The following is a 60,948-nucleotide window of genomic DNA, read 5'->3' on the forward strand; positions in this document are numbered from 1 at the left end:
TAACACAATGATTTCTTCAACCCAAAGAAATGTCTGTTTCACAGCTTAGCACTTATCTGAAAATAAAATTTAATGTGACATCTATAGATAGGATGGCTGATTTTTAGCTGATGGATGGAGACTGACTGTTCCTCTGGAAAACAGTGTATTAAGTAAGTTGCAGACTGAACAAGAGCTTTCAAAGACATGGTTCAAAGACATGAGTTTCAAAAAAAATCTGTCTGTGCAAATGGTTTAACTGTGATGGTGTATCAACATATTTTGAGTGTGGCTAAGGGAAGGTGGTGTTGACTCACCAGCATCTCCAGCATCTCCAGCTTCTGCTTCCTCATATTTCCCTGTGGACCAAATAAGTTAAGAATTACAAATTGGAGGTTGGAGAGATGGATATGTGCAAGACTCATGTTCAAATCCAGCACCCACATGGTGGTTGACATCCATCTGTAACATCAGTTCCTCAAATTGAATACCCTCTCATGGCTTTTGTGGCACTGCACAAATGTGGTACCAGACATACAATACAGGCACTTAAAATACTACATACATAAAGTAAAATTCCTATATCTAAAAAAAGGACAAGAACACACATTTATAATTTATAAAATCATGTAAGTAAAGTAAGTAGCAAAAAAAGGACCAATCAGATTTTCATAATATTTTATACGGATCATAAAAGTGATAGAATACAAAATATTTCAAAAAAAGTAACTAGTTTTGTGATCACAAATATGAACCTCAATTTACACATATATATCCTTATATACAGAAGCATCCCTAAAAGTTCTATCACAGAACAGCAGATAAAAACCTTTAGTGAAATGACTGGATACAAGATAAACTTAAAAAAAAAACAGAAGCCCTCCTATATAAAAATGATAAACATGCTAAGAAAGAAATCAAGGAAACAACACCCTTCAAAGTATCACAAATAATAAAACACTTGGTGTAACTCTAACCAAGCAAGTGAAAGACCTATATGACAAGAACTTCAAGTTTTTGAGGAAAGAAATTGGAGAAGATATCAGAAGATAGAAAGATCTCACATGCTCATGAATTGGTAAGATTAACATAGTAAAAAGGGCCATCCTACCAAAAGCTATCTGCAGAGTCAATGGAATCTCCATTAAAATTCCTACACAAGTCCTCACAGATCTCAAACAAACAATACTGAACTACATATGGAAAATCAGGAAAGCTAGAACAATAGTGTACATAAAAGAACTTCATAAGGTATCATCATGCCTGATTTCAAGCTCTACTACAAGAATATAGTAATAAAAACCACATGATGCTGACATAAAAACAGAAAGTTAAATCAGTGAAATCAAAGACTCATATGTAAATCCACACACCTACAGATACCTGATTTCTGACAAAGAAACCAAAATTATACAATGGAAAAAAGAAAGCATCTTCAACAAATTGTACTCATCTAAATGGACATCAGTATGTAGAAGATTGAAAATAAATCCATATTTATCACCCTGCACAAAAGTCAAGTTCAGGTAAGTCAAAGATCTGTTTTTTTAATTTAAGAAAATTTTTATTCATTTTACATACTAACCACAGATCGCCCTTTTATGTCTCCTCCTGTTCCCTCCAGGGATAGCCCCTCAAGCCACCCACATCCACTTCTCCAACAGCCTGGTACATTCAGTTGATTCAGGACCAAGGCCCTCCCGCACTGCATCAAGGCTGAGCAAGGCATCCCACCACAGGGAATGGGCTCCAGATAGCTAGCTCATGCCCCAGGGACAGTGGATCAAAGACCTTAACATAAACCAAGTTACACTGAACCTGATAGAAAAGAAAGTATGGAATAGCCTTGAACGCATTGGCACAGGAGATCACTTCCTTAATATAACACCAATAATGCAGACACCAAGATCTACAATTAATAAATAGAACTTCATGAAACAAATGCTTCTGTAAGACAAAGGACACTGTCAATAGAGCAAAACAGCAGCCTACAGAATGGAAAAAGATCTTCACCAATCCCACATATGACAGTGGGCTGATTTCCAAAATATAAAGAATTCAATTTACACATATATATGTAAAAATCCCCAGGGACCAAAGCATTTCATTTATTCATCATTTTCTGTATCTTAACTATTTTTATGAGGAAGCAGAAGCTGGAGATGCTGGAGATGCTGGTAAATCAACACCACCTTACCTTAGCCACACTCAAAATATGTTGATACACCATCACAGTTAAACCATTTGCACAGACAGATTCTTTTGAAACTCATGTCCTTGAAACATGTCTTTGAAAGCTCTTTTTTAGTTTGTGAATTACTTCATACATTGTTTTCCAGAGGAACAGTCAGTCTCCATCCATCAGCTAAAAATCAGCCATACTATATACAGATGTCACATTAAATGTCATTTTCAGATAAGTGCTAAGCTGTGAATCAGACATTTCCTTGGGATGTAGAAATCATTGATATCATTAGGTAAAGAAGAGACAAAAAAGCAACTATTCTAACCATTAATGTTGACTTCAGAAGAGTTGCAGTACAGAGAAGAAAATAATAAACAGATATCTACCTTTACAAGAATCCCACCTGTAAGCTGCAGCAATTTTAGAGATGATCACAGAGATGAAAAACAGCTCCTAAGTCTTTACTGAAGAAACACAGCTCTGACTTCTTCTCCATTTTAAGATCTTATCTTCCCTGAGACAGATCCAAGGAAATGCTTACCTCTCCAATAACTCAGTGGAGCTTTGTGCAGATGACTGAATGAACACAGATTACCAGTGCTCATAAAAGGACTGCTCATCTACACTCACAGCCCTCAGAGAATGCATTACTTTGTTATCTGTGATGCCAGTGACAGTGTATGCATGGAGAATTTGGGATACGTCCAATGACAGAAAAAAAACACTGGTCCTCAGGGGAAATCACAATTATTACCTTCTGCTTATTAATGATAATGTTTATGACTTTGTTGCATGCTAAGGAATAGCTGTCAGAAGTTAGAAAAAGTTTCCCATGTTTTTCCTTTGGGAGCATCTAAGTTTTCAATTTCTGTTGTCATCAGGTGTGGAGAGGTGCACTCCAGGGTAGATCAAGGGATTTGTTGAATGTATTTCCAAAGGGGTTCATTCTACAGTACTGTTTCACACTTGCAAAATCATGCTGGCATGAAATCCTTCAGGAAGACAATCAATACATCATCAGGAGTCTGGTATTTTCCCATCTGTGGCCCAACAAGTGTTGTGAAAGAGCCATGAACTTGAGGTAAGCCAGAACAGAGATGAGTCACACGGTGGCAGAAAGCCCCATTTAGGGAGTGGAGCTTGAAGAAAAAATAAAGAATAAAAACCATTGTGTCAATCATGCTTAGAGCAGAGAAAGAAAGAAGGATAATTCAGAGCAACATGGCTGTGCTCTGTAACAGCCTTGCTAGGGTGTGGGAATATGGGAAGGAAAAGTACAATATTTCATCAAAGTGAAATTTTTTACAAACCTCTTTTTTAGCATGACTTAAGATCAGCCCATCTTTCTAGAGGGGTTCCTTCCCTTTTGGTGCATAATACCTTGGCCAGGTTATTGGCCTATATACCATGACTGTTTAGTCTTCAATATAAGGCTATAGGTTTTATTGTCTTAGATAGAAGAAATTTCCAGGAAATCTGGGACACTACAAAAAGACCAGATATAAAAATAACAGGAGTAGAGGAAGGGGAAGAAACACAGGTCAAAGGCACAGAAAATATTTTCAATAGAATAATAGAAGAAAATGTCCCAAACCTAAAGAAGGACATGCATATCAAGGTACAGGGAGCACACAGAACACCAAATGGACTAGACCAAAAAAGGAAGTCCCCTTGGTACATGATCATCAAAACACTAAATGTCCAGAACAAAGAAAGCATTTTAAAAATTTCAAGGTAAAAAGATCAAGTTGGGGATTGGGTTTAAAAAAAAAGACCAAGTAATATATAAAGGCAGAAGTGTCAGAATTACCCCTTTCTTCTGAGTGGAGACTCTGAAAGCCAGAAGGGCCTGGACAAACATGCTAATATAATTGTGAATTTATATGATGACTGTCTGTCATTTTTTGTTTATTTTTTCTATCCTCAGTTCTTCCTGTATTCCCCTTGGGGTAGCTAGAGATGTGAGACTGTATGTATGCCATTATCACCAGAATTTTAGGTGATCTCTTTATTGGCACCACAGTAGAAAAAGGAAATTGGGATTTCATTCCTGGGTTTCTTAATTTCATTAATAATAGCCTTTTTTAGAAGTGATCAAATGGAAGCTGAAAGATTATTTTATTAGAGTTCAAAAGAAAAACATACCAGAACAGGCAATCTATAAATCTCAAAAGTTTCTCAAAGGAGGGCAATCGAAAAGAGTCATGACCTTGAGTTAAGCCAGCATGGAATTGCTCACACAGTGGCAGACAGCCGCATGGTGGGGTGTGGGGCTTTAGTGATAGGCTAAAGAATGCCAGGCAGTGGGGTAAACGTGTTTAGAGCAGAGAGAGAAAGAATAATTCAGAGCACCATGGTGTGCTCAGCAAGAGCCTTGCTACAGGGAGGGAATCTGGGGAGGAAAAGTAGAGTATTTCAGCACAGGGATAATTTCTCTGATGCTCTCTGTAGCATGCCATAAGGTGAGCCCACCTTCCAAGTGGTGGTCCTTCCTCTTTGGGGCATAATCTCCTGACAAGCTGATTGACCCATGTGACCTGAATGTTGAATCTCCAGTCAGGACAGACATTCCACTGCTTAGATACAATGAGTTTTCCTTTAATTAACTTCTATGTCACTCTAATATATTCCCACTGAAGAAGTAAACATGAAGTCATTTAGAAACATATCCTAGGTTAGAAATCCCAACCATTTTTGGCATCCATGACATCTGGAGAGGAGAGTGTTTCCAGGTAGCCCAAGGACATTCCTGTCTTCTGGCCAGGATATGAAGTGTTGATTTTTCTTTAGTGTTTTTCTACTGAAAATGGCATAACCAACATGTGCCCCCCCTCATCCTCATCTTTCCCTCTGGAGAGTATATTTCATGTTTCTACAAAGGTGTATGAGCCATAGTAGATATGTCACTGGGGGCAGAATATATCTGTCTTCTTAAAGCTGAACATTTGGTAAGAGAGTTGGGGAACTCCTCCAGATGGACATGTTGAATAAATTGCAGAAGGACATCAGTAGTTTCAATTTTGCCACAGGTGTCAGGAGGAAGGACGTCCTTGACTGGAGATGGAAAGAGATGTGAGGTGAGGTAAAGTCATGACCTTGACACATCCTAGGCAGGGAGGGAGGAGAAGTAAATACAGAAGATATTTTGAAGTGTTTTAGTCAAAGCCTTCAAATCTGGTGATGGGATCACTAGAGCATCCATCCATTCAGCTCTTAAATAGTTTTCATTTGACCCCTATGGCTGAGACTATTTAGCTAAGAGGTCCTATGAAATCTCAACATCTGAGAATTCCCCAGTCTCCTCATGATTCAAGAAAATTCATTGTATGTACATTTTGGTTTGAATAAGAATATCTGCCATAGGCTCATCTACTTGAAAACTTGGTCCACAGTTAGTGGAATTGTTAGGGAATGTATAGGTGGTCCCGACATGTTGGTGGAGGTGTGTCATTTGAGGTAGACTTTGTGGTTTCAAAAGATTTCTGCCATTCCAAGTGTGAATCACTTTGATATTTTGGTGTGGATGAAGATGTGAGTTCTCAGCTGCTCCTTTACTCTGCCATCACACACTCTAATCCTCTAAGGCCATGAGCCAAATTAACTGCACAGTTGGTGGAGAGCAAGTCAGAGAGATCCACTTGCCTCTGCTTCTTGAGTACTAGAACTGATTTAGGCTGAGACCACCACATCCAGCCCAATACATGTAGTTTTCAGCTCAGTAGGAACCAATGAAATAAAGATTCTATGAGATAAAATGCAAGCATCAATATGTTCTGGTCAAACTCTAAAGACTTCTAAAAAGCAGAAATCCTATTTTTGATGTTGGATCCAAAAGTGTTGGTCAAGTGTAGAGGGATGTGTGAATTCTATAAAAAAAAATCCCACAGTGACAAGAATTCCACCTGCCCAGCCATAGCAAGATGGAGAGTCTCCCGAGGGGTGAAGGCTTCCCACTGAACTTAGTCACTGCAGAAACACAGCTCTGAACCCGCTGTCAAGGAAAACCCCTGAGTCTATCTATTTTCCTGAGACAGAATTCAACAAAGTAATCATCTTTCAGATAATATCTACAGAGCTCTGTGCAGGAAGTTTTCAATACAGGTGAGTCCAAGTTGCCAGTGTTCATAAAAGGGTAGGTTTCTTGCCCTGATATCCCTCAGAAAGACCATTACAATGTCACCTTTTAGTGGCAGCATCTGCATGGTTAGAGTTTGGGTTGCCTCCAAGGAGGTACAAGTTTTATTCCCATAGCAATCACCACAAACAACTTCTGGTAGTTACTAAGGAACAGTTGGGCAGAAGTTAGAAAAGGTTTGCATGTTTGATTTTCGATAATCTATGTTTGGAAATGATGTTATATTAGTTATGGAAATGTGTGCTTGGGGTGGATCAAGGGATGTATTTATGGTATTACCTGTGGGGTGGTGTACTTTGAACAGTGTAAGTAAATTGGTGGCAACAACTCTGTGTTTGGTCCTAGATTTTGGCACCAAAATGTGAGTTTTGCACCTCTGGGGAAAGGTGTCCTGGCAACCTGGAGAGTCAGGCAACACCTTGTGCTGCTTAGCACAGCTCTTGATGGCTGAAGCTGCAAGGAGACAGTTCAGCCCTGGAGGGCCAGGTATCCAGGACATCTCAAGCTGCTCAGTACAACAACTCTGCCTTGAAGGTGCCCCAGTCACCTGGAGCTGTTTAATGCAGCTCTGATGGCTGGAACTGCAAAGAAGAAGCCCAACCCTGGAAGGGAAATTTTTCTGACTTCTCAGGAACGTCAGGCCTGAAACTGCTTCAGCTGGGAAGGGTATCCTGACTATTTGGGAAAGTCAAGGTATACCTGGTGTGATGGGGGATGGTCTCCCACGGGATATAGCAATCCTATTCCTCTCCTAGAGCTTTGCTCAAATCCCACTTCAGGGGGCTTTCTAGCAGAACTCTGCTTCTCTGGCCTAAGAAGTTGCTTCTTTTGCTTCACTCTGCAAAAGGGAAACCCCTGCAGAAATGTAGCAATCTCCTCTGGTTCCAAAGAAAAGTGTTGCTTTTCAGCTCTCTCTCTTGCTCTGTCCACTGAAGGAAGTCTCAGCAAAGATCTTCTGTTCAGCTCCTCCTTACTCTGCTCTTTCAACTCTCCCTTGTTTTGTCCACTGAGAGACTTCTCAGCAAGGATCTTCTCTATGCCAGTGAATGAAGATCTTCACACCCAAAACTCTTTTGAGAAAGAAATTTATTTGAGAAGGAGGAGTCCAGGAGAGTAGCTACCTCTACCAGGGTGGAGAGAACAGCCTTTTTTCTAACTGATCAGGCAGGGCAGTTTACACGGGACGTCTTGGGGTGGAGTCAACCAGGATTTGAGTTGGGGCCCAGGGTTCTACTGTCCTGCTCTGTGATTGGTTGGTTTCACAAGTCAGTTGGCCAGGGGCAGAGATGGCTCTGATCTGACTGAGCCAAACTGTGTTTCTTTCTGCCCTGATCTGAGCCATCTTTCCCTAGTTCTGGGCTCCAGGGTCAGGGTGGGGTTCTTTAGCCAGCCCCTTTTCCCTACACACAGTACTGTTTCAATCCTCCAAAACCATGCTGAAGACAAGTCCTTTCATAAGGACCATCATTGTGTGAGCTTGAGTCTATGCTATGCAGGTCCTACATTCTTCTACACATGGCCTGGGACTGTTTACTCTGTCACTATAGACCCATAAAAGCATGTGTTTCCTCCAGCAGATTCTGTGAGTTATTTCAGTGTTCACTTGTCTGTATGTGGAACTCAGGCTTGTTTTCTGAGATACTCATGTATCCTCTGACACTACAGAGGCCTAATATATTGCCACTGTACAGAGAATCTGCTGTATAAGTAAGTAATCCTGGGAAAACTGGCAAGGATATGCATTAGGCAATCATAACAAATATAGAGAACAGGGTATGGGTGTGTGTCTACAATTCTAGCATGTGAAAAGCAAGGGAAAGAGGAATCATATCCTAAGGCTCGCCTTTCCTTTATAATTTCAAATTCAATTCCAGTGATACTGGACATGGCTCCTGATCCCCTTGACCATATCCAGATTCTGGATATACCTCAGGACTGTCAACTGACTCAGTGTGAAGTCAGAGAACCATATTACATCACTCACCTTCACAGTTCTGCTGGGACCCTTGGGGGCACCAGCCAGGCACTGTGAGGTCACAGATCCATGACTCTCCACTTCACAACTGACCTCCCAGGTCTGAATAGAATCCATGGATCTCATACCTGAGGTCAGAAGCAGTACTAAAGGTTGATTCCAGCACTGTGCAATCTGCTGACACTTTTGTGAGTCTGGAGCTGTGCCCTTAGCAGCAATTCAGGGGTCACTTTAGATACCACATCCAGGAAGCAGTCTAAATCTGTGGGGGTTTTTCAAGCAGCTGAAAATAGATCTACCACATGACCCAGCTACATTATTCTTGGGCATAGGCCCAAAGGACTCTATTTCCTGTTAGAGAGACATAACACCCATGCTTATCCCCACTCTGTTCACAGTAACTAGAGAGTGGAACTGACAAGTGGATGATGGAAATGGGGTGCATTTACACAAAGGAATCATAGTCACTCAAAAAGACAAAATTAAACCATGAAACTTCCAGGGAAATGAAGGAAACTAGAGAATATTATGTAATCAAGGTTCAGGAAGATATATGGGGCTTGCTTGCTTTCATATGCATATCCTAGTTTCTAATTTTTATGTGAGTTTATTTTGTGGGGGGTGAGTACGCCTCACTGCCAGGAAACTAGAAAGGAGCCTAACCAAGGTGGAGAATGGGAGAGTAAAAGGATAATGGTGGGAAGGGTAATAAAAAGTGTGACAGTGTGATATTAAAGTGCAAAGGGGGAATCACTGGGAGGGGAAAGTGAAGCAGGGATGAAGGGCAGGGAGATGGGGAGATGCGGGGAGGGTCAACCAAGACTATCTGAAAATGCCATAAGGAAGTGGCTGCTTTGTACACTAACTTCAAAAGCCAAGAGTTGAACAAACTTGTCAGAATCACTATTCATCATGCAAACACAGTTTTCAGAATGAGAACCATCTAACTCCAACCAGAATGGCTCTTAGCAAAAGAATACAGAAGAGTACCACAGAGCACAGGCTGCTCTTGCAGTGGACCTGGGTTTGACGCCCAGTACCTATGTTAGGGAGCTGGCTCTGAAAGAACTGTCGCCCTCCTCTGGCCACAGTGGGCACTACACTCACATGTACACATAAAATATATTAGTAATAGTAGTCATTGGATCAGATGTATAGAATACACACAGGTGTATTAACAGATACATACTGATGGGGAAACAGGGTTTGTAAAGCAGTATATTGTAGGAGCAGGAGAATAGAAAATTCAGTGTAAAAGAGAGATACAGAAGTGACACAGTCCATGGGAGGCTGTTTGGTATCAAGTGGGAGGTGCTAGAAAATTGATAAGGGGATTTCTGAGAAGGCTCCGTGGGTTGAGGCACTTGCTGCGGATGATCTGAGTTCAATCCCTGGGACCCACATAGTGGACAGAGAGAACTTTCAGTAGTAAGTTACCTCTGATCTCCACACATGTGCCACGCTGAGTGTGCACATGGAGAGGCGGGGGAGGGGGGGAGGGAGGGAGGAGGGAGGAAGGGAGAGAGAGAGAGAGCAAATAAAATGTAATAAGAAAAGCTTAAACACTCTTTTTAAAAAAGATTTGTTTTCATTTCATGTGTTTGCATGCAGTGTCCTGAGAGTCCAGAAGAGGGCATCAGACACCCTGGGACTGGAGTTACACATGATTGTGAACCACTGTGAGGGTGCTGGAAATCAAACCTGGGTTCTGTGCAAGAGCAGCAAGTGCTTTTAACCACTGAGCCATCTCTCCAGCCCCAAAAGACAATTGAGAGAGAAGGAGGCTGGGCAATATGTTGATGTAATTGGTACTGGTAAGTCAATCAATGAGACCAAATCAACCCATCATACCATAAAGGTTCAAAATCTAAATATGAGACCAGGCAGTGGTAGCACATGCCTTTGATCCCAGCACTTGGGAGGCAGAGGCAGGCAGATCTCTGTCAGTTCAAGGCCAGCCTGGTCTACAGAGCAAGATCCAGGACAGGCACCAAAACTACACAGAGAACGACTATCTTGAAAAAAAAACTTATATATGAGTAACGTGTTAATTTGTGGAAGAAAATAGAGAAAAATAATTAAATTTCAAGGTTGGGAAGCTCATCATAAAGGATAAGATTAATTCAATATATTACATGAAGTTTCAAGACAACTCTACCATCTAGATAACATAGACAATACATAGAAAAACTCAATTCTTGGAGATTTGAGTCTCCACATAATTTTTATTTATATATATATATATTTCAATACACCACTCATGTATAGTCAGCCTCATATATGTCTTTATATGTTTATAAATGGTATATTATTATATTATATTCGAATAAAATTAATTTAAACATATTCAATTTAAATAGACCTAAATTTATTTAGTCTTTTACTGAATCTAATATTATGTATGTTTATTCATACATTATGTATATACCTTATGTACATTTATTTATATATTTATGTATATACTGATGTACAGTCAAGTTAAATCTTCATACTGAGGAGAAAGAAACACATGCTAACTCCCCCCATTATCATAACCACCATCATCCTTTCCATTCCTGTCATCTTTATCATCATCCTCTCCATCTCCATCCTCTTCATCAACACCATCATATTCATTAAAATATCCATTTCCCACAGGAGGAAGTTCAGCTATTGCAGGTAGCCACAGAGATCACCTCAAGGGAGGACCCAAGAAGTGAACCACCCTTTTCATCTCTTCAGAATAAACCAGCACCCATCAGACACTTTAAGTCATTACTAACTATTACAATTTCTTTCTCTGCAATTGTGTGGGTGTGTGTGTTTATGCCCTGTCACATATGTGGAAGTCAGAGGACAATGTGGGACTTGATTCTCTCTGTCCACCTTTATGACAGCTCTGGGGATTCAACTCAAGCTGTGAGGTTTGCACAGCAGATGCTCTACCCACTGAACCATCTCACCAGACCTTAAGAGAAAGGAAGAAAGAAAGAGAGAGAGAGAGAGAGAGAGAGAGAGAGAGAGAGAGAGAGAGAGAGAGAGAGAGAGAGAGAGAGAGGAAAGAAAGAAAGAAAAGAAAGAAAGAAAGAAAGAAAGAAAGAAAGAAAGAAAGAAAGAAAGAAAGAAAGAAAGAAAGAGGGAGGGAGGGAGGGAGGGAGGGAGGGAGGGAGGAAGAGGCTAGTGAGATGACTCAGTGGGTGAAGGCACTTGCCCCCAAGACAACAACCTGAGTTCAATCCCTGGGATCCACCAGGAAGGAGAAAACCGACTCCTCCAAGTGTCCTCTGACCTGCACATGTGCACTGTGTGTGGCATGTGCATGCCTCCCAATAAATGCAATACAATATGTTTAAAAAGGCATCAAGACACGGTTTTGTAATGTGTTATCTGTGACAGAGCTAAGGACCACTTAGACAGCCAAGGTCAGGGAGCAGCTCAGAGTTTCAAGGGAGGAGTAAGGAGTTTGATGGTGAAAGAGATCTTGGTGGGAAAGGGTTCAGGACTCTCCAAGCCCCATTTCCCTGGGTAAAATTGAGTCACACCTGACCAAACACAAGACCTTCTAACCCTAACAGGGTTCAGGTTTTCTGCAGAGCAGTCATTCTCAACCTGTGGGTCATGGCCCCTTTGAGAACCAAATGACCCCTCACAGAGACCTAAGATCTTGGAAAACCTAGATATTTACATTGTGATCCATAATAGTAGCAAAATTACAGTTATGAAGTAACCACGAAAATAATTTAATGCTGGGGTTCACCACAACATGAGGAACTGTATTAAAAGGCCTCAGCATTAGGAAGGTGAGAACCACTGCTGGAGGCATTGGAGGGAAATAGTTAAAATTTGTGCTGACCAGGCAGCAGTCTTCTGGACTCTAGCCTTCACTCTGACGCCTTCAAGTGCTTTGAAAACCTGGGGTAGTAATGTTACCGCTAACATAGACCAGTCTGGTAGTGCGGTACCTTCATGAGAAGGACTTGACTCACATCATCAGCTTCCATCTGATACTAGAGTTGCAAGAGGAATGTGGGGTGCTGGTAGACACCCAACCGTGACAGCTTCTGTGTTTTATAAATGTAACCAGTCATTCTAGAACCGTCATCCACTTGCTCACATACAATTCTAAGATCCTGCTGTGAAAATTCAGACCCACAAAGTGCTTTGCCTTGGAGAATCACCAAGTAAAGGAAGCCAGATATTCCGATTATATGCAGAATGGAGCCCGTGACTAGTCCCTCTCATCGGGAACAGACGGCTGTTCAGAGAAGTCCAAGGATTATACTAATGACACTGTGTGATAGTGTAATAATGATAATCATATTGCTAGCATCCTAAGAATTTCCAGCTGGCAGCCTGATGGTGATCATTTACACCTGGGGCCTAAGAGCACAGGCGAAACATTTTTACAAAGCCTGCAGCCAATGACAGAGCCATAGCAGCCAATGAAAGGGAGAGAGGCTACTGCCAATCAAAAGGCTAGCATGGCTTCTTATTCTTCGTTTTTCACAGTGGTCTTTGATAAGTACCAGCCCATAGGACCCTCTCCAGACGGGGTAAGGAACTCACTCCCTCTAGTGAAATGTCTTTACTCTCCTTCTGTTTTTTTCCACTCAATGCTTTCCTGATGGTCTACAGAACCATGAGTTTCCTTGACCCTCATTCAGTATTGACTCTGATCTCTCTCGTGGCTTATGTAAGTCCATTCAATCAATTGCACCATCATTGTGTTGTTTCTCAGTGGTTCTCTTGTTTCTCTAGAGGAATGGCCAGAAGTGGGGGCTCCAGATCTGATTGTTGTTACAAGGAGGAATTCTAATGAAAAGCATGTGGGTTTACAGAGATTAGATTGTGCACCCAACATTTCTCCCTTTAAACGTCCAGGTTTCCCTTGGGCTAGTGAAATAACTCAGCTAGTAAAGGTGCCTGCTACCGAGCCTGACCACCTGAGGTCTATCTCTGGGACCCGGCTGGTGGAAGGAGAGACGAGACTCCCACAAATTGTTCTCTGATCTTCACATACAGCGTATGGGTGTTCCCAACCCCCAAATAAAAATCTAATAGGCTGGGCATGGTGGCACACACCTTTAGTCTCAGTACTCAGGCAGAGGCAGGCAGATAGACCTCTCTGAGTTTGAAGCCAGCTTGGTCTACAACAGGAGTTCAAGCCAGCTAGGGCTACACAGTGAGATCTGCCTAAAAGTAAATGTAGAAAAATTAAACTCCTATGTTTTCCAACTCTAAACTGGGTGAAAGAACGAATCCTTCCAAAAGGAGTCAGTGCTCATTATATTTTTTAAACTAATTACAGCTGAGAATGTAACTTGGTTGGTGCTCACCTGGCAGGCATGAAGTCTGGGTTCCTTCCTCAGCATTGTATCAAACCGGCAATGGTGTGACCCCAGCACTTGGGAGGTGGATACTAGAAAGTCAGAAGCTTACAGCTATCCTCAGATCCACCATGGTGAGTCTGAGACCTGTCTGGGTTCTAGGAGACCATGTCTTAAAAATATTAATCAAAGGCATAGAGATTTGGAAGCTGTGGATATTGGAGAAATCAGGGTGAAAGGATGGACCACTGAAACTCAAAGTTCTGTTTCTCACACTCGGTGGCTGTGCCTGTTCTGATTGTGAGATGGATGGAACCTGGACAGAGAAATGAAAGCATGCGGTTACATAGGAAGAAATTGAATTAAGTATGAATTCTGTTGCTATGGTGATTTGGTTGGGTAGTTTGAGGTAAACGTTTGGTACCCAGAAGCTCTTGGAAATCCTAGCTTCATGTTAACTTGATAGGGAATTCATTTCATCATCAACCTTTCTCTCTGTTATCACAAGGATAGTGATAATAGGTGGAGTGAGCCAGGTGTGACCTCTATGAGACGTGAGGCAGGTGTTGACAGGAGCACTGAGGTCCACAGCATGAAATAACGAGCTAGAGCCTAAAGTCAGTGTGATGGGTCCTACAGTGTTGTGAGCATCTGTGAGAATCCTTTTGTGAGCCTAAAGTCAGCGTAATGGGTCCATACAGTGTTAAGAGCATCAGTGAGAACTCTTGAGTGACCCTAAAGTCAGCGTGGTGGGTCCTACAGTGTTGTGAGCATCTGTGAGAATCCTTTTGTGAGCCTAAAGTCATCATGATGGGTCCATACAGTTTCAAGAGCTTCCATGAGGATTCTAGGATGTACTGTGAGGGGTAAAGCTGATTAAGCAGTCAAGCATTTGAGACATCTGTGGGAGATCCTGAACCTTCATGAAAGATCTCAAGCCCAACAGGAAAAGACGATTGGAGAGAGACTGGGGCACGTGAGGTTTCTAAAACTTGTGGTGAAATGTACTGGCATGACACCCACTACTTTAACCATTGTTAGGAATGTGGAACCATTGTTCAAATTTCTTAACATACTTGCTTTGCTGGGTACCCATCACTACCATCCATCTCCAGAAACTGGTTACTGTTCTAGATAGAAACTATTTCCACTAAACAGCTTGCCTTTCTCCTTCTCTTCCTCCACTCCACAGACTCTACCTCCCAGACCTAAGAACTGGATCAAAGTACTTCAAATGAGTGGAATACGGTATCTTGGCAGTGGATGATTTTCATCGGCCATCCTCTTTATAGGTCCGTCCATGCTATAGAATATGCCAACATTTCCTTCCCTGTGGTGGCCAATAATACCCGTGTGTTGGGATAGACTATGCCTATTTATTGATCCTCTGATAGGTATTTAGCCACTCCCGGCTCTTAGCTTATAGTGAACAGTGCTATTGTGAGTGTTGGGGTACAATGAAAAGTTGTACTCAGCAAGTGAGCTTGTGCAGTCTACATTCTGCTGCCAGGGATTGTGAGATGCACAAAGATGACAGTATAGCACATTTAGGACTCCCTCGTTGTCTCTGTCAGGAGTGTAGGGTCCTTTTGTGTCACAGGTAGAGTCCCCTTTGGGTCCCAGTCAACTTTTAATATCTGGTTTATTGAATGGCACAAATTCATCGAACCTTTATTTGACTATCCTCATATTTGTGGGTATTTAAGTTTGCATCTTTTAAAACATTATTTACAACTCTGTAATGTTCATTTATTCAGTTGTACATCTGTGAGCATTCATGCAGTTGTTTCTTGGGAATGGATTCTAGGTGCGGAAATCATGGGAGAAAGGCAGGGTTCCCTTTCTGTTTTTTTGGAGGGAGCCTGCCAGATTTCCACCCAAAACTCTGTCCACACATTTATCTTTATATAGCCTGCATTGCACACCTATCAAGTTGTGGGTTCTATATGTTTTATATACTGTATTTATATACCATACCTATAGAAATGGAAAATGAGCTCCTTTCAGTATTTTGCTGGTGTGTAACAACTTTCAGTTTCTCTTCTGTATATATTCATTTCTGTATAAGTCAATTCAGATTTTCTTTTGAGTGATAATGAAATGTGTTCTTAAATTTTAGCTACTTGGGAAACAAGGGCAGAGGATCTTTGTGAGTTTGAGGCCAGCCTGCTCCACATAGTGAGCTCCAGATTAGCCAGGGCTACATAGTGAGACCCTGTCTAAAAAACATAGATGTGGCTTCTTAGGATTTTTGTCTTCATTTTGTAACTTTTTAATTGCATTTTTTAAAGGAGACCATGGTTTCTGATTCAGAAAGTGATGTTTGAAATACCTTTTTCTAATGGCTTTGATACTTGCCCTCCTAATGAATGAGAAAGGGCGTCCACTGGAAGTTTTGGTGATAAGTGCTATGGAACACCTTTGCATGATTTTATTGGCCATGTGTTCACCTATTCAGAATCAAAGTGCTTCTCTTTATTGCTGAATTTTAGGAGTTTCTGATATTCAAGATGGTATTTCTTTATAGTGTATATGACTATAGCTCTTTAAGGATAATCAATCAGAAAAGGCAAATGCCTTCTAAGAGGCTCTTAAATTAATCAAAATCCCAAAGGCAGGGAATTGATGTCATAGGAGCAGAGAGAACAATGGTTAGTGCTCTGGGGAGAGGAAAGAAGGAATAGAGAAAGGCTACCCAATAAGCATTAGGTTAGGTTATAAGAAAAATGAGTTTTAATAATGAAAATGTGGTGTACACAAACAATGGAATGTTATTTAGTTACAATGAAAGAAGAAATCATGAAATCTGTAAAAAAAAAAATGGATAGACATGGAAACCATAATATTAATGAGATGACCCAAACTTAAACAAAAACAGCATGTTTTCCCTCATGAGGGTCCCTCCCTATAATATCCTAAGAGCAGGGTTTTGCTTCTGGGGCTGGAGACCAGGCTCCGCAGTTAAGAGCATTTGCTGCTCTTTCGGAGGACCTGGGTTTTGTTCCCAACACCCACATGGTAGTGCAAAACCATCTGTAACCCCAATTCCATGGGGCTTCAATGCCCTCTTCTGGCCTCTGGGGACACCAGGAGCACACGTGGTTATATAGACATGTATGTGGGCAAACCATTCATACACATATAATTTTTTTTAAAACTTTTGCATCTGCGGAAGAGTACATAACTGTGCCAAAGCAAGTAGGCAATCACTCGCTAGGTTTTTATTCCTAAAGGTAAGGTCATATGCCTCACTCAGAGGCCAGTGATGGCCTCATGTGACTGACTAATTTAGAGTAGAGCATTGGGGAGCAGAATGAAATTTTCAGCACCCCGTGTAAATTGATCACATATTTTGATTTCAAAAAGTGAAGACATTGGAGGAACTGGAATTTCTGCCAAACAGAGTATTTAAATTTTTCTTTAAATGAAGTTTTGTCATATGTGACCCTCTGATACAAAAGGCATGGCATTTCTTTTTCATTTCCCATGGATATGTGTAAACAGGTGTTAAGTGTGGCTACAGTCCTCAGATAGAAGACCAAGCGTGTAATAGGAGTTGTTGATCGAGGAAGGATGGAACACAGACATAAGGACACATGAGTCATGAAAGAGGGTATAAAATGAACAGTACCCCATATTCTCAGGCACTCTCACATCCAAGAACTAACCAGACCTGACCCTGCTTAGCTTCTGAGATCAGACAAGATCTGACGCATTCAGGGTGGTACAGCCATAGACAAAGATTTCTTATTTCAAATTTCTCTTTATTTACTTTTACTGTATGAAGTTTTTGCCTTGCATGTATGTCTGTTAGCTATGTGTGTGCCTAGTCCCTGTTGAGGGCAAAAGAGGGTAGCAAGTCCCCTGGAACAGGAATTACAGGCAGATGTTAGTCACTGTATGGGTACTGGGATTTGAACCTGGGCCCTCTGTAAGAGCAACTAGTGCTCTTAAATGCTGAGCCATTTCTTCAGCCCCAGGATTTTTTTCTTGTTTAAATTTTCCCCCTCAGGCCTGGAGAGATGACTCAGTGGTTAAGAGCACTCGCTGCTCTCCCAAAAGACCCAGGTTCAATTCCCTGCACCCACACGGCAGCTCACAGCTGTCTGCAAGTCCTGTTCCAGGGGATCCGACATCCTCACACAGACATACATGCAGGCAAAACACCAATGTATGTAAAATAAAAATAAATCATTAAAAGAGTTTTTCTAACATACATGTAAAGTCCTGTGAGGCAGTCATTGTGAAGGCTGTGTTCCTTTTAATGCCGTTGATCATGAGTGTGATAGGAATTAGACATGGCTAGACACTGAATACATTGGTTGCACTGATCCACTTAGAAAGGGACTTTTAAAAAAGCACTCTGTGGGGAAGGGTTTTATGACATAAAAATTTCCCCCTTTATACTCCATTTAAAACTATATCAAGTTGGGGGCTGGAGAGATGGGTCAGTGGTTAAGAGCACTGGCTGTTCTTCCAGAGGACCTGAGTTCATCACCCAGCACCCACATGGTAGCTCAGAATTGCCTGTAACTCCAGTTCCAGGGGATCTAACACTCTCACAAAGACATACATGCAGGTAAAGCACCAATGCACACAAAATAAAATAAAACAATAAATCATTAAAACTATCTTAAGTCACTCTTTTGTAGTATTACTTCATATGTGAATTGTGTTGCTGTGCATAGAGTGTTTTATTTAAAGAAAGGTTAGAATAACAAATTTAAAATACATAAAGTGTCTGGTGTTACAGTCTGTAGTTGGGTGACTATAGATAGCAATAATGTTCATATGCTCACAATATTGGAAGGATTTTTGATGTTTTCACTACAAAGAGATGTGTTTGAAGAGATGGGTGTGTTTCTGTGATGTGAATATTACCCAGCATAGAAATGTATTGAAACTTTACAAAGTTGCCTATTGATGAGTATGATTCAATGAAAAATAGAAAATCCTTTCCAAATTTTATTCAGCCACAAAAATGAATGAAATTGTGTTATTTGTAGGAAACTAGATGCAACTAGGGATTGATAGTAAGCATATTGGGCCAGGCCAAGAAAATGCGGCATGTTTTCTCTAACTTGTGGATCATGGGATTTTTGTATAGATATTTTAAATTATATTTATACACATGTATATATTATATTTATATAGAAAATATTATATATTTATGACATAATTTATCTGTATATGATGTGAAAGCTAAGCAAATTGTCAAGGCAATGTGAAAGACTAACAGTAGACAGGAGAGAGAAAAAGAGGGTAGAGCAATGTGGGACAGGGTAAAGCACATTCCATGCTAGCTGAAAACATTCCCATGAAGCCCATTATTACATGCAAGAATGTGTACCAGTCTCAAAGGAGGAGATGACTGGGTGTGGTGGCACACACGTGTAATCCCAGCAGAGATTAGAACTCACACAGGTGAATCTCAGTTTGAGGTCAGCCTGGTCTATACAGCAAGTTCCAGACCAGCCAGGCCTACATAGTGAGACCCTGTCTATAGATAGATAGATAGATAGATAGATAGATAGATAGATAGATAGATAGATAGATAGATAGATAGATAGATAGATAAAACATTGGGATGGATAGAAAGTCCTTAGGGTAGACTAATGATTGCCAGGGAGTGGGGGCTTCATATTTAACTGATAGAATTTCCATTTTAGAAGATTAAAAACTGTTAATGGAGACAGATGTGGTGATGGTCTGAACTGTGCAATTAAGTATGGCAGTTTCTTAGGACAGAGTTGCCATGGAGTGAGGGGAATATGATTGCAGCGTCTGTCCTGGTCTGGTTGTAGTTACAATGGATTTGTTTTAAATTCCGTTAACCAAATTCATTTTACAGGTGTGTTCATGACACCTGAGAACTATGTGTGAAATGGGAGCAGTTCTAGTCAGTTCTGAGTTCCATGTGAACCTTTTGAAGGTTTTTGTTGTTGTTATGTCTGAATACACTTTCTAGTGCTGCAGTTCCCAACATGTGGGTCTTGACCCCACTGAGGATGAAAGATTCTTTCATAGGGATCATTTAAGACTATCAGAAAATATAGATTTTTACATTACAATCCATAACAGTAGCAAAATTACAGTTATGAAGTAGCAACAGAATAATTTTATGGTTGGGGTCACCTCAACAGGAGGGACTGTGTTAAGGGGTTGCAGTGTTAGAAAGGTTGAGATCCACAGGTCTAGTGAGCCAGAAAACTTAAGATGGTAGAGTAAATGCTAAGAATTTTTATGTTTTTCCTCTTCTTCCTTCTCCTTCTTCCTCTCCCTCCCTCAGCCCCTCCCTCTGTCTTCCTCTCCCTCCTCCCACACCTCCCTGTCTTCTTCTCCCTCCTCCTTCAGAGTGCTGTGGAATCAAACCAGGGATTACATACTTTAGAATTTTCATTTCTTAGTGCGCTTCCCCCTTGTCCTTGAATCAAAGATACCACATGGTATTTGAGCCTAGGGAAATATTTATTATTATAATTTATTTGCAGATAATTTTTTCTCTGAACTGTTAATTTATATTGAACATTTTCTTTTTTATTGAATTTTTTTCATTTATCTTACATACCAACCACAATTTCTTCTCCCTGCTCCCTTCCCCTTCCCTCCCCTCACCTCCCATCTATCCTCCCATTCACTATTCCTCTGTTCAGAAAATGGTAAGACCTCCCATGGGAGTCAACAAAGCATGTCATACCATGTTGAGGCACGACTAAGCTCCTCCCCCTGCATCAAGGCTGAGCAAGGCATACCTGCATGGGGAATAGGTTCCAAAAAGCCAACTCATGCTCCAGGTACAGGTCCTGATCCCATTGCTTGGGACCCTACAAACAGACCAAGCTACACAACTGTCACCCACATGCAGGGCCTAGGTAGGTCCCATGTAGGCTCCCTTACTGTTGGTTCAGAGTCCGTGAGATCCCACTAGCTCAGGTCATATGTCTCTGTGGGTTTCCCAATCATGATCTTGATCCCACCTGTTCATAGAATCCCTGCTCCCTCTCTTCAACTGGACTCCTGGAGCTCAGCCCAGTGCTTGGCTATGGATCTCAGCAGCTGCTTCCATCAGTTACTGGGTAAAGGCTCTCTGATGACAATTAGGACAGTCACCAATCTGATTACAGGAGAAGGCCAGTTCAGGCACCTTCTCCACTATTGCTAGGAGTCTGAGCTGGGGTCATCCTTGTGGATTCCTAGGAGTTTCCCTGGCACCTGGTTTATTCCTGACCCCAGAATGGCCCCCTCTATCAAGATACCTCTTTCATTAGTCCCACCCTCAACTCAAACAAGCCAATCTTTTATGTTCCCATCTCCCAACATCTCCCCTCCACCCCACCACCCCACCCCTCACACCCACCTCCAATTTAACCAGGATATCTCATCTATTTCCCCTTCTCAGGGAAATCCATGCATCCCTCCTAGGGTCCTCTTTGTTAGCTAGCTTCTCTGAGGAAGTGGAGTGGAGTGTAGCCTAGTTATCCTTTGCTTTAAATCTAATATCCACTTATGAGTGAGTACATACCATGTTTGTCTTTCTGGGTCTGGGTTACCTCACTCAGGATGATATTTTCTAGTTCCATCCATTTGCCTGCAAACATCATGATATCATTGTTTTTCTCTGCTGAGTAGTACTCCATAGTGTATATGTACCATATTTTCTTTATCCATTCTTCACTTGAGGGGTATCTACGTTGTTTCCAAGTTCTGGCTACTACAAATTGTGGTGGTATTGTGTTCCCCAAAATATTGTGTACCCTAATAAACTTATCTGGAGTCAGAGAACAGAACAGCCACTAGATATAGAGGCCAGAAAATGGTGGCCCACATGCATTTAATCCTATCACTTGGGAGGCAGAGATCCATCCGGATCTCTTTGAGTTTAAAGCCACACTGGAAACAGTAGGCATGGTGACTCACACCTTTAATCCCAAGAAGTGAGCCTTTAATCACAGGAAGTGAGGGCAGAAAGCAGAAAGGTATATAAGGTGTGAAAACCAGGAACTAGACTGGTTAAGCTTTTAGGCTTTTGAGAAGCAGTTCAGCAGAGATCCATTTGGATGAGGACTCAGAGGCTTCCAGTCTGAGGAAACAGGATAAGCTGAGGAACTGGTGAGGTGAGGAAGCTCTGGCTTGTTCTGCTTCTCTGATCTTCTAGCATTCACCCCAATACCTGGCTCCAGGTTTGATTTTATTAATAAGACCTTCTAAAATTCGTGCTACAACAAATAATGCTGCTATGAACATAGTTGAGCATGTGTCCTTGTGGTAAGATTGAGCATTCCTTGAGTATATGCCCAAGAATGGTATAGCTGGGTCTTGAAGATTGATTCCCAATTTTCTGAGAAACTGCCATATTGATTTTCAAAGTGGCTGTACAAGTTTGCATTCCCACCTACAGTGGAGGAGTGTTCCCCTTGTTCCACATCCTCTTCAACATAAGCTGTCTTCAATCTTAGACATTCTGACAGGTGTAAGATGGTATGTCAGAGTCGTTTTGATTTGTATTTCCCTGATGAGTAAGAATGTTAAGCAATTCCTTAAATGTCTTTTAGCCATTTGAGATTCTTCTGTTAAGAATTCTGTTTAGCTCTGTAGCCCATTTTTAATTGGACTGTTGGGTATTTTGATGTCTAATTTCTTGAGTTCTTTATATATTCTGGAGATCAGCCCTCTGTCAGATGTGGGGTTGGTGAAGGTCTTTTCCCATTCTGTAGGCTGTCATTTTGTCTTATTGACCGTGTCCTTTGCCCTACAAAAGCTTCTCAGTTTCAAAAGGTCCCATTTATTAATTGTCGCTCTCAGTGGCTGTGCTACTGGTGTTATGTTTAGGAAGTGATCTCCAGTGCTAATGCATTCAAGAGTACTTCCTACTCTCTCTTCTATCATGTTCAGAGTAGCAAGATCTATGTTGAGGTCTTTGATCCACATGGACTTAAGTTTTGTGCACAGTGACAGACATGGATCTATTTGCAGTCTTCTACATGTTGACACTAGTTATGCCAGCACCATTTGTTGAAGATGCTTTCTTTTTTCCATTGTACAGTTTTGGGTTCTTTGTTGAAAATCGTATATTCATAGGTGTGCGGATTAATGTCAGGGTCTTCAGTTCGGTTCCATTGGCCCACATGTTGGTTTTTATGCAAATACCAAGCTGTTTTTATTACTGTAGCTGTATTTTATTACTGAGCTTGAAGTCGGGGATTGTGATGCCTCCAGAGGTTGCTTTTTTGTACAGGATTATTTTGGCTATACTGAGTTTTTTGTTTTTCCATATGAAGTTGAGTATTGTTCTTTCCAGGTCTGTGTAGAATTGTGTTGGGATTTTGATGGGGATTGCATTGAATCTGTAGATTGCTTTTGGTAAGATTGTCATTTTTACTATGTTGATTCTACCTATCCTTGAGCATGGGAGATCTTTTCATTTTCTGACATCTTCTTCAATTTCTTTCTTCAGGGACTTAAAGTTCTTGTCATACAGGTCCTTCACTTGCTTAGTTACCCCAAGGTATTTTATATCATTTATAAAGGGTGATGTATCTCTGATTTCCTTCTCAGCCTGTTTGTCAATTGTATATAGGAGGGCTACTGATTTTTTTTTAGTTAATCTTGTATCCTGCTACATTGCTTGAAAGTGTTTATAAGCTGTATGAGTTCCTTTGTTGAATTTTTGGGGTCACTTATGTATACTATCATATCATCTGCATGCAAATAGTGAAAGCTTGACTTCTTCCTTTTCAATTTGTATCCCCTTGATTTCCTTATGTTGTCTTATTGCTCTGGCTAGAACTTCAAATACTATATTGAATAAGTATGGGGAGAGCTGACAGCCTTATCTTGTTCCTGATTTTAGTGGGATCACTTTGTGTTTCTCTTCATTTACTTTGATGTTGGCTGTCAGCTTGCTGTAAGTTGCCTTTATTATGTTTAGGTATGTTACCTGTATTCCTCATCTCTCCAAGACCTTTATCATAAAGAGGTGTTGGATTTTGTCAAAGGCCTTTTCAGCATCTAGTGAGATGATCATGTGGTTTTTTTTCTTTTAGTTTGATTATATGGTGTAGATGTAACCGTCTTTTTAAATAAGAAACACAGAGCCGATTGCAGAGTTAAGCCCAAGAGGTCAGAGCAATAGCTAAGAGCTAAAAACCTTACCCTTCACTGCCGCTGCTGTCCTCCTCAGCAAGAGAACTACTTCCTGTGTGTTTGTTCTATTTATTGACTTCCTGTTTTGCCTTCTCATTGGTTGTAAACCCAACCACATGACCTCCTCGTCACTGCCTGTCTGTACAGACCTCCAGGTCTTCTATGGTTGGTATTGAGATTAAAGGCGTGTATCTCCATGCTGGCTGTATCCTTGAACACACAGAGATCTGCCTGTCATGTGATCAGGGTTAAGGGCATGTGCTACCACTGCCCAACTTCTGCTATGGCTGCTATTAGCTCTGACCCCCAGGCAACTTTATTTATTAACATACAAATAAAATCACATTTCAGCACAAATAAAATATCACCATATTTCCCCTTTTCTATTTTAATAAAAAGGAAAAAAGTTATAATATAAGAAAGTATATACAAAAGTACAATAACTATATACCATATATACAAGCAATAAATATCTAAAAAAGGGCTAGCACATTGGTATTTGACAAATTCAGAGAAAATAATTCCATTATCTATCCTATTTTGGTAAGTTCAAAATGTATCTAGTTCACTTTCTATCCTAATTAATCTTCAACTATAGCTAACTAATCTTCAACTATAACTAATCTTCAACTATAACTAACTAATCTTCAACTCCCTCAGAGACCCAAGAAGGAAATAATATTACCTAACAAAAATAAAAACAGGAAGTGCATGTAAACAGCTTCCAAAGAAATGTGAGTTGAGAGAAACAGCCAGCTGCCTGGACAGTCACCTGAGGTTTCTCCACAATGCTGGGGCATCATCTTCAACCTATAGGCTTAGCATATCTGACAGATGCATTTGTGAAGTAGGATGTACACAAGGTTAACAGTTCAACCTCACATTTGGTGAGAGCAGTCCATGTACCAGAAACACCTGAATTCCACTAGTGTCATGTCATGATTCAGGATTTTTTTTTTTTTTTTGGTTTTTCGAGACAGGGTTTCTCTGTGTAGCTTTGTGCCTTTCCTGGAACTCACTTGGTAGCCCAGGCTGGCCTTGAACTCACAGAGATCCACCTGGCTCTGCCTCCCGAGTGCTGGGATTAAAGGCGTGCGCCACCACCGCCCGGCCATGATTCAGGATTTTAAATTCTGGAAATTGTTGATGTTTTTTTAACTCAGCTGTCCATTCTTCTTGTCTGTATGTGTGTGTCTTCATCTTGGCATCCCACTCTTCTCCACATCCCTCTATTAAATGTCAGTCTACCATTGAGAGGTGTGAGCTTAGTTACTCTTCAAGAATAACTGTTTCAGCTGCTGTTCCACTGCACATCAGAAGCCATCGGCCCACTGCCTATTCAGCTGCCTTCGAAGAAAAGGGCACTGTACCTTTTCCAGATTACAAAGGCCACTTCAGGGATGGTGCCATATTGTCCTGGCTTCAGAAGATGCCTTTTGATTAAGCCACAATCACACCTGTCTTGGCAAGAATTGGTAGTCCTTTGTTTCGTGTCTTGTCTGTCCTGTTTATCAGAAGTTGATTGGAGGATACTGTGTTGTCCAGTGGCTAACTGTTGCCACAATGAAAGTTAACTCCAATTGCAGTTTCTTCAATGCCCATATTTTCTCTGAAGTAGATTGGTACTGCCAGGAGCTGACATGTCTCATAGCCATAACAAAAAAGAAAAATTTTCTAAGTTATTAAAACATTTTTTTTTAATTTATTTATTATGTATACAGTACTCTGCCTGCATGTATGCTTGCAGGCCAGAAGAGGGCACCAGATCTCATTACGGATGGTTGTGAGCCACCATGTGGTTGCTGGGAATTGAACTCAGGACCTCTGGAAGAACAGCCAGTGCTCTTAACTGCTGAGCCATCTCTCCAGCCCTATTAAAACATTTTAAATGCCATATTCTGTAAATCTCTAAAGAGTTTGAAGATGACCTGTCTATCTAAAATATATCTGCTCAATATTGAAAACATACCTAATATGACTACAAGTTCTATTGTAATGTCTGACTACTAACTTTCATTTCTTTATATCCTAATAGTTGGTAATGATAACATTCAAGAATCAGCAAATTGCATTACATTGTTAAATGAATGGCATAAGTACAATATCTTGAACAAAATTAGAAATATACATATAATATTTTCTAACAATATCAATTTCAATATATAATTTGTATACAATCTAAAAAAATCCAATCCAGTGTAAAGTATTTAAAACTAGTAATTGTCTTTTTCTTTCTTTTTTTTTAAACAAGAACCTTAAATCTAATCTCCTTTGCTTAGCCCTTTTTCTAATCCTTAAACAACTTGTAACCAACCCCCCTAAACAATGAAAATTATTCCAGACCCAAAACCCATTAAAAGACAAAAAAAACCACCCGCCCCACACCACCTCTTTGGGAATGTGGGCGTCGCATGCTTAAAATTGCTTCCTGCTGGGTGTGGGCGAAGGTGTCTTTATTCTGAAAAGAAAAATTTGGGGTTAATTGTCAAATTCTAGGAAAGGTAGCTATATCCTTCATTATCCAGTCTGTGCATAATAAACAGTGTTTATCTCAAATCCTTATTCAAGTAGTCTTTGAGACTGGATCATCTCAGCTAGTCATCTCAAAATTGCTCTGAGCACTTTGTAGTCCAAAGCTGATCTGTAGATGATGTTTGTCAGTTTAGTGATATTATTGTCCACATGGAATTGTTGTTGTTGTGGGGCCCCATCTTCTTCCTGGAGACTTCAGTTGATGTTAGGCCTGGCCATGATTTCCTGCAGAAAACTGATAAGAGACTCGAACCCAAAGACCTGTACATGCAGATAATTGAAGCCTTTTTTCTAGAATTAGTACTCTATATGACCATTCATATCTTAACAAAGTTTAAAATGTGTATATATATATATAGTAAATTTGATATAAAATCCATACTTTAAGAAAAGTTTAAAGAATCAGAATAGAATCAAAGAATTGAGATTAGTAATAGAACAGTCCCTTAATTAATTTGGCTTTTCTCCTGTCCCATAGCAGAAGATGGTTCTTTTCTTCTGGCATGATACAGGGAGTTTGCATTTTCCTTTTAACAACATGCTTGAGTTTAAATTTCATTACTTATCCTATTTAAAAGGGGTAGTTCCTTTTTAAAAGTGGATTCAAAAATTGACCTTTTTATCTTATCACATTCATATTCTCTTTTTTCATAAAAGTTTCAATAATCTACCTTTTGTCATTTTTATATTGTCCCCTTTTTCTTTTTAGTGTAGATTCAATGATCTACCCATTTATCCTATTATTGCTTTATCTTTTTTCTTAGAGGAGATTCGATGATCTGCCTCATATCTATATTCTCTTCTTTTTTAAAACAAAAACTCTGAATCTAATCTCCTTGTTCAGCTTTTTTCCTGACCATTAACAATTAACCACTTGTAACCAACAGTCATAAACAATGACAATATCTAAAACTCTTTAAACGACCAAAAACCTCCCACCCCACCTCTTGGGAATGTGGGTGTCGTTTTCTTAAAATTACTTCCTGCTTTCTGGGGGTGAAGAATCTTTAGGGGATCCTGAAAAGAAAATTTGGGGGTTAATTGTCAAGTCCTGTATCATTTGTCCAGTCTCTGCATAATAGGAAAGTTCAGGGCTTGTCACAAGTCCTTGTTCGAGTAGTCTGTCAGGCTAGATCATCTCAGCTAGTCATCTCCAAATTGTCCTGACCAATTTGTAGTCCAAAGTCGATCTTTCCATGGTGTTAATTAGCTTAATGGCTTTATCATAGTCCATGTGGAATCATCGTTGTGGGATCCTGTCATCTTTTTAAAGATTTCAAAGTTGCTGTTAGGTGTGGTCATGGTTCCCTGAAGACTGTGTGTGTGTGTGTGTGTGTGTGTGTGTGTGTGTGTGTGTGTGTGTGTGTGTGCCTCCTCTGTAGTTTTGAGCAATCACAGTCTGATAAATGTCTGTCTCTTGGAACCATGAATGTTCTTCCCTAGAAGAGAAAATCTTGACAGCAATTTCTCCCCACCATTTGTCTTGCCAAACTTTTCCAAACTGACCTTTGCCAATGCTTTCTTGTAACACAATGGTCCTGGCAATTCTTCTCTGAACAAGCAGTAGTAAACCCTTTGTCCCAGGTAGCAGCATCACCACAGTCATCAACACAATGAGAAGGAGCTGGCAAGTCAGAGCAGCAGCTGCTGCCTCCATGGTCCCACCACCACCATTTGTGTCTGGTCAAAGCTTCTCTTTAGCAAACCTCCTAGGCCGGCCTCAAACTCGGGATCCTCCTGCCTCTGCCTCCTTCAGTAAATCCTACCATCATGCATCACCACAACTGGCCAAGTGTAGCTCGGGCCTAAGCTGGAGCCCGCAAGGCCACAGGCAAGCAGCTTTTTCATGAATTCATACCACGAATGTTGGGCACCAGATGTAGCATGAATTTTAGAAGGTCTTATTAATAAAATCAAACCTGAGGCTAGTTATTGGGGTGAATGCTGGGAGATCAGAGAAGCAGAACAAGCCACAGCTACCTCATCTCGCTGGATCCTCAGCTGATCCTGTTTCCTCAGACTGGATGCCTTTGAGTCCTCATCCAGAATGAATCTCAGCTTAACTGCTGCTGCTGGAAAGCCTGAAACCTTAACCAGCCAAATGCTTCTAGTTTCTGGTCTTCACACCTTATATATCTTTCTGTTTTTGCCATCACTCCCTGGGATTAAAGGCTCACTTCTTGGGATTAAAAGCGTGTGTCACCATGCCTGGCTGTTTCCAGTGTGGCCTTGAACTCACAGAGATCCAGAGGGATTTCTACCTCTGGAATGCTAGGATTTTCTAGCCTTTGTATCTAGTGGCTGTTCTGTCTCTGACCCCAGATAAGTTTATTAGGGTGTACAATATTTTGGGGAACACAATACCACCACAATATGGTTTATTACATTGACAGACTTCCGTATGTTGAACCACTCTTGCATCCCTGGAGTGAAGCCTACTTGACCATGGTGGATAATTGTTTTGATGTGTTCTGGGAGTCTGTTTGCCAGTATTTTATTGAGTATTTTTTGCATCAATGTTCATGAGGGAGATCGATCTGTAGTTCTCTTTCTTTGTTGTATCCTTGTTTGGCTTGGGAATCAGGGTAATTGCAGCCTCATAGAAGGAGTTTGGTAATGTTCCTTCTGTTTCTATTGTGTGGAACAATTTAAAGAGTATTGGTATTTTTTCTTCTTTGAAGATCTGGTAGAATTCTGTGCTGAAACCATCTGGTCCTGGGCATTTTTGGTTGGGAGACTTTTAATGACTGTTTCTATTTCCTTAGGCATTATTGGTCTATTTAAATGGTTTATCTGGTCTTGATTTCACTTAGGTATGTGGTACCTATCCAGAAAATTATCCATTTCTTTTAGATTTTCCAGTTTTGTGGAGTACAAGTTTTTGAAGTATGACCTGATGGTTCTCTGGATTTCCTCAAAGTTAGTTATGTCTTTCTTTTCTAATTTTGCTAATTTGGATGCTCTCTCTCTCTCTCTCTGCCTTTTGGTTAGTTTGGATAAGGGCTTGTCTATCTGGTTGATTTTTTTCAAAGAACCAACTCTTTTTTTTTTTAAGATTTATTTATTTATTATGTATACAGTGTTTTGCCTGCATGTGTCCCTGCTGGCCAGAAGAGGGCACAAGATCTCATTATAGATGGTTGTGAGCCACCATCTGGTTGCTGGGAATTGAACTCGGGACCTCTGGAAGAGCAGCCAGTGTTCTTAACCACTGAGCCATCTCTCCAGCCAGAACCAACTCTTTTTTTTTCATTGATTCTTTGTATTGTTCTCTTTGTTTCTATTTTATTGATTTCAGCTCTCAATTTGATTATTTCCTGACGTCTATTCCTCTTGGGTGACTTTGTTTCTTCTTGTTCTAGAGCTTTCAGGTGTGCTGTTAAGTCACTAGTGTGAGATTTCTCAAACTTCTTTATGTGGGCCTTTAGTGCTATGAATTTTCTTCTTAGCACTGCTTTCATAGTGTCCCATAAGTTTGGGTATGTGGTATATTCATTTTCATTGATCTCTAGGAAGTCTTTAATTTCTTTTTTTATTTCTTCCTTAACCCATTGGTGATTCAGTTGAGCATTATTCAATTTCCATGAGATTGTAGGCTTTCTGTAATTTTTGTTGTTGTTGAAAAATAACTTTATATCATGGTGGTCTGATAGAACACAGGAGGTTATTCCAATTTTTTTTATTTGTTGAGATTTGCTTTATGGCCAAGGATGTGGTTAATTTTAGAGAAGGTTCCATGGGGTGCTAAGAAGAAGGTATATTCTTTTTTGTTAGGGTGTTATGTTCTGTAGATATCAGTTAAGTCCATTTGAGTCATAACATCAGTTAAGTCCTTTATTTCTCTGTTAAGTTTCGATTTGGGAGATCTGTCCAGTGGTGAAAGTGGGGTGTTGAAGTCTCCCACTATTAATGTGTAGGGTTTTATATGTGGTTTAAGCTTTAGTAATGTTTCTTTTACATATGTGGGTGCCCTTGTGTTTGGGGCATAAATGTTCAGAATTGAAACTTCATCTTGGTGGATCTTTCCTGTGATGAGTATGTAATGTCCTTCTTGATCTCTTTTGTTTGATTTTTAGTTTGAAGTCTATTTTGCTGGACATTAGAATGGCTACACCAGGTTGCTTCTTAAGACCATTTGATTGGAAAGACTTTTCGCAGCCTTTTATTCTGAGGTAGTGTCTATCTTTGAAATTGAGGTGTGTTTCTTGTATGCAGCAGAAAGATGGGTCCTGATTTCATGTCCATTCTGTTAGCCTGTGTTTTTTATAGGTGAATTAAGTCCATTAATATTAAGAGATATTAGTGACCAGTAATTGTTAGTTCCTGCTATCTTTTGGTGGTAGTGTGTGTGTATTTCCCTTCTTTGGGATTTACTGCTGTGGGGTTATCTATTGCCTGTGTTTTCATTGGTGTATCTGATTTCCTTAGGTCTGAATTTTCCTTCTAGTGCTTTCTGTAGGGCTGGATTTGTAGATAGGTATTGTTTAAATCTGGTTTTGTCTTGGAATGTCTTGTTCAGTCCGTCTATGGTGATTGAAAGTTTTGCTGGGTATATTAGTCTAGGCTGACATCCATGGTCTCTTAGTGTCTGCATTACATCTGTCCAGGTCCTTCTGGCTTTCAAAGTCTCCACTGAGAAATCGGGTGTTATTCTGATGGGTTTGCCTTTATAAGTCACTTGGCCTATTTCCTTTGCTGCTCTTAACATTCTCTCTTTATTCTGTACCTTTAGTTTAATTATTATGTGGTGAGGGGACTTTTTAGGGGGTCTAGTCTGTTTGGTGTTCTTTGGCTTCTTGTATTTTCATAGGTGTTTCCTTTAAGTTGGGAAAGTTTTCTTCTATCATCATGTTGAATATATTTTCTGTGCCTTTGAGTTGGTATTCTTCTCCTTCCTCTATCCCTGTTATTCTTAGGTTTGGTCTTTTCATGGTGTCCCAGATTTTGTGGACATTTTGTGTTATGACTTTTTTGGCTTTGGTATTTTCTTTGACTGATGAATCCATTTCCTCTATTGTATCCTCTATACCAGAGATTCTCTCGTCCATCTCTTGTATTCTGTTGGTTATGCTTGCATCTGTGTTTCCTGTTCATTTACTCAGATTTTCTATTTCCAGCATTCCCTCTGTTTGTGTCTTCTTCATTGTTTCTATTTCCCTTTTCAGGTCTTTAACTGTTTCCCTCACATGTTTAATTGCTTTTTCATGGATTTCTTTAAGGGTTTTATTCCTTTCTTCCAATTTATTTGTCTTTTCCTCTATTTCTTCCAATTTTTGTTTGTCTTTTTCTGAATTTCTTTATTGATTTCTTCCACTTTTTATCTTTTCCTCCATTTCATTTTTCATTTTTTCTTGAAAGGCCTCTAGCATCTTCATGATGTTATTCTTAAGGCTGCTTTCTTCTGCTTTTTCTACCTTGTGATGTTCAGGTCATGCTGTTGGAGGAGGGCTTAGGTTCTGGTAATGGCTGTATTGCTCTTTATGTTGTTGTATGTACTTCTGCCTTGATGTGTGCCCATCTCCTCCTCTCTCTAGGTACAGATAGAGCTCTAGGTCTGGATAGAGCTGGGGGTTGGTTTCCAACCCTCAGGAAGTGGCTGGGGTCTCAGGCAGATGGGAATGCGGGCAGGGCATGTAGATTGCAGAGACTACTGCTCAGGGGTCTTGGTGAACAGGGAGCCTTCCCACAGGAGCCCTGCCTGCAGGCCAGCAACTGGGCACATAAGGATAATTTTAACACTAGATTAGCATGCATTAAGTGAATGGGTGAAGGATAAGCTACCTATATCTGAAGGAATGCATGACATCAATAATTTGAGCCTTTTTAAGTTAAGACCTGACTTCTCATGTCATTCTTGCCTAGGTGTTACTTGTATCTTGGTTTTGATGATTTAGTAACCTTTGAAGTTGAGCTCACCATCCAAGATGGATGAATCTGCTGTGAAGATGATTCAGTGCCTGCAAAAACTCAGTAATGCAGAGTTCCTGATGTTTAAAGAGCTGCTCAGGAGAGAAATGGAGGAATATGAACCCACACCAGTCCCCTGGGATCTTATTATGAAGGCTTCGGAAAGAGACCTAATAGTGCTGTTGACCAGAAATTATCTAAGATATTTATGGGAGGTACTATCGGTCCTGTTTGTCCAGGTCAATCGGTCAGACCTCTGGACTATGGCTCAGACACTGAAGATAGGTAAGTGATCGTGGAGAGAGTGGGAAAACATGGAAAAAGTTAGCCACATAGGAGCTGCTTTTATTTTTTAGTTTATTCTTCTCTCATACAATACATACTGACCACTGTTTCCCATCCTTCCTTCCCTCCCAGTCCTCCACACCTCCCTCTCCCCCAGATCCACTGCTCCTCCATTTCCCTTCAGAAAAGAGCAAGCCTCCCAGAGGCTGTCTTATGCCTGAACATGGCATAACAAGGCTAGGCACAAACCCTCAGATCAAGGCTGGGCTAGGCAGCCCAGTAGTAGGAAAATGGTCCCAAGAGGAGGCAAAAGAGTCAGACACCCCAACTTCACACTTAGGAGTCCCACAGAAACAACAAGCTACAACTATAATGTGAAGGTCATGTCATTGTCGATTGCCTGCCTGTCCCAGTAGTTGAGAAAGGGTTATGTTGAAGAAGCCAGTGGTTGTTATATTCATCATCCTTTAACTAGGGAGGGGGAGGGTGTCCTAATGCACATGACCAGGACCAATAAAAGAAAATACAGGATTGATTGAAACAAATAAGGCAGATCCTAACATTAATGTTTTCTTCAGCTAACCAAGGAAGTTGTCCTTTCATTTGCTGTTTTAAAATTAGCATACAAAACAACACATTTCATCATGGCCTTCCTCCCCCTCTCTCTCCCTCCTTCTCTCTCTCCCTCTGTCTCTTTTGTTTGTTCTGTCTTTGAAACTGTCTCACTTCAGAGTCACTCTATAGACTGTCAGACTAGTCTTGAACTCGTGATTTCCTGCCTCAGCTTCCTGAGTTCTGGGGTTCCAGGGGCACAGTGCCACACTCAGCTGAGACGGAGTTCTGTTATAGCACTCACTCATCTTTTGACCAGACATGTATTGCTAAGACTAGGCCTTCATCTCCTTTCCCAGAGACCTTACCTCTATAGCCTGTGAATTGCTTGAGACAGTAGAGGAAGACCTCAAATGTACAACCTTGGATTATCTCCAGGTGGAAGGCATGTCACAATCCTTTCAGAGGGAATATTTTACCAACAGATGACCCCACATTTCAGACACATATAGACTATCTCCACATTCCAATCTGTCTGTTGTTCATACATCCTTTAGCAAAACTATGATTTAACAAATGCTGTAATTGTCAGAAGCATCCACCAAAAATTATTGTGAATCTGGAACCACGTGCTTTCATTTGGTTGGTCCTTAGTCACGTGACTTGTTGGTTAGTCAGCTGCAACAAGATGATCAATCTCACTACACCTGTTTCCTCATGGGGATAAAGATACCAGTAATTTGGCAAGGACCAAGTAGGCACATGCCTATAAGATATGGAGGATAACGGGGCATGGTTATTGCACTAGTTCCTTTTCTGTTGCTGTGATAAAACACTATAAACAAAAGTGACTCAGGAGGAAGAGTTCATTTTGGCTTATCGGTCCAAAGTGATGAGAGGCAGCATGGAGAGAGGCCTGACAACACGCAGGCCTGGTGATAGGAGCAGGAAGCTGAGATCACATCTCAACGGCAAGCACGAAGCACAGAGAGAACTAGAAGTAGGGTGAGGCCATAAAATCTCGGGGCCCGCCCCAAGCAACATCCTTCTCCAGCGAGGCCACCCCTCTTAAGGCTTCCCAGACATGACCATCAACTAGGGAACAAATCTTTAAACATACCAGCCAATGGGGGACATTTCTTATCCAAACCACCACAGCAGTGCATTCTAGCTCCTCCTCCTGCTTCGGATGTAGGGGCACATAGGAGAGTTTGGGAGTTTAGGGCCAGCCTTGACTACGTGGCTAGTTTGAGGTCAGTGGGCATTCTGGCCCGCACAAGACCCTGTCTCTAAAAACAGAAAGGAAAAAAAGAAACTAGATTAAAGATGGACAAATTCTAGCTGATGTCACCTTAATTTTTGTCCTCTCTAGGCTGCTACCCTAGGAGCACTTACAGGATGCAAGCCTCTGACTGGGCCATAGAGCTAGAGTGATTCCTACAAAGCTGAGATTTCTGCTTGCCTAGCTACACATAGGGATGTAATGATGTTCTTTTGTTAACCATTCATTTGATTAAATATTTATACCTAGGTCATTTTTAAGGGGTTGAATCACACATATGACGAGTTCCACTCAATGACAAGCAAGTTTCAGGGCCACATGAACCCCAGAGTGTGTGACAGCATGTGGCAGATAGTCGATTCTCTTAGGATGACTGATATGTCTGTCCTCTGTGAACCTGTGCAGCCTTTTCATCCGATAACAAGGTTTCCCAGCCATAATAATGTCAGTGTTTGGGGCTGTGCAATAATGAAAGGCATTATTGTTTTGTTTCCAACAAATGACAGGATTACCCCCTCTTAGTGATTAAATTTAAAAATACAGATGTTATCTGTTGCCTGCTTAGAAAGAGAGAAACACAGAGTAGGGGCCACAGATGGGGCACAGAAAGAGAGAAATTTCTGAACTTAAGAGAAATTTGTGAACTTAAGCTTGAGTTTGGCATAATAGAAATAATCTAGACCTTATAGTTTCAAATTAAGTGGCAGGGAAACTTAATCCAATCCTGATATTTGTCTATCCACCAAGTCACATAAACTCTTAACATATAAATTTTACATATATTATTTTTACATTTATTTTTAATTGTTTGTAAGTGTGTGTCAACATGTGGATGTGTGCCATGAGTGTAGGTTCTTGAAGATCAGAGGCATCAGATCCCCTGGAGCATAGCTGCAGGCATTTGTTAGCCATTTGATGTGGGTGCTGGGAACTTGGGAACTGAGTTCAGCATGCACTCTTGATCTCTTACCTACTACTCCAACCCATATCTATGTGTTTCCTTATTTGTGAGGGTATATAATTGAGCACATGTGGAGATGAGAGGACAACTTGTTGGAGTTGCTTGTGGGTCCTGTGTGCCCCTCTCCATGAGCCATGTTGGCAGGCCAACACTCAACACTTCATCATGTGTGAATACAGTAATTCTTTTTTTTCAAAATACAATAAAAATTTAATGGCATTCAAAAGTCTGTATGGATACCAATTTTCCTTTTTGGAAAGATTTTTTTTTTGGCACCACATGCATGCAGTTCCTGTGGTGGCCAGAAGAGGGCAGGGATCCCTGGAGCTGAACTTAACAGCCAGTTGTCAGTGGCTGTATAGGTGCTGGGAACTGCACCCAGGTCCTCTGGAAGAGCAGCAAGTTCTCTTAACTTAGTGAACATTTCTAATGTACCACTCACTGATACATGCATATCCCAGTCTCAGAGAAGACAGTTGGCCCTTGCCCTCAGGAAGCCTGGTACCAGAAATCACAGAAAAATACCAACCTGTGGTACTGATCACATGCCAGCTGCCTGCTAACTATCCCCATGAATGACCAGAGAAACACTTTCTATTAATTGCATTTGGCTTAGGACGTTGATCCAGATACATTAATGTATCTAAAACAATGAGATACATATGATTTAACCCTGGACACCTTGACACCCTGATTTGTTATCCATAGGCTTGAACTCATATAACTCCAAAGTTCATTTCACTCTGTCTTGTTGCCTGAATCAAATATTGCTTTGACTAAGCATAGAATTATAAACATGTATACCAAACTGAAAATGTTTAAATAGAATGACTTGTAAGTGACTTACTGTGAGGTATGAAAGTTTTAGACTGAACAGCAACATTCTGAGCTCTAACTCATGAAATTATGTACAAATGAAGTACTTCTGGATTTTGTCCTGGGGAGGTACCGTGCCCTTTGCAAATTTGGAAAGCAGTACCCAGAATTCATGCTTTATAGCAGCTGTCACTCAGAGGTGAGTTTCCAGTTTGGTCATAATGCTTTTACAGTCAATATATCAAACATATTATAACCCTGGATATGGTGAAATAACCGAGTGTCTGGGGTTTGAGCCCCATATTGGGCACCAAGATGAGACTGGCTAGCTGGCTAGTTGTTTTTCTCTATAAATTAAAGAATGGAAGGGAGGAAAGAGTTACAGGGAAAGTGAAAGCAAGGTTTATTGGCACTGTAGGGGTTTTGTTTGTTTGTTTGTTTTGTTTTGTTTTAGGTAGAGGAGGGGCCCAATATATGGAGACAGCTGACTCTAGAGGGATCCCACGCTTTTCTTTGAAGGGATCCAATATATGGAGACAGCTGACTCTAGAGGGATCACACGTTTTTCTTTAAGTACCCCTGGCTTCTGGGGACCTCCCTTCTCTAGTGGCCCTGAAATATTCGTGTACCCCCTTTAGCATAGGGATTTGAGTTGGCCATGAGTCAGTCAACTCTTCCATGCATGTTCACAAGCATGGAAAGAGCTGCATACAGTAGAGGTCTCTAGAGGTGTGGGTGCAGAAAGAACTGGTTGGTTGGTTGGGTTAAGGTGGGACCTAACCATTCTTCATTTGTAGTGTAACGGGAAGAAAAACCTATATCAGATGAAGGGAAAAGGAAACTTCCTGCAGGGGAAGGGGTGGGTGGCTCTCCTCCTTTTCTTCTTTCCTTGGGACCCATGGCCTCACTGATCATCCAGATGTGTAGATCATTTGCCAGACATGTATTTTAAAAAAACCTGTGATTCATTCTCAGGAGGATCCTATTCCTAACTGCCTTGTATTCTGATTTCATCAAACTCAGATAATCAAAATTCATACAAAGAGATTATGAAGATTACATTTCAACACATATGGTCCAAGGAGACCTTCGTTCTAATGGATAATGAAAACTACCATATATCTGTAGAAGAGCAGTACAAGGCATTGCAAGAAGTATTTCATTGTCCCTTAGAGCCAGTCACTACAGTTGTACTAGGTTCTAAAGGAAAAGGAAAAACCACTTTCTTAAGAAAAGCAATGTTGGACTGGGCGTCAGGAAACTTATGGCAGAACAGATTCCAGTATGTTTTCTTCATCTCTCTCATCACACTTAACAATATCACAGAGTTGAGCTTAGCTGAGCTTATGTTAGCTAAGCTGTCTGAGTCTTCAGAGACACTGGACAAAATCTTATCTGATCCAAAGAGAATCTTGTTTATCCTGGAGGGACTTGAATACCTGAAATTTGACTTGGAACTCAGGACAAACTTGTGCAATGACTGGGGAAAGACGCTGCCGACACAAGTTGTCTTCAGCAGTTTGCTACAGAAAGTAATGCTCCCAGAATCCTCTCTGCTTCTTGAATTGGGAAACCCAAGTGTACCAAAAATCTATCCCTTGCTGCGGTATCCAAAGAAGATAACTATTCAGGGATTCACTGACGAGACCACAAAGTTCTATTGTATGTGCTTCTTCTCCGATTACAACAAAGGCTTACAAGTCTTTCGTTATTTAGAAAAACGTAAAAAATTACTCACTTTATGCAGAAACCCTTATATATGCTGGGTGTCCTGTAGTACTTTAATATGGCAATGGGACAGGGGAGAGGAAATGAACTTAGTTGGTATAACAGATTCAATTATCTACACAAGCTTTTTGGTGAGCACATTCAGATCGGTGTATGCCAAATGTCCACCTGATCAGAACAGGGCACAATTAAAGACCCTGTGTACCTTGGCTGCAGAGGCAATGTGGAAACAGGTATTTGTGTTCACGTCTGAGGATCTCAGGAGGAATGGGATAACAGAATCTGAGAAGGCAGTGTGGCTGCAAACGAAATTTCTCTGTATTCAAGGTGAAGACTTCATGTTTTACCATCCTACACTACAGTCATATTTCACTGCCATGTTCTATTTCCTCAGACAAGATGAAGACACACCTCACCCTGTCATTGGAAGCCTGCCCCAACTTCTAAGAGAAGTTTATGATCATGGCCAAACCATATGGCTCCTGACAGGGATATTTATGTTTGGAATTGCCACTGAAAAAGTCACCAACATGCTGGAACCGCACTTTGATTCTATACCATCCAAAGATATAAAACAGGAAATCCTCAAATGCTTTAGAAGTTTGAGTCAAGCAGAGTGCAGTGAGAAACTGATGAATCCCCAGTGTTTGTTCGAGAGTCTACTTGACAACCAGGAAGAAAGCTTTGAAACAGAAGTGATGGATCTATTTGAAGAAATGACTGTTGATATTAGTAATGTTGATGCATTGTTGGTGGCTACATATGGTCTGCTGAAATCTCAAAAATTAAAGAAACTTCATCTGCATATACAACACAAAGTTTTTTCAGAAATCTATGACCCAGAAGACGATGACTTAGAAGACTTTGAATGCACCAAAGGGTAAGCACAACTCTGAAGCTTGTCCTCAGTTCTTCCAGTTTTGCCTTAGCGTCCATGCATAATTTTATACGTGTGTTTGTGTGCATGCTGTATCCATATGAATTTGTGAACAAGTCAGAGGAAGATGTGGGGTGGCTGTCTTTGTTGTCCTCTGCCTTCACCCTTTGAGAGAGTCTCTCACCACCCTTGGAGCTCACCATCTTGACTAGGCTAACCGGCCAGCAGAATACCAGGGTCTACCTGTCTCCCGCTTCTAATGTTGGGGCAACAGCCTCAAGCCACCATGCTCAGCTTTTTATGTCAGTGCTGTGGATCTGAACTCAGGTCCTCACACTTGCACAGCCTACACTCCTACCCACTGATCCCTCTCTCTAGCATGGCATTTCATAAATTCTTACACATCTATGCTTGAGTGTTTAAATGGCATAGTCAGGAAGGCTATCTGTTGAGTCTTGGCACTGCCGTTTGGAGCTGTGTGGCCCTGGAAAGTTGTCTTGAGTTCCTCCATTTATACAAAGAGCAAACTTGTGACAAGGCCAGTTGTGAGGTGGAAATGTGAGCAGCTTTGTTGCAGTGTCTGGCTCTTTTCCTTCATCCATAGAGTGTTTAGTGTCCTGGCGACTACACTGGAGAGGATTCTGGGAACTCGTGTCTGGTTTGAGGCTGTGCTCATACTACATTGCTCTAGTTGACTTGCCTTGCATTGGCTTTAGGCTGCTAGCTCATACTTGATCTTTCAAATGTGTAGCATCTTTGATGATATTATTGGGCATAGTTTGCTATTCACTCCGGAGTCCCAAATATCTGCCCGAATTCACATAGAAATCATGTTTTCTCACTGCAAGAGGAGACCCTAAAGAACAGAGTAAGGCTGGGTGTCTTCAGCAGTGATATGTAGCTATTAACAATGAGTCTCCCAGAGGCTCAGTCTAGTTCACCTCATCTCAAACCATGCTTCTTTATTATAATTTGTATTCAATGTATTCACTTGCAATTTCATACCTGTAGGTAATGCATTCTGGTTACTCTCACCTTCTACTCTCTTCTGTTCCCCTTCCACCCCATCACACTAACTTCTTCTTTATGAGCTCCTTTCTCACATTCACGTCTTTTTGTTGTGTCAGCTGTTGAGTTTAACTAGGGCTATCAGTGTGTATGGGTTTGGAACTGTGCATTAGACCCTGGTGGACTGACTTGCGGGTACAAAACTGGAGATAACTGTTCCTCCCTGAGAATCCACCAGTAGTCATTATGTTAGCAGGGAGGGGTAGAGCTGTGTGAGGCTCTCCCCTGCTTCTGATTGACTGGTAACAGGCCTGGTCTTGTGCAGGCAGTGGAGGTATCCGTAGCTCTTGTGAGATTAAGACCACAATGGCTATATCATGCCCAGAAGATGGCATTTTGTAACCCACAGGGCCCTCTCTCTCTCTCTCTCTCTCTCTCTCTCTCTCTCTCTCTCTCTCTCTCTCTCTCATCTCTGTCTCTTGTGTGCTCCGTTTTCTTTTTTTAAGATTTATTTTTATTTAATACGTATAAGTGTTTTGCCTGCATGTATGTCTATGTACCATGTGTGCCCCGGTGAGGGGGTTGGGAGTGATCTGCCTATCTTAGGAATGTCTCAAATTGAATTTAGGCACCAGAGAATAATGATGTGTTATCTCATTGCAGAAAGGCAATAAAATATTGGCGTATATTGTGCAAAATTTTCCGGGACTTGCAGGTGTTGGATCTGGACTGCTGTAATTTCAATGAAACTGCCATTAGGTGTCTCTGTGACTCGATGTATCCATCTTCTAAGAATCCTCTGACTGCATTTAAGCTTCAAAGCTTGTCGTAAGTTTAATAGGCACCCATCCTTTAAGTAGATAGAAGAAATCCTGTCTCTTCCTTGAGGAGACTAATGCATAAATAAATGCAGAACTAAATCCAAAGTAGCAAAAGCAATAGCCAAGAGCCACATATCTGAGGTTTTTCTATATAGGGGTTTGTAAATGTTTATACATCGTGTGTGTGCGTGTGTGTGTGTGTACACGTACATAGCCAACAGGAGTTGATTATGTTCTAGAGACTGTAATGAATGTTAACTAAAAATCTAGTTTTTAAGGTTATTTTGATTGTGTCTATGTATGTGTGCATCTGAATTGGGTCCTCTGGAGTCAGAGTTATAATAAATCATGAGCTGCCTGACATGGGTAACTAGAATGCCTGAACAACCATGGTTTGTGAGGCGAAGTGTGGAAGAGGATGTCCAGAAGTTGCTTTGCCATGTACCCCCACATCCTGCTATAATTCGCCATTTGGCCTTATTGCACAGGTGTTCCTTCATGACTAATTATGGAGATGGTGCATTATTTCACGCACTTCTACTACTGCCTCACCTGAAATCCGTGAACCTGTATGGCACCAATCTCTCCAATGACGCAGTTGAGAATATGTGCTCTGTGCTGAAATGCCCAGCATGCAGAGTGGAGGAACTACTGTAAGTCAGTGCATTGTCTACACTCAGTAGCTTCTTTAAAATTATTTTTAAAATCACTTTTAAGGCTTATCTTTGAAAGTTCTGACTTGCATTAGCACATGTTACACAAAATGAGTTTCATTATGATACTTTCTTTTTCTCTTTGTTAAAAATATGTGTATATGTGCCTGTATATAGGTGCCTTCAGAAGCCAGAGAGGGCTGTGAGCTACCTGATGTGGGTTCCTGAATTTGAACTCCAGTCCTCTGTTGAAGCAGCAAGTGCTCTTACCTGCTGATCCGATCTCCACCTCCCCCATGACGCCATTTCGCCCATGTTTATAATGTACTTCGATCACACTCACTTGTGTGCTGTTGGTTCCCACTCCCTTCTGAAAATTTTCCCCTTGCATTTTGATGACTTCCTTTGTTTTCTAATGGCTTGAATACCAACATAATAGCATATCTGGATTGTATTACACTCATTACTTAGTGTGGGGGGCAGGGCACCTGTGGAAATCAGAGGTCAACATGCAGAGGCACCTTGTGAAAACTACCAGCAGAGAAACAATCCGTAAGTAAAACTTCCACATGGCCTTTGACAGGAGGCTAAGAAGAAAATAGGGGCAGCCCTGCAACTGCAGGGCGATGTGGAAACAGCATGAGAATGAGTTGAAGTTGGCAGGGTACTGTTGCTCTTATGCTACATGATTGATAGCTCAGAGTGAGTTTATCACCATTGGCGCTGTGGTATGGCGGCTCATGCTGAGAAACTTGCATTGCAGTCTTTTCCTCTGGCTGTGTACAGGAATTACAAACCTTTGGCATTTTGTGAGAGCTTAGTGATGGTGGCAGACTCACTTCTTCTGATATTTGGACTGTTGCCTTGATTCCTGACACAAAGCTTCCCACCTCTTGGCGTTCTCCAGGTGATAGGATCAACTTGTATTCTAATGAATGGTCTTTGGTGGGCAACTGCATAGTGACCAGTCCCTAGAAGAACCAAGCTGGAACCATGTTCTGTAACTGTCATTCTCGTCCCCCATCCTCAGTGAGAATGTTAGTTTGGAGTTAGCCTATCATGTTTACATGATAAAGACTCCATTAAAAAAAAATCCCAAAAAGTTTGGAATATTTTCATCCTGCTTTGCATTAACTGTCACCTTGACTTGAAATCTTGATTCAGTGATTTCTTTATCAGATTGGGCATGTCTGTGAGGGATTATCATGATGGTTAATTAATATACAAGGGTACAGTCTGCTATGAAGAGGTTTCCTGGGTGGGTGGTTCTGGTCTTTATAGGAAGTCTAGCTAGCTAAGCAAAAACCAGCAAGCAGCTCCTTCATGATTCTTGCATCCAGGTTCCTGCTCTGACTTCCCCAATGACGGACTGTGAGCTGGAAGTGTAAGCCAAACCATTTCCTCTGTAAATACTTTTGGTCAGGGTGTTTTATCACAGTGATGGGTTGAAACTAGAACCAGGGGTCTTCTAGTTTGGCAAATATATCCATATCACTTTATATCCATAAAACAATGTTCATGTACTTGGGATCCTTCCAGATCTTACTCCATGCATGTGATCTGTTTCTATTATCCTCCATCAGATCTTTTGAATATACTAAACTGACAAGGCAGACAGCAAAACCCATAAGCTTTATGATCTCCTCTATAAGTTAAACACAAGGAGAAGGTTTTAATAATGTCAGAAGCACAAGTCTAACACAATGAGCTTTCTAACTGATAACTGAAATCTGGAGGGAAGGATCACTGTGATGGACTCAAGAAGTGTGTGTGTGTGTGTGTGTGTGTGTGTGTGTGTGTGTGTGTGTGTGTGTGTGTTACAGTGATATTGGTAATCAGACATACTGGGTTACAGACCATATTTTAGTGATGGGGTGTATCTCTGCATTAAAGGGCAGGGCTTCTACCCACTACATTCCAGCAACACCCTATCTCTCTAGTGGTTCTTGTGGCAACCCATAACCTCACCAAGCATTTCCAAGGATCCCAGAGAGTAAAAGTCACCCATAGCTGAAAACCACTGGCTTGGGCTTATTCCCAATCAATAGAACTCTGTAATTAACCATGATAGTCACATAATTATACTTACAAATTAAATAAGCCTATGATGTAGGTGTGGATGGGTATGTACAGTATTAGAATCTGGGTCATTTGTTTGAACAATAAGTAGGCTTACATAGACCACCTGAAGATGTTATTTCTAACCTGTGACATGTATCTCACATGTAGGTTGGGGAAATGTGACATCTCAAGTGAGGCTTGTGGCATGATTGCTACTTCCCTAATCTACCGCAAGGTGAAACATCTCTCGTTGGTTGAAAATCCCTTGAAGAACAAAGGAGTGATGTTACTGTGTGAAATCCTGAAGCATCCAAGCTGTGTCCTGGAGACACTGATGTGAGTTGGTCTGGGAGAGCATGGCCTGGAGATATTGCAGAACCTTGTGCATGGTGCAGCCATCATAAAAGTGGTCAAATACCCACTAAGGAATGCATGAGAACAAGGGATGTGTCACTAGACTCAGTCACTTGTCCATGCCTCAGTTGCTAAATAAGTAAGTGGAGCAAATGCAAACAGATACACCATGAGACCAACTTTAGACAAGGCAATACTAGCTCTGAAATTCCTTATATATAATTTTTAGCTTAATGAATATGATTATTATGGGGGGAAATGATGCCCCTGGAAAGAGATTGGATATCAGGCAAGAGGAGAATATAAATAAGAAAAAAATTCCTTTCCAAGGCCGGGCTTCCTCCATCTTACCTAAGTCACTGTAAACTATCTCCTGCCCTGAGGTTAAGGTTGGTTGGTTGCTCATGATAGCAGAATACCAGACTAATATTGGGATCTAATCGCTAGCAATCCACGGAGTCTATTTAATGATCAAGGAATTTATTTGGGGGTTAACTCACAACCATAGGGGATTTACCGTAGGGTCTAGGAGAGCTGAGCTATGTCTCATCCTGAACGGCTTGGTCCAAGATCTCAACATCCAAACCATGAGGTAGCCAAGAGACAGACACATATGTGCATCCTAGGTCTTAAGAGTTCCCGGTGGTGATGTCCCAGGGTCATGTTCCTCAAGGTCATAGGCAGGTGTAACAGCTACAGCTGCCTCACTAGGGTCAGTGCTTCAGGGCATGGCTCAAACAGCTACCCACCACAGACTATTGTCCCAGGGAAGCCATAGTAAATAACTTTATTGCTCTATCACTCAAAGGCCTTAAGATGGGGAATGTGCTCAAAGATACCTGGGTTCATAGAAGAGAAAGATTATACAAACACAAAATTAGTTGTGTCCTCTCTGACCATGTATTCATGCAGTAGTACATACACATGTAGCTAACAGACATAAAATGTAAGAGCATTGAATATTGACCATTATGGAGACATCTATTTATGAAAGAAAACTAGTGCAGATTAAGTATCTCTTTCATGAACTGCTTATGACTAGAACAGAAATGTTCCATATTCCATTTAAATTTCCTTTGGAATATTTGCATATCATGAGTCTTGGTGATGGTCCCTAAGTCCAAACATGAAATTTATTTGCATGGTATATAAAATATGTGCACATGCCTTGGAGATAGTCTTATATAATACTTTTAGTGCCGTTGTGTTTTGATCTGGGCTGGATACATGAGAGCACTTGTGGAATTTTCTAACTGTGTACCATGTGAGTGCATAAGCAGCAGAAGCCAGAAGAGGTCAATAATCCCCTGGAACTATGGTTACAGGAGACTTGTGAGTACCATGTAGGTGTTATGTGGATGGTTAGAACTGAACCCCGTGTCCTTTGCAAGATCAGCAAATGATCTTAAATGCTGCATCATGTCTCCAGTCCTGATGTGAAACTTGTAAAACAAAGGGAGAAATATGCACTATAAAAAGTTGAAAGATATTTCAGGAGAGGTAGGAAAAAATAACATTAGAAGACAAAATTATTCAGTTATTTAATTACTAGTTATTATAGAGTAGCTTGAATTAATTACACATAGTGACTAGTACTTATAAAGAACTGCATTAAGCATGAGTTATCTCAAATATTATCTAGTCTTTAAAACACTAGTCTTTAACCCACACAAATAACAGGGTGAAGAAAAATATCTAAAAGAAAACTGCAGAAGAGGAGACAGCAGGACCCCTAGGGCTCATTGGACAACCAGCCATGTCTAATAAATAAGTTCCAGAAAGTGAAAGACCCTGTCTCAAAGGGGGTGGGTGGTGTTCCAGAGTGTGACACCTGAGCTTGCCCTCTGACCTCTACATCCACGTACACCTGCACAGAGACATATACACACTTATTGACAACGAAAAGAAATTAAAACATAATGGAAGATATTCCATGAGGGCAGGATTCTGCAACATGGTGAATTTCTGATATAGGTGGAAGAATTAGTTGATTGTTTTGCAAGTAAGTTGACAAATCAGTCAATTTTGGAAACATCTGTGGTGATCTACAACCTCAGGTTTTCAAAACTTTTGTTTGAAACTGTTTCCATTGTGTGTGTATACTCACACACATGGAGGACAGAAGACAACTTGTGGGGTTGATTATTTCCTTCCATCATGTGGGATTGAACTAGGGTCCTCAGGCTTCGTAGCAAGGGCCTTTATCTGCATGTGGAGCCATCTCACCAGCCCATTTCAAAATGTTTTCATGCAAAGTGGAAATTCAGTATAGGGAGAACATGACAGTCTTTGCAGAGGCATGTGATGCTGTGACAATGGGTGAGCTGCTGATGTGTGACCCTCTTTGCAGGTTGTCACGTTGCTGTCTCAACTTCAATGCCTGTTGCCATCTCTACAAAGCCCTTTTGTGCAACAAATACCTCTCTCTTCTTGACCTGGGGTCAAACGTCCTGGAAGATATTGGAGTGAACATTCTGTGTGAAGCTTTGAAGGACCCAAAGTGCACCCTTCAGGAGTTATGGTAGGGCTGTGTTCTCATCCATTGCAGGGAATGTGGTTTGGGATGTTGGTGTTCAGAAGGAAGTGGGAAGGTAGAATTGTCTGAATGTCAGTGTCTCCACAGAGTCTGTGGTGAAGCCTATGATGACTATCTTAAGACATGGAGCCCTTGGTGATTGGGTCACGAAGGTGAGCCCCCATGAGTGGGATTACTGCCCTGATAGAAGCCACAGAAACTGCCTCAACCATTCCATCACATGAGGACATAGACTCCAACAGGGCTGGAGAGATGATGAGGTGGTTGAGGGCACTTGTTACAAATCATGAGGGCCAGAATCTGGATCCAAGTCCACCCATGTCTGATGGCCCATGATCACCTGTAACTCCAACACCAAGGGATCCAGTGTTCTCTTCTGGCCTCCGTGCGCACCCACCAACATGTACACATTCACTCACACAGGCACATACACTCAGACACAAGTAAAAAAGAAGGTACAGGTGTGAATCAGAGAATCAGGCTTTCTCCACACACTGCATCAACCAGCTTATACCTTGATCTCGCATTTCTAGCTTTTGGAACTGTGTAAGAGACACATCTGTTGTTTACAAGCCATCCAACCTAATATTGTGTTAGAGTGGGCCAACCAGATTAAGACACCACAGGAGGATGGTGTCTGCTTGAGAAAACGAGGCTGTGATTATCCTGGCTGATTCTTCTGGGATGCTCCATGACTTGCTGACTCTGGTCTTGATCAAAGGCATTGTCGGGACAGATGGTGTCATATGCTGTTCTTCAGTTGGAACTGGATAGACTCCAGGATATCCTCAGTGGCAGTGGGAACTAGGGCAAGTGATTCCCCTCTCCTGATGTATAACAAAATTAAGTACAGGTGTTGGAGAGATGGCTCATCGGTTAAGAACACTGGCTTCTCTTTCAGAGGACTGAGGTTCAATTCCCAACACACACACGGCAGTTCACAACTGTCTGTGACTGCAGTTCCAGAGAGTCCCACACCTTCACACAGACAAAACACCAGTGCACATAAAATAAAATTTTTTTAAAAGGTTAACTATAGTCCTCATCCAACAGAATTGAGGTGATGGACATGTATGCATAAGAGGCACAAAGGTACTGTGTGTGCAAATGTCACAGTCTCTAAGTCTTTGTACTGTTGGCATGTTTGTTGTGGCTGTCCTGTGATTTGAAGAGGGCTGTGGCACGATGTCTACATCTATGAGGTGTCAAGAGTACCCTCTGACCTAGTGTGGCAAACCAAAATATATCTACATGCAATGTGCATCCCCTGGAGGGTAAATTCATCCCTGCTTGAGAACCATTAACACACACATATTAGACCTGCATAATGTAGAAATACCTCCATCAGTCATGGATCTATGCATATGTGTTTATGTATTGATTTACATATTTACCTGCCTATCATATATCCACCCACCTATTATCCATCAGCTTTGAACTTAACATCTCCCCCTTTTCTCCCATTTAAATTTTTTTGTCTTTACTTACATGTCATCCTTCTCTTTTCATCATCTGCATATCGCCTGTCCATTATCAATCTATACGTCATCTACTAATTATGGTATGTTCATTTTACATCTAACGTATCTGCCTAATGTCTATATTTAACATCTACACATTCATCATCTCCGTTCTCCATTGCTCACCTATCTTACACCCGTTACCTTCCTTCTCTCCCCTCTTTACTAACCACTATTAAAAGTGTCATGGGGACCACGAGCTTGAGGCTTAGGGAGGGTTTGAGGACATGTTTGTTATATTAAATACTGGCAGACGTTCACCACTTGATGACATTTGCACAGAAATCTGAAATCAGCAATAAGGTGGCCCCAATGATTTTCAGAGTATCTCTATTTTAACCAGGGGGAATGAGAGTAGGAACACCACATGAAGAGATCACTGCAGAAGAATTGCAGTGAGCCAGCATGGAGCAGGGTACCAGAGATGGAGAGGCATCGTCAGCATTTCAGAAGCACTTGGGCATTTCTGGTTCAAATAAATGGAAATACGCCAAGCTGATAAGATGGGGTCTCATTGATGAGGGATGTAGCTCAGTTGATAGAACACTTACTTAGCATACACAGAGCCCTGAGTCTGATTCTCCAGGACAGCTTTAAAAAAAGGTGTGTCCAGATGGTGGTGTCTTTAATCCCAACACTCAGGAAGCAGAGGCAGGTGGATCTCTGTGATTTCGAGTTCAGCCTGGGCTACAGAGTGAGCTCCAGGAAAGGTGCCAAAGCTGCACAGAGAAACCCTGTCTTCAGAAAAAAAAGTGTGATAACTACATACCTATGATCTCAGCACTGGGAGGTAGAGGTAGGGGGGTCAGAAGTTCAAGGTCATCCTCAGCTATGTAATGAGTCTGAAGCCAGACTGGGTACATGAGACCCTGTCTCAAAAAGAAAAGGTGAATGAATGGCTGCTGAGAGGGAGAATGGGTCTCCTCCAGGGATAAGCTCTACTGGGCTATCCTATCCCCTGGACACATGTACACACAAGCAAGGCTAAATGAAATTAGGTTAAATATGCATGTACATCAAATAATTGAAAAAATTCTTTAGAATGAATAGTAAAGGGAGTTAGAAGTTGGTATGCATTAAACATTTCCCATGTCACAGCCAGTTGTGACAGGAGCATTTCTTAGGTATCTAACTGCATTTCACAAGCCACTGAAATGAAACCTACACCCAAGACCCTCCCTTTGGAGGTGAGGCAGTTGATTCTAAGTGCTTTCAATAGGCAGGCCTCCAACATCACTGAGAAGAATCTAGTGACCAGAAAGTCAGTGCTCAAAGACAGGAGCAGTCAGGATGTGGTTTCATTTCTGTGTTCATCTGAAGTCATCTGGTAACATACTGCTTTATAGTGTGTCTTCTGAACTGAGTTATAGAGGTAGGCATAGTCTTTTTGTTTTTCTCTTTCATTTGGACAGTTTTCTATTGGAAAAGTCAAAATATAGACTTAAGTTCTTCATTCACAATTGAGTGTAGAATAATTGAGACAGGGATAAGTAGTTATTCAGTCTTGATTATATCTGATGTATGTGGTGATATTGTGTTCCCCAAAATATTGTGCACCCTAATAAACTTATCTGGGGTCAGAGAACAGAACAGCCACTAGATATAGAGGCCAAAAAATAGTGGCACACACGCCTTTCATTCTAGCATTCTAGAGGCAGAGATCTGCCTGGATCTCTGTGAGTTCAAGGCCACACTGGAAACAGCCAGGCATGGTGACTCACACCTTTAATCCCAGGAAGTGATGGCAGAAAGCAGAAAGGTATTTAAGGCATGAGGATGAGGAACTAAAAGCTGGTTAAGCTTTAGGCTTTCAAGAAGCAGTTCAGCTGAGATCTATCTAGATAAGGACTCAGAGGCTTCCAGTCTGAGAAAACAGGATTAGCTGAGGAATTGGCAAGATGAGGTGATTGTGGCTTGTTCTGCTTCTCTGATCTTCCAGCATTCACCTCAATACCTGGCTCCGGGTTTGTTTTAATTAATAAGTCCTTTTAAGATTCATGCTACAGATGTATTCCATTTCTCTTCTCTTAGAGTCTTCAGTCTTCAAAGTTAAAAAGAATAGTATACTAAAGTCATGATCTGGAGTGATAAAATTTATGTTTTTATTAAAATTTTACATTTGGCACCAAGATGTTTCAGCAAGAAGGGACCTAATGAGTTCAATCCCTGGGACCCACACTGTGGAAGGAGAGAAATAATTCAAACATGTTGTCCTGTGATTTCCATAGTAGAATATGCCCCCACCCTATGAACAAATACACACATAAATAAATGTAAAAATGTGAAAAAATATGCATGTACATGTATTCACGCATGAATACACATATACGTATGTACATACATGTAACAATAATAGATTATTAATTTGAAGGGACTAGGAGGAATTGGAGGTAGAGGTGGAGGGATGTAGATGCAGTGTTCATATAAAGTTCTAAAAATTATAATTAATAAACCAAAACAAAAAGATTGGGCCTCGTAAGTCAATATGTTTGTATGTGTGTTTTCCCAGGTTATCTGGTTGCTTTCTCACTTCAGACTGCTGTGGGGGTATCTCTGCTGTCCTTACTAGCAATAAAAATCTAAAGACCCTGAAACTGGGCAAGAATAACATAGAAGACACGGGCATCAAGCGGTTATGTGAGGCTCTGAGGAATCCTAATTGTAAATTGCAGTGTCTTGGGTGAGTCTCTACTGTCATGGTGGAAAGGGCCCCCAGCTCAATGAGGGAAAGCTAGAGGGTAAATAGGTGTGGTGGTTTGTGAGAAAATGGCCCCCAAAGGGAGTGGCACTAGTAGGAGGTATGGCCTTGTTGGAGGAAGTGCCACTGTAGAGGCGGGCTTTGAGGTCTCATATATGCTCAAGCCACACACAGTGAGTCAGACCACTTCCTGTTGCCTTTGGATCAAGATGTAAGGACCCTCAGCTCCTCCTTTAGCACCATGTCTGCCTGCATGCCACCATGTCCCGCCATGATGATGATGGTGAGAACCTCTGACCTGAGAGCCACCACAATGAAATGTTTTCCTTGTAAGAGTTGCCATGGTTGCGGAGTCTCTTCACAGTAATGAATACCCTAAGACAATAGGATTAAGAAGAATTCCACCTAGCGTAGTCTCAAGTTTTGAGAAAAATGTCAATACACAGGCCTTGTACAGACAACAGTTGGTGTGAGCTTGAGCATAACTGCCCTGTCATGTTTTCCCCCACCACAGTATCTGGTTCTTGTAGTCTTTCTGGCCCCCTGCTGTGATGTTCCCTGAGCCTGAGGGGTGGGTCTGGTATATATGTTCCATTTGAGGCTGAGTACTCTATAGTCACTCTCAGAACATTGACCAGCTGTGAGTCTCTGTATTAACCAGTCCATAACAAAAAGAAGCATCTCTAAGGAGGCTTGAGAGCTGAACTAACATATAGGAATAATGATGAGCATTTAGGACTATGGTTCTCAACCTGTGGGTCACAATCCCTTTGGGGGTGAAATAACCCTTTCACAGGGGTCACCTAAGACCATTGGAAAACACAAATATTTACATTATGATTCATAACAGTAGCAAAATTAGTTACGAAGTAGCAATGAAAATAATTTAGCAGAGGCAGGATCACCACAACATGAGGAACTGTATTAAAGGGTCACAGCATTAGGAAGGTTGAGAACCACTGATTTAGAAAGTAGTTTTATGTTATGTCCCCTTAGCAAGGCAATAGTAATGGGTTTTCCCTTAGGGCCTATGGCAAGCCCGGCCACAGGTTCTTCACCAATTTACCTGGCATGAGTCATCCGGGTCACAATTCCAGGTTGGATGGCAGAGGCACTCAAGAAGCCCCTGCCCTGGGCTGCTGATGGGAGGAGAGTCAGTTTTCTTCAAAGATGTAGCCCTGGTTGCTTGTGCCCCAGTGGGTATTCCCAAACCCAAGCACCTAAGGCAATCCTGATTGAGCTTGGTGCAGGGGATTCCCACCTTCCTAATGCTACTGCCCTTCCATACAATTCCTCATGTTGAGGTGACCTCCAACCATAACATTATTTTCGATGCAACTTCATCACTGTAATTTTGCTGCTGTTATGAATTGTAATGTAAATATCTGTGTGCAGGATATCTAATATGTGACCACTGTAAAAGGGACATTCAACCCTAAAGGGGTTGTGACCCACAGGTTGAGAACCACTGACTTAATGGGTTTAAAAAGGGTATCAAGAGAGAGCTGTGTAGAATAGGGAGGTCTAGGAGGAGTTGGAAGTATGCATAGTAGACAGATGTGATTGGAACATATTGTCTACATGTATGAAATTCTCAAATAATAAAAAAAAAATACTGTTCTGTGAAACCTGGATTTGCTTAGTGCTTTTGCTTACTGTGGACATTTGGGGCTGGTTAGGAGTTTGCTCAGAAGCCTGGAACTGGCTGGCACCAAATACCACATTCTTTTTCTGGTGTTTTCCCTGTCACAGGTTAGACATGAATGATTTCAAAACTGACTGCTGTGCAGACCTTGCCTCAGCTCTCACCACATGCAAAACACTGACTAGCCTGAACCTCGACGGGATAACCTTCGACCACGATGGGCTGGAGCTGTTGTGTGAGGCTTTGAGTCACAAAAGTTGTAATTTGAAGGTGCTGGGGTGAGTACTCCCTGTCTCGGGGTCAGGAATAACTTCAGAGCAAGCTCTTCAGCGGTGGTTTGCTCAAGCTCAGCCCTGTTGAGACTGGGCTAGGACATTTTGTTGTACAGGACCACTTTTGTACTCTAGGACATTGAGAACCATCCTTGATTTCTATCCATTCATGAGTACCGCCCTCTGGTGGTGATTACTCCAAACATCATAAGACATCTTTTTTAAAAACTTGGCTTATTTTTTTCTTTTTTTTTTTTCTTTTTTCTTTATTAAGAAATTTTCTACTCACTCTACACACTATCCACAGATCCCCCCTCCTCCCTTCTCCCACCCCTCAGCCCTCTTTCCCAAGCCACCCCACAACCCCACATCCCCCAAATCGAGGTCTCCCATGGAGAGTCAGCAGAGCCCAGCACACTGAGCCTAGGCAGGTCCAAGCCCCTTCCCACTGCACCAAGGCTGTACAAGGTGTCATACCACAGGCACTGGATTCCAGAAGCCTGCCCATAGACCAGGGACAGATCCCGATCCCCCTACCTTGGTGCTCCCAAAACAGTTTGAGCCAAACACCATCTTCCGTATCCAGAAGGCCTAGTCCAGTCCCATGGGGCTCCACAGCCAACAGTCCACAGTTCATGGGCTTCCACTAGCATGGCCAGTCATCTCTGCACTTCCTCCCATCATGATCTCGACATCCCTTGCCTGCAGTATCTCTCCTCTCTCTCATCAATTGGATTCCCAGAGCTCAGTCTGGTGCCTGGCCATGGATCTCTGTATCTGCCTCCATCTGTTACTGGACAAAGGCTCTATGATGACAGCTAGGTTATTTGCTAGGCTGGTCACCAGAGTAAACCAGTCCAGGAACCCTCTGGACCACTGCCAGCAGACCAAGGTGGGGTCAACCTTATGGATTCCTGAGAGCTTCCCCAGCACCCTGCCTCTTCCTATTCCCGTGATGTCCTCATCTATCATGGTATCTTCTTCCCTGCCCTCCCACTCTGTCCCTGTTTCAGCTTGACCCTCGCATTTCCCAATGTTCTCTTCCCCCACTCCTTGCCCTCTGCCACCTCCCACCCAGTTCAGTCATGTAGATCTCATCCACTTCTCCTTCACAGGGTCATCCATGTGTCCCTCCTAGGGTCTTTCCCTGTTAGCTAGCATCTCTGGAGTTGTGGGTTGCAGTCTGGCCATCCCTTCCCTCACATTTAGTATCCACTTATGAGTGAGTACATACTATGTTTGTCCTTCTGAGTCTGGGTTACCTCACTCAAGATGATATTTTCTAGATCCATCCATTTGCCTGCAAATTTCATGAGATCATTATTTTTTTACTGCTGAATAGTACTCCATTGTGTATATGTGCCATATTTTCTTTATCCATTCTTCAGTTGAGAGGCATCTAGGTTGTTTCCAGGTTCTTGCTATTACGAATAATGCTGATATGAACATAGTTGAGCATGTGTCCTTCTGGTAAGATTGAGCATTCCTTGGGTATATGCCCAAGAATGGTATAACTGGGTCTTGAGGAAGACTTATTCCCAATTTTCTGAGAAACGGCCATACTGATTTCTAAAGTGGTTGTACAAGTTTGCATTCCCACCAACAGTGTAGGAATGTTCCCCTTGCTCCACATCCTCCCCAATATAAGCTGTCTTCAGTGATTTTGATCTTAGCCATTCTGACAGGTGTAAGAGTTGGTCTCAGAGTTGTTTTGATTTGCATTTCCCTGATGACTAAGATGCTGAAGTTCCTTTCAGCCATTTGAGATTCTTCTGTTGAGAATTCTGTTAAGCTCTGTAGCCCATTTTTAATTGGATTGTTCAGTATTTTGATGTCCAGCTTTTTGTGTTCTTTACATATTTTGGAGATCAGCCCTCTGTCAGATGTGGGGTTGGTGAAGATCTTTTCCCATTCTGTGGGCTGTCGTTTGGTCGGAAGTAGTCTGGAACAAATTGGCACAAGAGACCACTTCCTAAATATAACACCAGTAGCACAGACACTGAGAGCGACAATTAATAAATGGGACCTCCTGAAACTGAGAAGCTTTTGTAGAACTTGGCTTATTTTTAAAAATTATCATTCAACTCTAAAGAATAATGAAATCATAATATTTGTAAAAAAAATTAGTGGACTTAGAAGTATAGCAAATAGTCAACTAACCTGAAAAAGGAAAAAAACCACATGTTCTCACTCATGTACAGATCATAGTCACACACACACAAACTCACATGTAAACAAATGTTATATGTGGATATCCTATAACATTTACAAAAGCAAGAATTGGTAATAAAAGTTATAAAATATTTATGAGTTTATAAAATATATAGTATACTTTGTGTAAGTCATTAAATGGTCTCTCAAGGTATAACACATTTTCAGTGCCAAATTAATCTTTAGAATATTGTTATGTATAAGTGTTTTCTCTGCATTTAAGTCTATGCACCACATGCCTGCCCAGGGCCTAAAAAGGCCAGAAGAGGGCATCAGATGCCTTGGGATGGAGTTACAGATAATTGTGAGCCACCATGTGAGCTGAACCCTAGTCATATTTAGAAGAGCATCCAGTGCTCTTAACCACTGAGCCATCTCTCCAGCCATAAGTTAATTTTAATAATCATTTTATTTATTCTTTTAAATTTTCATACATGTTTACAATGTATATTGATCATATTCCATCCCCCACTAACATCCTCCAACCCTCCCAGGACTTTCCAATCCCAACTAATAACCCCTTGACTCCAAGTCCTGTTGACCATGTGCTTATGGAAAGGGGTCATCTGCTGGGGCATGGGCAACCTACCAACAGCCAGATATTAAGAGTCATTCTCACTCCGCTGTCATCAGCTGCCAATAGTTTCTCAGCTAGGGGAGGGGCTCAGAGTCCCTCCCCGACCCATGTTGGAATTTTGAATGCAGGTCTTGTGCCGGCAACCTCAGCATCAACTGTGAGTGTATGCATAAAACGGTCATGTCATGTCCAAAAGATAGCATTTCATAGTGCTTCTTCCCACCCTCAGCTCTTGAGGTCTATCTGCCCCTTCTTTCATGATCATCCATGAGCCTTGGTTGGGGAGGTTGATAAATGACCCATCTATGGCTCAGCATTCATAGTCACTTGCTCTCAGCGTTTTCAACCAGTTGTGAATCTGTATTAACCACTACCTATGATTTGTGTAAATGCATATACAATATGTGTTTATACAGAGAGATAAAATGTTAGCGATACTTCAACAAGGATCTGGGTAAATATCTGTTGTGGTGCAGGGAGCCTCTGCTGTCTTCCCATCCATACAACTGTCTGTAAATCTGAACTTCTTCCAAAACAAAAAACAAAACAAAAAAAGGCTTCTTTGACCAAGGCTGTGAGACGTACAAATCTATGGATATAAATGTAAACATTTAGATGGCAATTTTACAACATGCCCATTTAAGGGAACCACAGTAGCTTTCCCTCTAGGGTCTGTGTGGTCCCCTCAACCATGGGATTTTGACAATGTTTACAGTAGCAGACATTAAATCTCCCCTGTGGAACAGGCATCATCATCCAATTAAAAAGTGATTGGCTAGTCCTATAACTACCAGGCCTGTGTTATACCACTGGGCACAACTTGGTTGGGCATTTTCATGTGTTCTGGAGACACAATCACCCAGCTGAGGTGATTACAAACACTGCCTCACACACACATTACCCATAAATGTTCAGTCCCAGTCTAGAGTCAGAAAGGGTTCTGAAATTGCTGTATGGAATTATAAATCAAGGTTATGTCTCTTAATATTTCATTTACATTTGAGAACTTATTCCATATGTGCAGGTTGGTTACGTAAGTGCCTGTGAAGATGTTTTGAGGAACATTCGGTGAGAAAAATGGCTCATGCCTCTGCCCTGTTGACTTAGGTCCTTTACTGGGGTTATAAAGAGTAATGTGCAGGCAAGGATGAGATGTTGAGAAGGGCTGGGGTGTGGACACAGAGGGGTAAATCATGGTGAGAAGGCTGTGGCTGGGGCAGTATTGACTGAAGGGGAGGTTGGAGAGGCAGGGGCTGAAATGGGCAGCAGATCTAAATGGCAGATCTCTGAATTCACTCTTTGTAGTTAAAGGTGACATGACTTGTGGTTATGGACATCAGGCAAGAAAAAAGCAGGCAGAGAAGGTGGAGAAAATTGAGGCAGCCTACTGTCAGGGAGACCTGTGTTCCAATCTTAATTTGTGAAATTCAAGGGGAACTTAATGCCCAAAAATCTAGGGGAAATTTTTCAAGAAAAAAAAATTAACCATGTTGAGTGTTGACTGCTTAAGACATTATTTTTTAAAGGGAGGCGTGGTCCCTTACTTCCAAGGTTCAAGGAACATTGAGGAAGAAGGGGTAGAAACATCGTAGGAGTTTGGCAGGACTGCTGCACACCAGCCTCTTCTAGACGTGAGAAGGCAGGTACACTCAGGAACTGACAGGAGCAGCGGCTGTCTGCACAAGACCTGCACAAGCTCAAGCCAGTCAACACTCCAGCACAGACAGAGGAGGGGCTCAGGACCCTACCCCTAGCTGAGGAGCTAGGGACATTTGTGGCCTCAAGGGGAAAGAGGGTCAGTTTTCTTCAGGGATGTGGGCCCTGTAGGTTGCATATTCTCCAGAGCATGCACCTACATCCACACACTTGTGGGCATCACGACTTAGACTCAGTGAGCTATTGGAGAAGAAAAGGACTTGAAGTTTGGAAAGGGATGTGGAGGGGTCACACAGGAGAATGGGGAAAGGATATGATCAAAATACATTGTATATATATGAAATCATCAAAGAACAAACAAATAGATTTTTAAATATAAGTGTAAAGATAATGAGTGTTTGGTCTTTTTTATTTTTTTAGGTAGCTTAGTGATAATGTCATGGGTGAAACAGGCAGTGGGAACAGATGAGCATCAGATATGTTCATGGGTGAGCTAAGATGTAGGATAAGCTTTAAGTGTCTCATAGAAAGTGAGTAGGGACACATGAAGGGAGAGGCTTAAAATGGACGATTATGAGATTGGTGACAATGACATTATACTAGTATTCACAAGTTTGAGAAATGTCAAGACTATATTAAGTTATAATGCATGAATAAGGAATAATAATCATCGTGGTTAGGCATTTAAACAATGAATGGCTGAAAACAGTCATTTTTACTTCGGTGTTTTTTAACTTTAATCTTAACATCTTGATAGATTCTTTATATAGACATCTATATTACATATCTATATATATGAGGGGGTCCCTACTCTCTGGGGGAGAATCACGCCTTCTCTTCACACTCGGTACATTCATTCATTCCTAGGGAAGGGTGACAGGACGTCAGGGAGGTAAAGAGAGGCAAGTGATTGTCAACAAAACTTGGGATGCTGACATGGCTCAGTGGGTGAAGGCACTTGCTGTCCAGCCTGACAACCCGGGACCCACGTAATAGAAGAGGGAGGATGGACTCCCATGAATTGACCTCTGACCTTCCCATGTGCACTGTAGCATGTGCCCGTACAAACCCATACAAATTAGTAAATGTAATAAAAATAAACAGCACTTTCTTTTTCACTCCAGACTGGACAAATCTGCATTGACTGAGGAGTCACAGATGCTACTGCAAGCTGTGGGAATGAAAAAAAACCTGGATATCTTACATTGTCCCTGGGTCAAAGAGGAAAGCGAGAGGAGGGGTGTCCGTCTGGTATGGAACAGCACAAACTGATCTTGAAACAACGGCTTTTCCTTCGTCCTATTTCTCCTGTGTACCCTGTCCCAAGCTGCACACCTGGTACAGGTAGCTGACTCCAGGGTTGCTCTTTCACAGTGTCCTGCCCCCATCCGTCTTTATACTTCCCCTCACCACTTCGCAATATTTAGATAACAAATACATTCAATAAACTCTAAGCATGTTTGAAAACATGAATGAGTCCTTAATGGCTGTCTCAGAGTGTTGGGGTTTGAACATGAAGAGACCCCGATTCTCTCCCAGTTCTGGTTGGGAGTCATGCTTGTAACATGTCTACACTGGTGTCATTCTCAGTGCAGGGAACATCCACCTGAACTGTAGTTCATGCCGTGATCCTGAAAGATGCCAGCGTCACAGTGCAGAAAGTGGAAAGTATGAAGATCCTATCTAGAATCCCCAAAGTTAAAATCAGGAATCCATGCTCTTGGAAAAGTGATCTCAAAAATTCTTTTTCAAAGTTCCAGGGATCAGGCCTAAGGTTCACCTTTTATTCCTTCAAAGAGGGGCTGGAAAGATAACACAGCAGTTAAAAATGCTCCCCGCTCCTCAGAGGGCCAGAGTTCAAACCCCAGCACATACATTGTGTGGCTCAAAACTGCCTGTAACTCCAGCTCTAGGGTATCTGATGTGCTTTCCAGGCTTCCACAGACACCTACATGCAAGCACACACAGATCCACATATGTACACACAAATAATAAACCTCTAAAACTTAAGATTTTACATGTTAACTGTTAGTCACTATTACGTTGACTGTAATTACAATAAAGAAGTCAGTCCTATTTAAACAATATTTTAAATTTTAATCTAAACCAGTAGTTCTCAACTTGTGGGTCACAACTTCAAATGGGATTGTATATCATATATCCTACTTATCAGATATTTACATTATGATTCATAACAGTAACAAAATTAAAGCTATAAAGTAGCAATGAAATAATTTTTTGGTTGGGGGGGGTCACCACTACATGAACTGTATTAAAGAGTTAAGGCATTAGGAAAGTTGAGAACCACTGAATAGTTTATTTTTTCCTTGTATGAAAATATTTATTAAATGGATATGTGTGTACCAGGTGTGTGTGTGTGTGTACCATGTGTGCACAGAAGCCCTTGGAGGTCAAGAGGCCATCAGATCCCCTGGAACTGTAGTTACATGTGATTACGAGCTGCCATGTGGGTTCTTGGAATGGACCTGGGTCCTCTGAAAGAGCAGTGAGCACTCTTCATCTCTGAGCCATCTAAGTCCGTAAATTATTTTTTTCAAAAACTAGAAAAAATATTCTTACTAATTCAGTTGAGCTTTCCTAATAGAAATAATTGGCTTCTCCCACCCTAATAATTCAGCTTCAATTTGACTCTGGTACGCTTAATGCAGTGTAGATTTTTTTCCTTAATCTTGTGGGATTCCTAGTCTTTAATTTTAAATTATTTGTGTGTGTGCACATGAGTGAAGTTGCCTGTGGGGCCACCAGAGGGCACTAGATCCCCTGGATCTGAATTTAAAGGCAGCTGTGAGGGTCTGGTGTGGATGTGGGCAAACTCCCTTCTTCTGCAAGAGCCATGGTGCTCTCAACTCCTGAGCTGCCGCTATAGCCGGACCTGTTTTGAGTTCTGACTAGAAAAGTGTTGACCCTTTGTTCCTTATAACTAGAGATTTAAAGCTCAGCCAAGCATACACTTCTCTCTGCTGACCCCCTTCAATACCAATAAATTCACCACTGTAGTTGTTTGAAAGCGACAATAAATTGATGTTTTGTTATGAATACCTTGCTTGCAATTCAGTTTTGGAAACCAGGTACAGATATGTCTGCTCTAGACTCAAGTTTTTTAAAAATTATTTTGCTCTGAGTTTTGTGATACGAACCACCTGGCAGCTCAAAAGGATAGTATTCCAGTCTTCATTCCATTCCTGTGAGAAAGCCCTGACCAAGAGCAACATGGGGAGGGAAGGGTTCATTTGGCTTACAGGTCCATCATCATGGGAAACTGAGGCAGGGACTGAAATAGAGACTGTGGGGGAGTGACGCTTACTGGCCTATTCCCTGTGGCTTGCTCAGATTGCTTTTTTTCATACAACCCAGAGCCACTTCCCCAAGGATGGCACCACCTTGAGTGGGCGGGACTCTCCTGCAGGCCAATCTGATGGAGGCATTTTCTCCATCAGATTTCCTGGTCTCAAATGACTAACTTGCATCCAGATGACAAAAAAGAAAAAAATTTTAAGTATGAGTAGCTAACATTCAGAGTTCATAAAAAGTTTACAGTCTTCCAACCAGACAGCCGGGCATTGGTGGTGCACACCTTTAATCCCAGCACTCAGGAGGCAGAAGCAGGCAGATCTCCGAGTTCGAGGCCAGCCTGTCTACAGAGCTAGTTCCAGCACAGCCAGGGCTACACTGGGAAACCCTGTCTAGGATGAGGGGGTGCAGGGTGGAATCAATCAACAGTGTTCTGACCAGGGGAAGAGACCAGGACCCAGCCTCGACATCTTCTCCTGACAGACTCTGTCAAAGGCTTCACTCTGGACCACAGTGAAGAGATTCTTCCAGTCACCACAGATGCCTGTCAATCAAACACAGAAGGAAAAGGACCAGGAAAATGAACCCAAATCCCACTTACACAGCCAAGCCTGTCACACTCCCACCTCGTCTATCCAGTTAATATTTTCTCTCAAGACCAAAATGAGTCATCCTACAATTTTCTGCTTCCTACCAAACGTTAATTTGTCAAAGCTACATTAGCACAAAAGGGACAGGACTTGCTATGATTTGAGGTTGGTGGCTGTGAGTGCCTGAAATGTCAGATGGAAAATCCTACTCTTTTAGTAGTAGTAGTAGTAGCATTAGCAGTAGTAGTAAGAAATTGTCTATTTATTGTACATACCAACCGCAGATCCCCCTCTCCTCCCTCCTTCCAACCCACCATATGGGGGAAAAAGGCAACCATGTGATAGAGCAATTGGTTACAAAATTGGCACCA

The 60,948-nt window shown here is 41.5% G+C and overlaps 1 protein-coding gene across 3 annotated transcripts; it reads left to right on the forward strand.

Moving 5' to 3' along the window:
• The first annotated feature begins 32,179 nt into the window (after positions 1–32,179).
• LOC128094843 (NACHT, LRR and PYD domains-containing protein 9A-like) lies at positions 32,180–57,947 on the forward strand. Of its 3 annotated transcripts, none has more exons than XM_052713433.1 (9): positions 32,180–32,447; positions 37,082–38,666; positions 40,335–40,499; positions 40,981–41,145; positions 43,375–43,542; positions 45,911–46,081; positions 50,126–50,296; positions 52,067–52,237; positions 57,800–57,947. In XM_052713433.1, the coding sequence occupies exons 1-9, from the start codon at positions 32,180–32,182 to the stop codon at positions 57,945–57,947; spliced, it is 3,012 nt and encodes a 1,003-aa protein (XP_052569393.1). The 3 variants fall into 3 exon arrangements, with proteins under 3 accessions (XP_052569393.1, XP_052569394.1, XP_052569395.1); XM_052713434.1 differs by having other exon boundaries at positions 32,201–32,447; positions 37,082–38,635; positions 40,304–40,499; XM_052713435.1 differs by lacking the exon at positions 40,335–40,499 and having other exon boundaries at positions 32,201–32,447.
• Positions 57,948–60,948: the final 3,001 nt, after the last annotated feature.

This window comes from Peromyscus californicus, unplaced genomic scaffold (assembly GCF_007827085.1).
Source record: "Peromyscus californicus insignis strain IS unplaced genomic scaffold, ASM782708v3 Scaffold_4__1_contigs__length_199733344, whole genome shotgun sequence".
Lineage (NCBI taxonomy): Eukaryota > Metazoa > Chordata > Mammalia > Rodentia > Cricetidae > Peromyscus > Peromyscus californicus.

Coding starts and splice junctions, on each gene's coding strand:
- LOC128094843 (XM_052713433.1), top strand. CDS start 32,180: ATGGATGAATCTGCTGTGAAGATGATTCAGTGCCTGCAAAAACTCAGT. Junction 32,448..37,081: donor GGCTCAGACACTGAAGATAG/GTAAGTGATCGT, acceptor CATCAAACTCAG/ATAATCAAAATTCATACAAA. Junction 52,238..57,799: donor TGTAATTTGAAGGTGCTGGG/GTGAGTACTCCC, acceptor TTTTCACTCCAG/ACTGGACAAATCTGCATTGA.